General features: G+C 31.1%; 6 protein-coding genes across 9 annotated transcripts in view; all 6 read right to left on the bottom strand.

Moving 5' to 3' along the window:
- Nucleotides 1-8,500: 8,500 nt before the first annotated feature.
- Nucleotides 8,501-13,280, bottom strand: LOC106772252 (receptor homology region, transmembrane domain- and RING domain-containing protein 2). Its single transcript, XM_014658526.2, has 4 exons — nucleotides 12,893-13,280; nucleotides 12,085-12,315; nucleotides 10,991-11,395; nucleotides 8,501-9,562 (listed from the first exon to the last, which is right to left on the bottom strand). The coding sequence occupies exons 1-4, from the start codon at nucleotides 13,014-13,016 to the stop codon at nucleotides 8,985-8,987; spliced, it is 1,338 nt and encodes a 445-aa protein (XP_014514012.1). The 5' UTR covers nucleotides 13,017-13,280; the 3' UTR covers nucleotides 8,501-8,984.
- Nucleotides 13,281-15,141: 1,861 nt separating this feature from the next.
- Nucleotides 15,142-19,944, bottom strand: LOC106769726 (protein disulfide-isomerase 5-2). Of its 2 annotated transcripts, none has more exons than XM_022785476.1 (5): nucleotides 19,549-19,944; nucleotides 18,791-18,894; nucleotides 18,265-18,635; nucleotides 17,259-17,563; nucleotides 15,142-15,705 (listed from the first exon to the last, which is right to left on the bottom strand). In XM_022785476.1, the coding sequence occupies exons 1-5, from the start codon at nucleotides 19,747-19,749 to the stop codon at nucleotides 15,388-15,390; spliced, it is 1,299 nt and encodes a 432-aa protein (XP_022641197.1). In that variant the 5' UTR covers nucleotides 19,750-19,944; the 3' UTR covers nucleotides 15,142-15,387. The 2 variants fall into 2 exon arrangements, with proteins under 2 accessions (XP_022641197.1, XP_014510945.1); XM_014655459.2 differs by having other exon boundaries at nucleotides 17,259-17,560; nucleotides 19,549-19,938.
- A 3,220-nt stretch (nucleotides 19,945-23,164) lies between these two features.
- LOC106769674 (putative CCA tRNA nucleotidyltransferase 2) lies at nucleotides 23,165-30,752 on the bottom strand. The gene is made up of 15 exons (XM_014655394.2): nucleotides 30,265-30,752; nucleotides 30,053-30,183; nucleotides 29,442-29,559; nucleotides 29,004-29,059; nucleotides 28,705-28,754; nucleotides 28,525-28,623; nucleotides 28,292-28,401; nucleotides 28,002-28,129; nucleotides 26,931-26,997; nucleotides 26,425-26,508; nucleotides 25,611-25,673; nucleotides 25,331-25,475; nucleotides 24,422-24,571; nucleotides 23,750-23,847; nucleotides 23,165-23,676 (listed from the first exon to the last, which is right to left on the bottom strand). The coding sequence occupies exons 1-15, from the start codon at nucleotides 30,595-30,597 to the stop codon at nucleotides 23,572-23,574; spliced, it is 1,737 nt and encodes a 578-aa protein (XP_014510880.1). The 5' UTR covers nucleotides 30,598-30,752; the 3' UTR covers nucleotides 23,165-23,571.
- A 357-nt stretch (nucleotides 30,753-31,109) lies between these two features.
- On the bottom strand, nucleotides 31,110-34,782 carry LOC106770892 (alpha-(1,4)-fucosyltransferase). The gene is made up of 3 exons (XM_014656732.2): nucleotides 34,134-34,782; nucleotides 31,956-32,129; nucleotides 31,110-31,869 (listed from the first exon to the last, which is right to left on the bottom strand). Exons 1-3 carry the CDS (start codon nucleotides 34,596-34,598, stop codon nucleotides 31,303-31,305), a joined length of 1,206 nt encoding a protein of 401 aa, XP_014512218.1. The 5' UTR covers nucleotides 34,599-34,782; the 3' UTR covers nucleotides 31,110-31,302.
- Nucleotides 34,783-40,440: 5,658 nt separating this feature from the next.
- On the bottom strand, nucleotides 40,441-43,309 carry LOC106772495 (sucrose transport protein). The gene is made up of 4 exons (XM_014658921.2): nucleotides 41,973-43,309; nucleotides 41,265-41,328; nucleotides 41,132-41,175; nucleotides 40,441-41,033 (listed from the first exon to the last, which is right to left on the bottom strand). The coding sequence occupies exons 1-4, from the start codon at nucleotides 43,248-43,250 to the stop codon at nucleotides 40,854-40,856; spliced, it is 1,566 nt and encodes a 521-aa protein (XP_014514407.1). The 5' UTR covers nucleotides 43,251-43,309; the 3' UTR covers nucleotides 40,441-40,853.
- A 24,047-nt stretch (nucleotides 43,310-67,356) lies between these two features.
- LOC106772218 overlaps nucleotides 67,357-72,089 on the bottom strand; it is a 13,545-nt gene continuing 8,812 nt past the window's right edge. For all 3 annotated transcript variants that reach the window (XM_014658464.2, XM_022785477.1, XM_022785478.1), the window contains 7 exons: nucleotides 72,019-72,089; nucleotides 71,640-71,709; nucleotides 70,988-71,091; nucleotides 69,295-69,411; nucleotides 68,525-68,601; nucleotides 68,213-68,257; nucleotides 67,357-68,135 (listed from right to left, as the gene is read on the bottom strand). The exon at nucleotides 72,019-72,089 is cut by the window's right edge and continues 27 nt beyond it. In XM_014658464.2, coding sequence (XP_014513950.1) covers nucleotides 67,622-68,135; nucleotides 68,213-68,257; nucleotides 68,525-68,601; nucleotides 69,295-69,411; nucleotides 70,988-71,091; nucleotides 71,640-71,709; nucleotides 72,019-72,089 — 998 coding nt within the window. In that variant the 3' untranslated portion in view covers nucleotides 67,357-67,621. The remainder of the gene's footprint in view (nucleotides 68,136-68,212; nucleotides 68,258-68,524; nucleotides 68,602-69,294; nucleotides 69,412-70,987; nucleotides 71,092-71,639; nucleotides 71,710-72,018) is intronic.

The raw sequence follows: 72,089 nt of genomic DNA on the forward strand, positions 1-72,089 counted from the left end.
TATTGTTCTGCAGTGTAAGATATATAAAAAAGAGTGCACCTTCCTATGTATTTTCCTTTTTCTAATAAGGTGAGAGATCTCATTTCAGGTCCTTAAGAATTTGACTTGGTTTTCTAAGATATGGATCCTGAAATGTGTGTTTTTTTCATCACCTGAAACAAAAATAAAACCTTCACTGATTTGTTTTGGTCATATCACAGTACAATCAATTTAAGTCCACATGCTCCGTTTGGTTTTAGCATTTAGTGACACTTGCGTGTAGATTTTCAACAACCAAAAGTGAGAAAATGTTCTTAGATTATTATAATGGTACTTGTAGGTTTTAACGTGCATTTAATACCTAAAATTACACGTGTGGGACAGATATAAGAATGTGGAGTAAAATCTTTTTTTTTTTTTTTTCCTAATAAACCAACCTACTCCTAGTTAAGTTTACTATTGACTAAGTGGAGTTGAACCATTTGTAGAAACACATTTATCTGATACATTACTCTACGTAACCTCCGTTACGGGAAAAAGAAATGGTATTTTAGAGGAAAAAGAAGAGACAAGTGTGGAAGCACCAAGTGTGATGATTCAACTACATCATAATTGATTTAGACAATCTTAGAGCTAAAGTAATGTAAATGGGTCCATCTGGTTTTCCCCCACATGGTTTCAATATATTCAATTCATTTGTGATGACAGATCTACTACCTAGTTAAATACATGGATATTGATAGAAAATAAGAGCATTATGTTGATGTTTTAAGTGTGTATATGTTGGTGCAAAGGTCAAAGCCAAAAACCCCTTTTATCTTTATGTCATGTTTTACGGTAGTGGATGTGCTGAAAGCTGAGACTGTATAATGAACAATAGGCCCATCTGCCTTGTGAAATAGCATTATTCTCTTGGTTATCATAACTCATATGCTGAAAAGAGCATTAAAAAAAAGGGAGTGAAGTCAATGAGAGTGCAATGTAGGTTGATTTTATTATTGAAAAAGGATGATGAGGTAAGCTATGGTGTCACTAATAATGTACTTCAAACAAATCTACAGAAACTGGAAATTGGAAGAACTTTTTGTAGAGAAAAGTTACTATAGCAGTAGCAGATGCTAATGTTGATGGGAAGTACATGTACATATGTCACTAGTTTTTCAATTGGATTACACATTAAATTGCTACTTTGATGTTCAATAAAAGTTTGATGAGGTGTATACTGTTATCCTCACGGGAATAAATGTGTTCCTATTCCTCCTGAGATATATTTATGTATATTATAGTGATGGATAATGATATTTTAACAATTTTTTTTAATAATTTTTTAACAATATGATACGTGTTATTATTTTATTGGTTTATTTGAATTTGTTTTAAAAAAGTATTTAAAATGGACCAATCACACATTGTTAGATATATTTTATCAAAAAATTATAAAAAAAAAATTGTTAAAAGAAACTTTTTCGTGTACGGATATAAGAATAAGGCTTTTAATGTAATTAACTATATAATGTGCATTAAACGCTTCAACTAATTTAACAGTTACAATTAAGTGATAGTGGGCTACTCTGGAAAACAGAAAAATGGGATGATAGTAAGTCATACCAACCACGGTTTTTGTACCATTATGGTGTCATTTCCTTTTTAAATTTCGTATCCGGTTTAGGATTTAAAAAATTAACAACAGAGTTAAATGGTACTAACAAGATATGACAAAATCGTTTCATATTTTTTTGATAAAGTCGTGAAAACAAAACATGAAATCGTAAGATTTAAAGACGACTTTCATTAATTAATGTAAATAATCATAATCATCAAAAAATTAAACACTTTTGCTTAGGTTAAAATCATCAAAAAATTAAACTCGTCAAAACTTGTACTATACTTCTACCATATGATATTTTTGTTATGATTTTTTGTTAGAATTTTATTATCAAGCTCATGTCTATTCCTTGTTGATTTATAACACACTCAAGCTTTACATCTTGCTCATTTTCACTCTCTGTTATCTAAGCTAGGCATCAAGGACATATATACCTATCCTTTTCTTATTAGGTTATAGTTTGTTATTTTTTGTTTTACTTTTTATTATATATACAGTCTATAAATAATAACTTTTCTAACAATGGCTTAACACTGCATTATATAAGATCGCTTTTGTTTTGCACAAACAACTTTTTTTTAAAAAAAAAATTACGAATGAATTACCTTCTCTAATTTTTGGAAATTTGACTGCGGAATAATTTTTTTTAAAACTATACTTTCTCATTTCCTTTAGGATATATTTTATGAAAGTTCTACATATACAATAATAACAACCTAAGCTGTTTTGTTAGTGACTTTTAAACTTTGTTTAACCAAACAGGATTAATTGACACTTATCATTTAATCATATGATATTACCTTAATAATAATTTATATTAATTTTTATATAGTATATTATTAGCTATTTGCTTTATCTTTTAGTGTTAAAATAAGTATTTGATATTTTTTATCATAAAAAATCACAATAAATATTTAAAGTGTACACTATTTCTTACAAACTTTTAATTAAATATGAATTATATATTGTCTTGATGTCACATTTGATACTTATTCATAAGATATGCCTTCTTGCGAGTGTTGCACAACGAACATTAAATAATTTTTAACCATTTGGATATATTAAGAATCATATAATAGGGTGTTAGATGATTCTGACCTAAGATAAGATAGTTAAATATATTAAAAAAGAAATTTATAAAAAGTTGACCAACAATTGATAGTTGGTTTCATGGCACTAAATATTAGAAAATAACAGGTCACCAACACATGGATGGAGATTCTCTACCATTTTAAAGAATTGTTTGTCTCTCTAAAAGTAATAAAATTGTATCGGAGTTGAATAATTTTGCAAACGATTGTTCTTGCTTAAAAATGATACTACCTTCAGAAAAGTTTATACGTGTAGTTTGGTTCCAAAAATAATAAAAAAAAATTTAAAAATATTGCATATTTTGTGAGTATGTGTGAAAGATGATAATTGATGATTGTCGGGGAACGTGGGAAAGTAAGAGAGACAGAATATCACAAACTTATTCTGTCAGATGAACAATTTCTTGTTTCTCTTCCAACCCTATTATGGTGAATAAATAATACAACCTTCCTTCATCATAAATATATATATTTTCTTGTTTTTCCACAACTCTATCATTACTTCAAATTCCAACTATTACATATATTCTAATTATTGTGCAGTGGTACATATGGGCCACCCTCCCAGTTCTGTGCCTCATTACCTATAAATGCAGAAATGATGGTTGAAACATAATAATGATAATATGGAATATCTGTTTTGTTTTTAATTTGGAAATGAGAATAATTATGTAGTCCAATAACAGCTACATATATGATGATGATGGTCATGGTAATATCAACTCATGAAGTTGCAAAAATAGCTATTCCCTCACCGACAGAATTTGTACAAGTGTTCTTCCTCTATGAAAATACATGTACATATACAGGGGTTACGATTTTAGATACGATTAGTCTTCTTCCACTGTCCATGATTCTGAATTATTAGAAAAGAAGGGAAATATATTTGGCCATTACAAGACAAAGATATATAAAATAAGAGTGGTCAAATGGTGTGCAAGACTCAAACTGTGTCTTGTTTTGAGTTGCGTATAGTTTAAGGCTCCTAATCTTCAAATTCTAATATCTTCCCAATGCGTTACAGTTTAACAAAATGGTGTAAAAAATTCCACACTTGTTCCGTTTTACTTTACAGACAAAATTATTTATATTAATGGTGGTTTTATAAATCTAACATTTTTTTTCTGAAACAATATTAGGATTGACTTCCCAATGAAAATAATGCAAATTTTGTATCGGTTTTCCAATGAATATTATTAAAGAGTATATATGAACATATATATATATATATATATATATATATATATATATATATATATATATTCTGAAAACAGAGAATCAAACAGTATTGATGAGAAAGACGCAAGATCCAATCATGCATGATTGCATGAAAGAGTGACAGGTATAATATATGCAATAGGTTTGACTAAGCTGGTTTGGCCTAATGCAATGACCTAAGTGTGACGCATACGTTAGTGTTGGAAGTGTTGGGTTGAATCCATTGACTTAATGGCAGAATAAGAAAACATCATTTACTGGGATTGTGCTGTCATCTTCAGTAGTAAATAAATAATTATGAGACATCTTGTGTCCAAAGACATTACCCATAGGCTGCACAAACACAAACGTTTTTCTTAAGGAATGTCCCAGTCAATCACAAAAAATACTTCTTTTAGGCGTCTAGGATAAAGTCTTTCAATTTTTTTAATATTAATATTTTTTTATTAAATTAATTATAAAATTATGTTTAAGATAAAAAACCTTAAAAAAAATTTATACTTTTAGGTAAAATGCAAATCAAAGTTTCCGCTTTTAAGTTTTGAGCATGTAGAGACAAATATGTTAGTAATTGATTAACTTTTTAAATTTGTTTGTAAGTCTGTTCATAATGGATTATTTTTTAAAGTTTATTAGTAATTGAGTTTTTTAAAATTGCTGGTAAATATGTTGATTATTCAAATTTTTAAAATTTGTTGATAAATCTGTCAATAAAATAAACTTTGAATTTTTTTCAAAAGTTCTAAAAAAATATTTTTTATAAATTAATTGGATATGAGTGTGAAGAAGAAAAAAAATAGGAGAAGAAGGAAAAGAAAGAAGAGCAGGCAACAATAATAGCAAAAGCGTAGGTAGGTTGACCGTGATAATAGGTAATAATAACTACAACGACAAACGACAAGAAAGGGAAGAAGAATAAGAGAAAAAAGAAGAAGAAGAAGAAGAGAAGCCAAAGTCAATGGACACAACAATAATGATGAACAAGACAACAACGAAGGAGAACGAAGAAGAAATAGAATAATGAAAAAACAAATGAGAGAAAGATTCAACATTATTATCACACAAATAATACATAGAGCATAAAATCACTCTCTTTTTTTGACCTCAAAATCAATAGTAAACAATCGCACAACAACTTCCAAAAAACTAAAGTTTTAGTTGATAACACTTCATCCAACTAAATCAAGTTTCCCTAATTAAAACATTTCATACTAAAAGAGTAAAATTTCTTTACAATTTTTTGAGAAAGCACACCAGTATCATATAAAATCCAATTAGGCACATCTTGATCCTCATTAACCATTAAAAAGGAAAAATCACATAAATTGGTAACAAAAAAAAAGAAAAGTTTTGGTGAGTACCTGTCCACGCCAAACTAACAACAGAGTATAACTTTATTCTGTCAAAATAAAGAATTCTAACCAATTTAGATACGCAAATATCATAACACCAACAATCATTCCAAAGATTAATACAATCACCTTTACTTAGTGTTGAAAAAGTATTTTCAAGAACATTATATGCATCTTTAATACCATGCCAAATTACAATGATTTAAATAGTATATATTTCTAATACTTAGACTTATGAATAGAATATACATGAGTCCAGTTCAAGTAATTTTTCCATAAGCAAACTCCTAAGTTAAACGTAGCAAGTAGACTTTGTTCTCTAGCTAAATATTAGTAACCTATGAACCACAATTCACTTGAGAACCACATAATATAGACCATTTAATGTTAAATTTAGAGAAGATTGAGCCAGAAAATTGTGTTCCCTCTTGCTGAAGAACTTTCATATATATACAAATAATTACAATCTGTCAAGCTGATTTTCAGCCCACTAAATAAGCTAAAATATCATATACATTTATTACATTTAATTATCCTAATTAAGAGAATAACCAGCCTACTAAATAAGCTAAAATATCATATACATTTATTACATTTAATTATCCTAATTAAGAGTATAATCGTTGCATATCTTTTTCATTCATTGACATCCCCCCTCAAATTGATGTTGGTGAATCTACAAGTATCAATTTGCCAAGTAGAAAAGATGTTGTGCTCAAGTTGGAATCGACGAGCGACATTATTTTGACTATAAATCTTCTGCAGATAAGACCACATTGTGCTTGCAGTCTTGTAGGGACGAAGATTCAGGACAATGTTGATCCAGGCCATGACTCTAGCATCTCTGACGGCCCACTTAGCATGAGCGACCTTATCTTTGTCTTTGTCAGGAGCGGGAGTGCTGCCATCAACATCACCCCACAATTCTTTTCTCGTGACAAAAATCTGGAATTGGAATGCCCAAGCAGAGTAGTTTTTTTCGTTAAGGCGAATGAACAAGACATCATATTTTCGGAACCCATGAGGCTAGGAAAACAGAGACAAGAAGAATCGAAAAACGAAAGTTCGAGAGTTGAGAGTCGAGAGTCGAGACTGAAAAAAAAACGCAAACTAGGTTAGGTTTGAGAATCGTAACCTAGACTGACACCAAGAAGAATTCAAGAAAAAGATTCAAGAAGATGAAGAATAAGAAAAATTCAAGAAGAATTAAAAGAATTTATCAAGAACAGTTCAAGAAGATGATTAAAGATTTAATAAAAAGAATTGAAAAAGATGCTTCATAAAAAAAAAGATTTAAGAAGAATTCAAGAAGAAAAAGATCGAATAAAAAAAAATTCAAGAAAAAAAAAGATTCAAGAAGACAAGAAAAAAGAATTCAAGAAGAAAAAAAATCCAATAAAAAATTCAAGAAAAAAAAAAGAAAAGATTTTTAGGGGCTGCCGGCGGTCATGGTGGCCGACCGCCTTCCCTCTCGTTGGAGAACTTTCATATATATATATATATACAAATAATTACAATCTAAGTTAATTTTCAGCCCACTAAATAAATAAGCTAAAATATCATATACATTTATTATATTTAATTATCCTAATTAAGAGAATAACCATTGCATATCCATTCATTGACATTTAATAGTGAGCAATCCTCATTTTTTTTATCTCCAATCCAAACAAAATTTAGAATCATTATTTCACCTCAAAAAAAACTTAAATCATTTGTAAACATAAAAGCTATAAAACAATAAGCTAACAATTACCAAATTTATTAGTTAAATTATTTCCATCATTCTATCAATAATCTTAAATTTTTCAAGAAACAAATGTTATCAATCAAAAGTTGAAAAAATTGATCTTAAAACTTCCATAAAAATTAATAGACTCAAATATGTAAAAGGAAGAGGTTATTGTAATTATCCATTAACATAAAAAATGTCATATTTGTACAAGAAAAAATTTAAAATATTACATAATATTAGTATCTAATATAAAAAAAAAAAAAAAATATATCATGAACCTAAAAAGTAAAAAATATGAAATCTTTCGAAAATCAACCACTAAGGTTTTTAAAAATAAACTTTGAAATATCCTGTCCAAAACCCTCTAAAAAAACGGAAAATGACTTTTCCCTAATATTGTCATTATTTTATTATTCATTTAGTTACCCTTCATAGATGGTTAATGTTGCTACCCCTCGTGTTATATATTACTATCATCTTTTATTTTTGTTACCACTCTCTATATTATCACTACTTTCATAGTAATTCTATTATTATTGCGTCGTAAATCTTAAAATATAAATTAAACGTCTTCATTATCTTTATATTATCTTATTATTGGATAACTACACTACAATCACCATAATATTGAAAACTACCATTATTACCATCAATACTTCCATTATTATTTGCACAATTATTGTTATAGTTATTTTTATCATCATCCATTAATAATATACTCATCTTATCATTATTATAATTATCACTGTCATTATTACAATTATTATTATTTTATACCATTTTACTTTATGTGTTACAAAATTGTATATCATCATTGTTAGTATATATTATTATAAATATAATTTGCATCAAACACGGAATGTATTAATAATATTTATCTTACTCTTATTAAATCATATTCTTATCTTATTTTTATATTATATTTTACATTTTATATTGATTACCAAACAAGTCAGTAAAATTAGAAGGAAAAAAAAAGTATCAAAATAGTCTTAAACATTTTATTATATTATTTATCTATAGAAAAAGAATATTCTTATTCAATAACATAAACAAAATGATTCTATTGTAAAGCAACCAATCTGTAACTCAATTACACATAAACATTTATCTCTCCTCCTGAGCGATGACCCAACTGTGTGAGAGAAGCTTCTAAAACTCACATTTTTCTCTCTAAATCAAACCTTCATTCATTGTTGTCTACTTTTGTCCCATCTTTTATTTGTCGCAGCCTAACAGCCACAAGTATCACTATCATCTTCCTCATTACAAGTTAGGCCAAAAAAAATTCATATATTATTTCTTATAATCAATGTATGTTTGTTTGCATCATCTAACTCCAAACACACAACTGTATATATTTCCTATAAAAATCATAAAAAATAACATTTGGGTATTTAACATGTCTAGTTTATGGATTTTCTCTGTATCAAGAAACCAGAAAAGTTTACATTTGGGTAGAACTATATGTTGATTTTTGCCAACAATAGTATATCTATTATTACACACCCTACGAAAATTTTACATGCATAATTGATAATAATGTTGCAATTAGATGATCAAGTACAGGTAACAACAGAGTATCACATGATCTCGCATCATTCAGTTGGACAAATCCATAAGACAACATAAAGAACTCTATGACTTCAATCTACAGCCCAACATTTTCTTGTTAGTAGTTGACTATACTTTGAAATCAAAGCAATGAAAACATCAAATTCAAAGCAAAAACAATACACACGATTGACTGTACGCAAACTCACCCAGAACCTCAACCAGAACATGTAAATGAAACTAAACACCACAAGAGAAGCTACAATGTACACCAGGTGCCAATAAGGAAGTCAAATGCCAAAGGAGACAGGTCAAGAATGCCATAGTGTCGCATAGGAGTAGTCCACTAGAGCATCAGTCATCAATGGCACCTTTTAGTTCAAGACTTGGCAATTACTGGTTCAAGTGCATGGACACCTCAATCATATGATATAATGAAATTGAACAATTTAACATTCCGGAAGGGAGTGTGTCGATGCAAATGGTGAGAAGCTTGCAGCCGACTCACTATAACGGAGAGGATGTTGTTGATGACTGGATGAACCCAAATAACTCACTGAAGCATTGCTTGGACTTGGAATATACGGGGACATGTACCTTGAGTTAAGGGATGGCAAAGAAGGATATCCCATGGAATGTGGTGAATTCAAGTGAGAAGCTAGAGATCTTTGGGAAGCATTCCTAAGATCTACTGAGCTTCGGCTCATGCTTAGGGAGGGGGATTGATGGTAGGAGGACCTAAGTGATGTTGATGGATGAACATAAGGTGTACTGGCAATAGAGTGGTTACGAGAAACAGATGCGGTCTGTGAAGCTGTCCGCGCAATTTGTATTGCTGAAGATGAAGCTAGTGATGATCTCACAGATGATAAGACAGAGGACGCCATAGATGCTGGGCTTGATGAGAGCAAGGGTGTGGATTCTGAAGGAGGTGGATCGCTTAAGCCAGTTCTTGCATCACGCTTGCAAACTGGACAAAAGGTTCTCCATGAAGTAAGCCAAGAATCCACACATGCAGCATGAAACTCTGCCAATAAATAATTAGGAGAAAAAAATTAATATAATGTGTAACAATCAAAACTTAGCATGCACATTATGCAAATATGTAAGTAATACCTTCAGTAGGCTCAGACTAACAGGAGTCAAGAACATGGTCTAAAAACCAAAATACAAAGAACAGAAGTAGGTGATGTAATTAGCTTCTTTTTTTAAAAAGGTGTGCTTTAGAATGACGACCAGTTTTAATCTGGTGCATTATGCTGCACATATGCTGTTTTTGAATTCATAGAGCCACACATAAGGTCCAGATAATTCTAGGATTGTATCCCAGGTCAAATCTGCACCTTCCAACCGACTGGGTTGACTATTTCGAGATTGAGACAAGGGCTGCAATTTAGAAAACTTTCTAGATTCCTTTCCCTCCCAGGTCATGTTATGAGAATTTTATAGAATCATCCATAACAATCAATTTTCATATACCACAAGTCAGACCAAAATTTCTTATAAATTAAGTAATTTGTTAAATTTGCAGTATTTAATGACTCGTGAGGAGTATGGAGATTAAATTAAACATCAAACTAAATTTTCACATTATTCTACTGAAAAAACACATTGGGTGCCAGTTCTTTATTATAGCTACTTCAAAATTGGCATGCTTAAAAAATTTCAAGATTAAGATGGAATGGACATTTTCTAACAATCCTTGTAAATATGTCTGTCTTAGATTGGAGGTTAAGAAACAACAGGATTGTCCAAGGGGGTTACTGGTTGTTGTTTAAAGTAGGTAGAACCCAGAAAGTAGAATTGCTCCCAGTTTTCCATTTTAAAAAATTCCATTAGAAGACTTATTTTTTATTATAGTTTATATGTTGCAACAAGTATGTGATTGCACTTTCCATTTCAGTAAGGGTTATGTTGTGATCAACATCAATGCGACAGTATAGTCAAATTGAAAGTGTCTGGATAAAGGCAAAGACAAACATCAAAGTTACTAAATACTTAACCATAGGTTGTCCAGGAACATGGAGGTGGGAGAAGCTGGAACGTGCGTGTAAGCCTCCAAGTAAAGAAACATCCTGCTTGAGGCTTCCGAGCAGGCAATGCAAATAGTTTATTTTATAACTTATTATCACCTCAAAATTAACAAGTTTCATTGTATACTAATTTCCAATGAACCTTAAGAAGATGGCTGGGAAACTAGGCAAAACCTGCCTCATGCTCGACAACATACTCATTTTCCAGGTAATGTTAACTGATACTACACCAGAAGTTTAAAACATGTTGTGGATATCAAATATCTTAACACAGGATCAACATTAGATCCAATGACGAACTGCACAAATTTGCAGGACATTAAAGCTGAAAAATGCCCTAGTACACAATCATACATTGAAGGTCTATAAACCAACAGAATGATATACTGGATTTTAAAAAAAAATGTTATGGGAAAACTTACTGTGACAGCACGGAAGAATCCTGATCTTCTCGCCAACACAATAGTCTTCAAGGCATATAGCACATGTTCTTGATGTACAGTTGTCTTCCAAAACGGCAGTAAATATCAAACTTGGCATTGCTTTCACTAGGCGACTACTCATACCATGAAATTCACGAACAAGAGATGCCCGAGGCCTTTCTCTTCTTATGCGATGTCTGCGGACAAAGAAACAAGTGGCCAGCACTGCAGACATTGCAAGTAGGGAAATAAATGAAATTGCCATGATAGACCATGCTGAGTTTTCAAAAGTTGGAATTAGCCATATTTCCACATTAGGCCACCCAGCATATTTCTTTAGTATTTCACCCGAAGCTTTAGATACAAATACTGCATGTATTCTTATCCCAGCAGAATTTCCTGCCACTGAAACTCAAAAATTGTGAATTAGAAATCCCCAACATACGATGTACGTATATGAAAACAAATACAATATGTGCATGAAATCAAGAAATCCGCCTAATGGTAAGTCAACTTTAATATCCATTATTTGACAATAGAATTCATATGCATCACTGGTGTCAATTTTTTCAGCCCCTGTCTTGTATACATATTTGTAATCCTTTCCAATATGTTCTTCCTTGATAATATAATCCATCAACAACATATAAAGCCTCAAACATCCAAAATCTCATACTGCCATGCAATTACTGGTGACACCACAATTCAATGGTTATAAAAAAATCTACTCCAAGATTGAACGAAATTGTTTCTCTAACCTTCCATTTAACATAGAAAAAAAACAGCAACCAACAATCCCTAATACATGTCTTCCAAATAACATTGTACTAACCAATTCCTTTCACAGAAACTTGTACAGGAAACATCATAAGCTCCTCTAGGTTACAAAATTTATAATTAATGTAAAACTAACAGCTGCCAAAATCTAACGATGAATATCTAATCTATAAAAGAACCATTTAGCAACAACCAGTGAATGTGCATTACAACTCGTGTTATCTTTGGTGATTGGAGAAAAAAACAAATTTAATAGCAATTGCATGTGAGAGAGGATGATGAACAAATGTCTCTTGTATATAAGAATTGATCATTACTTGCAACCAAGACACCGTCTTCTTCATTATCATAGACAATTACAGCTTGGAAGCCAGCCTTTTGTGCCCTTCTAACTTTCTCCTCAAAGCTACATCCCCCTCTAACGACCAAAGCAAAAGGTGAACTCACATTGGGAAGTCGTTCAACTTTATTTGTCAGGTCTGTACACGCATCAAGTGGCTCTGCCAAATATAAGACCCCATATTCTCCAGAACCTTTGACTGTTGGAGCTGAAAGAAAAAGACACTCATGTCAACAAAAAAGAATTGATGAAAATAACACCCACACGCCATCACATGCAAACAACAAAATAACACCACATTTACATTCTTCATCAGTTCTTCACTACTACTTTTTTATAATTGCAAAAATCTTGAATTCACTGTACAATGGTAGGCATATCAAATCAGCATACCACATATCAGCATCTACTGTTTGATACATACCCCCCACCCCTCAAAATCATTTCATAAATTTGATTTTCTTTTCACTCTTCCTCCTCCTATCCACAGTAAATCTGTCGTCCCTGTCTCTCTCCGCCCCCCTTCCTTCAGATGGTATTTTAAATTTCTAACATGACAAAAAGTTCCAGCAGAACCAAATTCCTAGCTCAACAAGCTTGCCTTCATGATCCTGGATCGAAAAGTCCCCCCCCCGACAAAGCTACCCCAAAGCAGTACTCATCACCCAAATTGAAATTCTCAACACTCATATGGCCCAAAGACCAAAACTACATCCTCCCTCGACCAGAACAGTTTATACACACTAAATCCTAACCCGGTAGAAGAAATAGCCTAGAAAACTCACCAAAATTAGCTTCAATATCATCGAAGGACAGAGTAATATTGTTCCCAATAAGCACCACCTTCGCAGCAGCCATAGCACACAGACTCACCAAAGAGAAGAACAAGAGTAGATTCAACGTACCCATCAGAGCAAAAGATCCGTTAAGCAAAAAACACAGATTTTTGGTTGGAAATCATCCGAGGGAAAGATAGAGAATAATAAATTGGGATTTTTGCAATTTAGGGTTTTGAAAACGCATAAAAAATAATGGAAACATCAGCTTCCATCTCCAAAAAAAATAAAAACTGAATGTTCTGATCCTCTATTCCTCGATGCTGTCTGTTATACTCTTTTCGGATTTCAATCTGTTCGCTAATAATATTGTCATGACAGCAAAATGGAAATTTAATAACAGAAGATATTCTAAACTAATCAATATCAATATTGTACTAGAAATACATAAATAAATAACGCACTGAATAAATTAAAAATATTCTAAACTCTGCAAATTGTTGTTTGTTTGTTATATCAGAACAAACAATAAATAGTAATATTTTCATGAATGATCTTTCTCCTTAAACCAAAATGTTCTACAACATATATAATAGCGGTAATTTTCTTACAGAATTTCTTATTAGGTATACAAAAGTTAAATTATAAAGTTACCTAAAGAAAATGAGACATGTATAATCAAAATAAAAATTAAATCATGCAATCAGATATTAAAGTTTGATACTTTTAATTATTCGCTTTCGTATTATTATCTTTCAGCAAATAAAAAATTGTCTATTGTCAAAAATTTATTAATATTATCGTATCGTCAAAATTTAGTCTCCAGACTCACTGCTATTTTCTAGATCAGTCCACTCCAATCTCAAATATTTATTTATTTATTTGTCAACAAGTAATAGTTTAAAGTATTCATAAAATGGAATATTCGACGATGGGAAAAACAAAGTACCATGTACTTTATCATTGTTTTTCTATTACATATTGACGTGTAATTCTCATCATTTATAAATAGATGCAAAAGTATTAATTAATTTTTTGTAATTTTGATATTTACTATTTTTTTGTATTTATTGACTAAGTAATTATAAAATAAGTAATATGTTTTGATAAAAGGACAAACTTAATATAGTTTTACAACCTTTTTACAACTAACTAGTTTTTTTTTCTGTGTTAACATCTAGTTTGAATTTAAATAACTGACTCAAAATTATGGTATTCAGTATCCAACAATTTTAAAGATGAATATTCATCTATTTATTCAAAATTATGATCTTCATTTTTTCTGAGTTATACAAAATTTTGATCAAATACTATCAAATCTGAGTCCTTAAAAATATTAATTATATTAAAGTCCTGTTTATAACATTTTAGAGTCTTGGTTAAATATTATTATTCTTTAACAATTTTAAAATATAATTCAGGATAATTTCCTTAATTTTTTGTATCTGTTTGATATTTTATTTTAATCTCTTTCTGTTTTCTTTACTGCAAAAACATAGAGAATCTAAAAGATATTAAAAATAATATGCATAAACATTAAATTTATTTTTGAGTACGAACTAAGAGTAAAATTTACTTAATCATAAGATCAAGTGAGCAACTAAATTTACGTTTTTTTAAACTTAAATGTATCCTAAGTTACTCCATAGAAAATTAGAAAAAAAAATAATTAAAAATATTTTTTACACTCTCCAAAAAATAAAGTGACAATAAATTTGTTGTACAGTTTGACAACATTTATTAAAATTTTATTTGTATTGTTTTCTATGTTTAATGCAAACATGATTTGAATGTGGAAAACAGAAAAGTGTGATGATATGTGGTAAAATCTTAGGGCATGAAAGTTTGATCTCTCACCTTAAGTGTTCCTCATCTTTTATTTCAATCTTTGTGATGATTGCAAATGTCAAGTGAAGCTTTCAAAAAGAAAACATGAAATTGAAAAGTCTGATAAAAAAACAACTAGGTGACTTGAGCTATATATGTTGATGGGTTTATCACCTCTCAAAATAAAGAATGGTATTTTGACATTCCTTTTTGCATATTGGTGGTGGATGCTGATGCGGTTTCGTTATATGAAGTTGGTGATATTGCTGATCTATTATTGGGAAGATTAGAATTTGAAATTGGAAGAACAGTGATGGTGGGTTAGGAAAATGTTTGGTTAGAAAGAAGGAAGAAGAAGATAAAACAAAAGGATATATATATATATAAATTTTCAAGTAGAATTAATGTGAACTGAAGGGCATAAATACTAATATCTAGGAAGGATTAAAATAATAACAAAGCTAAAACATCATTGTCATGTTTAATGTAATAAATATGCAGTTTTGGTTCATGTTAACAAGTGAAAAAGTGTAAAAGAAAAAGGCAACCGTCCGAACAGTACTAAAAAAATTATGGAGATTCATACTCAAATTATAATATATACACATACCAATAGGTATGGTGCTAATTTCGGAAGCTCCTGATCACGTGCACCGATTATCATTCTACATGCTAATTTAGTCTTCCTTGTCACCTGGTTTATACTCTTTGATTTCAGCTTCTGAAACAGAACTGCTTGCACGATCAACTTGAACTTGATTTGGTACAGCATGGTACTCATCACCTCCTTTACTGAAGCTCTGAATAAGTATCAGTAATGCCACAACAAAAACAATTATGTATACCATTCTAATGTCAAAAGACCGATGAATGAATTGCATCAGCGAAGGTCCACTGAATGTTTTGTTTATGGTTCTTCCTTCCCTATATCCTTCCAGAAATTTAGTGATTTGAGATGCCTGATCCTCCCCCTCAATACTTTCTGAATCAACAACCTGAAAATCATTTAAAAACAATGGCATTGAATACAAATGTACACAAAATCAGCAGATTGAAGTCTATATGACCTTGATATCAACAAATAATTCATGATACCAAGATAGGTAAGCTTTGATAGCAAGATCAACACTATGGAAGTCTAGTAAACTAATCAAGTGCATTAATTTAACGGTGGAAAGATGTATCTGAAATTCCAAATGAAATAATGACATTGAAAATATATCATAGACAAATGCCTTTCAATTCTTCATGACTGAGGAGCACAGGTCATAGTTTATCTTGAAGACATACATCATGTAAAAGATTTTTCAAAAGCAACTGAAGTGACTAAAACATAACAGTGAAGACTAGTACATTGAGATTCAATAAAAGCTCCCTTTGACAGTATAAACGGAACATTTCCCATAAGACATGTTGATAGGATATAATGTGTGCAGGACAGAAGAATACAGATTAAGAATTAATTGTTAGTTAGTTAGTTGGTTGGGAGACCTTTATAAAAAGACAAGAAGGTCTTGTATCAGGGGAGCTTTTGTGAATTCTTTGTGTACAGTCAGGAACTTGTATCCTGTGAAGGGAAAGTGTTCCCTTGTTTGTTTCGTGCCGTGTCCAGTGTAATCTTGTTTACCAGAGCAATATACACACACTTTTTTCCAGTTATCTGTGTGTGTGAGTGCGGAGTGCGAGTGAGATTGATTTCTTTCCTGAAAGAAATCTATCACATGTACAAAAATCTAGAGAGGAAGAAAGACAAGATGTGGAGAAGATATTTGATTCATTTGAACAAATTTTCCAACAATCACTTGCCCCAAAATGGTGTTAAAACCCATTATGAACATATAACAAGGTTGATACACTTCAACATCCCAAATAGGTATCAGTTACCAACTTACCATATTTTCACAAATTTTACAACAATCACTTACCCAAATAGGTTTGAGTCCTTATCTTTTTAAAAAACATCAACCTTAAATGAAGAACCAATATGGGCTAGGTCAAGGCATTCAGGTGAAATATCTGATGATCAAAGGAGAGACATATTTACAACAGTAAACAGGGGCACTTAGTATGCTCACAAATCCTAACCAAAAAAGCAAGACACCCCATATCTTTAGGACACTAGTTTTGAAATGCTGGGTTTGTAGGAATGTGTGACACCTGACTACAGGCAATCCATAATCTTATTCTAGTGTATCCCAGTTATAAATGAAATAGATTTTAAGCCAAATTAACATTGGGATATTATGTTCCGGGTATTTAACACCAGGTAGTCTCAATTCGCTCTTCTATTTTATATTCAATGTCAGAATAAGAGAATTTTCTCCAGCTTCTCAACTCATCTTGAAAATACACAAGTATATAAATATAGATTCAAATTACTAAAACAATCAAAACATGCAAGAGAAGAGTATCAGCACGAGAAGACAAACTTAAAACTAGGCATGTAAATAAGAGTACAAGACAAGGAGAGTCCATGCTACAGATCATTTAGAGAATTAGAATTTGGATATACTAAAATAACATTTAAAAGTAAAGACCATAGACTTACTGAAAGGTAATCATCACTTTTATCCCAAACCACCATTTTTGGTAGTTTAGTACTAATATCAAACTTCTCAGCAAATTCTTCCATCTGTTTGACTCCAACATAACCAAATACTAAGTCACGATTAGCAGATGCAGCAGCCTTCAATAACTTAGTCAATTCTCTTGATCTTTCTTCATCTTCATCTTCAACAATGGTCAAAACTATTTTCCTACCATCTGCTTTCACCAACTTAAGTGTTTCGTAGGATATCGGCACAACCAGAGGCATCAGGTTTTGTTTAACAAAATCTTCCAAAAATTCATCTGCTTTATGAAAACAAACATTATTCATCAATTGATTCCTGTAATGATGTATCAAACTTTAGCATTCAAAGAGTATACAAACAAAAACAAATACATTCCAGCACAACAGAATGCGAGAGAAGAAAAAGCAAAAATGTATAACACATAATCAAGAAGTGCTGTGAGCTTAGAACATTGTAGTAACTACTAGTGACTCACATGAAAGGAATTCTCGATTAATAGCTAACATTCAAGCGCCGATTTATCAAGAAAAAAAAATTCACTAAAGTATTTGCATTCAAACTTCAATTCCTACCATGAAACAAGAGAGGGCCTCTCAAATGAAATCATTCTGTTAAGCTTAGATTTCAACTTCAGTCTAATTCCCTTGGTAATTTCTTCATAACTTATTTCATTCACTGTCTAGGCAGAAATACAAACAGATGCCATAAAAGTTACCATATACCACCAAAATTGCAAAGATGGAGACACAGCTTCAAATTTTATTAGCATTCCACTCAAGTAAAATGCAAACATCTTAAAACACTTGAGACTTGGAAAGATGAAAAATGTCTAAGAGTTCAATTCTCTGTTAGCTGATTCAACATTTCTTGGATGTGTCAAGTTCAACTCAAATGCATGAATCTTTAGGAGAAGTACAGATGGACTAACTAGCACATAGAATAAGTATAAGCGATAACCTTGATTATCTAATATCAACTAACCTTCAAAGGGTCCGTAGAATGTGTTCCGCTCATTGTACTGTGGATTCAGGGAAACCAATGCAGGAATCTTATCAAAGTCATACAATACCATGAGATCCTCTGAAAAGTCCTTTGCCACAGAAAACCATGCATTTTTCTTGTACTTTATGCCAAACTTTTCTATTATCGTGTTGTTCAAACCAAAACCTATAAAAATGGGGAAAAAAGGTCCAGCTTCTGCAACGAATGTATTCACGGCAGAATCTGAATCCAGAATGGAAACATCAGAAGCAGCAAACTTCTTCAGATATCTAACGAGTAAATCTGCCTTTCTTGGTCCACGGTATTCGGTGGGGATGCCATGATTAAACAGCAAAATGGTTGGATATGCACTACAAACCAGAATAGAAGTATGGTGAGTTCATTCATGAAATAAAAGCATTTGTCTCCTTAATTGCTGAACCAAAAAGTAACACGTATATATCAGTTATTAAGAAACAAAGACAGTTTAAGCAAGTCATATAACGGTATGGCCACAGAAACATACTCAACATCATATTTTTTTGCAAGGCTGGTATGTTTGTCTGCATCTACTTTCGCAATGACAATGGGTTTGTTCAAGGTTGCAAGTACAGGCGCAGCTGCATCTAACTGCAAGGAAGAAAAGCACAGCTATTATCTCACACAAACAACAACAAAGACTTATCCCACTTGGTAAGGTATTAAAAATAAGTGCAACATAAAATGACACTCGTTAATCTCTCGTCCAGCAAAACTAAACATGAAGTGCAATGCATTATAAAACTCACATCACAAATCAGTTTTATCTCAGAGACCTTTGAAAAAGTTCACACCTAATAGAAACAAGAAGCGCTGCCGCAACATGTGAAACCAATGCTCATCAAGCAAACCACTCAAGAAAAAAAAAAAAAAAGATGCACTGTCCACCAACATCAAAACAAGGAGCCCTAACAACACACTAGAAACTATAAAACCATGAGTGAAGTTCATTCCCACACATTATTAAATAAGGAGTGAAACCCACAAAATTTTGCCATTTCCAGTAGATTTCAATCAACATCAGAGTGTTAGAAACAGTAGTTCAGAGGGTGTCCTGCTAGCATTTCTCTTATTTAAGACACATGTGCTTCCATTAATTCATTACATACTATATTGTCAAAGCAACGAACAGCAAAACATGACCCATGAAGCAAAGGCAAATAAAAAGAGAATTATGAAAGAGAATTTGAAATCAAAAGGAAAACATGAAGGGCCCCAAGAAAGAAGGGTATAAAGGGCACCCACCTCGGGAGCAAGACGCTTGCAGTGACCACACCAGGGAGCGTAAAAGTCAACCAAGATGTGATCAAAGGAAGCTATGGCAGAATCGAAGTTGGAGTCGTCCAAAATCAAAACCTTTCCATCCACCGAAAATTTCTCAGCTTCCCCAGACCAAAACTGGATCAACAACAGAACACTGAAAACAACCGAAACCCTCATCGTCATCTTCTCTCGTTTGTTTGTGTCGGATCCCAACACGACACGACCCAACACAACACTTAAAACTCTGTTTTCCGCCTTTCAACCTCCTAACCTCTATTTCCTACTTTGCATGCTTAATTTTCATTACTCAAGGATCAGATCGGATCAAAAAGTGGGATTCGATTAAAACTAAAATTTAATTTCACTTTACTATGGAAATTACGACCTTACCATGGCTGGTTCAGTGCAGGAATATGACTAAATTAAGTTGACTAGGTATTTCTATTAAATTTAGATATTCTGTATTCAATTAAGTTATACAAATAATAAATTAATTAAAACTAACAGGTGTCTTATATATATACATTTTAATAAAATAAAATTATATTGATAGAAAATATGCAAAATATATCAGTTCAAGATAAGAAATTCTGTTTTTTTTTTCTTCTAAACGTAAGGTTTAATATACTTCCACACATTTTTCTTTATTCGCATATAAAGAAAATACCGTCTTATAAAAGGGGGCGTATTAAGTTAGATTGGATCAAAATAGAATTTACTCAAACTTCAAATATTATAAATTTTCAAAAATCAAACCTAACCTGTTGTACTTTAACACAAATTATGTTACTAGATAATAAATAAAGATATTTTGGTTTAGAAAATAAAATAAAAATAAGGAAGAGAAAAGTAAGATGATTTTTTTAAATTATTTAACATGAAAGAAAAAAAAAAGATTAATAACAACATTTTTTTCTTATTTTATTTTTAATAGAAGATGAAAGGAAAAAAAATGTCTATGAAACACCAAACAGTTTAAATAGAAAATAATATGTAATATAAATAAAAGTATTTGTTATCTTTTGTATTTTTTCCTTCTTTTTTTTTTGTAATTTAGAAACAAATACCTTCTATAGGAATATAAATTATTCTTCATGTTTTTAACACCAAAAGTGATATGGGCCTTCTAAACACAAAAACAGCATATATTAATGAGAAAAAATTATACGATTTAAAATATAAGAACTGCAAAAGAAAAAAATATCGCCAAATTGAAAACAGAGTTTTCTCATTTTGTTCTTATTACAAGAAAAATAATCATCAATGTAAAATTTTGGTGAAAGCCAAAAGTAAAATGTCACAAATATGATCAATTGATGTATGTAGAAAATAAATGAAAATCTCAACATCTTCAAGATGTTAAGATTGTAAAGCACGAATCAGAAGAAAAACTAGTTTTTACAGCATTATAAATTATAACTAACAAATCCACAAAGGTAGAATTGTAAATAGTGATTGTATAACCTATATGACTCATGATGGATAATTTTTCAACAAGATCAACAAATTAGATAATTTCAAAGTAAAAATTGAAAATAAAGAACAACTTGTTGTAAGAGATACATGAATAATTACAATTAAAACTTATTTAGGTGTCAAATTAATTTATGTCTATATGTTTCTAAGATTATTAAAAATGTATTAAGTATTGCTCAACTCCCAAAGAGAAAAAGTTTATAAAGTTATCATTTAAAAATAAACTTTTTGTTACTAAAAATGTAAACAACTTATAAACCTTCAAAGTTCACATGGAAAAACAAACTTTGTTTTGGATTTGATAAAAAAAATAATTGATCACAAACGAAGAAAATATAGAAAAAAATTAAAAATCAAAAGAAAATAAATATCTCGCTAAGAAGTTTGATGATTAGTAGAAGAAAATAGACAAAGAATCTCATTCTAACATCTATCAAAAGTTAAATATTATTGCCATGAAATTTACAATAAACAAAAAATATGATACTAATAGAAAAAAAATACTGAAAAATATCAAATTAAATAAATACATGATCAAGTGAAAGAAAAAAAAAACTAAAAATAAAAGAAAAATCAAACATAGAAGAATCAAATTTGAGATTTGAAATTCTAGTAAACAAATATTAAACGAAATGCTGAGAATATTTACTTTCTTTTTATTTAAATTAGTACTTAGAAAATCTTTCAATTTTAGAAATATATTTTATATAAAGATAAAAATATTTTTAATTATTATTTAGATTTTAAAAACTAAGATTTATATAAGATTAATATTTAATACTGTATGATTGCTTTATATATAAAATAAATGAGTAAAATAAAATAACAAACTCTCCACCTAACATGTTATTTTATATTTCTCATGAACAAAACAAACAAGCTGAATATTTAACATTTTAAATTTGTATTGCAATGTCATTCTATAAGAGATTTTCTTTTTTAAAACAAAGAATTGGAGACTTAGATAACATGTTTGATTAAAGAGGTTACTAACTTGTAACCGAATCAGATAAGGCATATTTATCGTATTTCAAATAGAATATTACATTCAAATTTTATATGAGAAAACAAAAGTCTATTAAACAGACTCATTTTAGTATCAAAGTAATATTGTTCATTTAAACAAAAGTGTCCATTATATTTGTGATGGAGAAAAAAAAAATAGAAATCATATTCTTATTCAAGTTTCGTTCTTCGCGGAAATGATCCATGGGAGTTAAGATCAAGTGCAAAATTTTAGGGCACTAGTGTAAATGGAGGAAAAAGAAACATTTATTTTCACTTATCTTACTATTCTTTTCACATAAATTTACAGATACTAAATAACTATTAACAAGTTGATAATGAATAAATTTTTTATTTATAGAAAAGTGTTAAAGTGAGTTGGGTTGTATTGGAACGTAAAAAACATATTTGAGAATGGATAATGATATTTGACAAGATTTTTTTTATAACATTTTAATATCATGTATTGTTTTTTGATTGATTTATAGTGTTTATAATTATTATTATTATTATTGATTATAAAATAATTTTAGACCAATTAAAGAATGACAAAATATTATCAAAGTATTGTTATCATTTGATAATAGATGAAAGATGTCTCTTGTAAGGTGGAGGTCGATCCAAATGTTAATAATTCTTAAATTCGTACTTATGTAAATCTACAAAAATGTAGATACAAGTTATACGATACGTGAAATAAAATTCTGATCTCCGAGACCATGGAGAATACGTGAAATAGAATAAAATTATTTACATATTTTACAACAGTACACGGAGAATAATTTCACTCTATCATCTGCAAAGAGGAAAGAACAGAATTAACTGAATAAACAATACTTATTTTTATACATTGCCCTTAAAAGGTCATTTATCAGGATAAAATTTGCAAATATAAACTAGTAAGTAAAAGAATTGTATTTGTTATATGATGTACATTCCAAATTGGAAGAGAAGAAAATCAATATTAAACAAACAAGAGAAGGAAATAAAAAATGTATGACCCATCGTTCATGTTTCATTCCTGTTTTTATAACTTTTATAAATAAGAAAAATGAAATAACTTTTCCTTCCGCCACAGCCATCATCAATATTCATCCACCACCCAAAGCAACTTACGTCATTCAAATGATTGCACTTAAAGTGGAAAATTATGTTCGGCCCAAAATGTAGCCTTTCGGCTACAGTGTTATCACGATACAATGGTTACTTGACTCCTGATAGGAATATAAATACCATGGAACAACTATCATATTTTCACCCATTCTAACAATTACGGAAAAAAAAAAAAGTAATTACATTTTACCAGGGTGTAAATTTACATCCCAAAAGTCAGTAGGAACTGCTGCTTCAGACTTCATAAAAGTTGCGAGTGGCATAGCAACTTCAAGGAAAGAATGTTTGAAGTATCCCTTGAATCATCTCAAGTCAAGTCACAAAGACAGGTGGGTAAGTTTCCTTCAGCGAACGCAGCTTCTCTCAATCAGAAACAATGAGAGAATAAACAATCGCTCAAGGCAATCAATCTCATTGCAGCTTAACACGCTTAGAATTGGTTTCTCTTAACCATTCAATGCAATCCTCAGCGGTTCCAGATGGATGGGCAAGTTGCCAAGCCATTGCTTTATCCAGCTGCAAGTGAAAATGAAAACCTCAAATTTCATGGCAGTGAGTGAAAATGCATTAAACCAAACAAATGACTTACCGACTCCTTTACAAGAGGCCCTCCTCCTTTAAGCCCTAAGGTATTCATAACATCTTTGCCATTGATCAATTGTTTTACGTCCCATATCCTCTCAAGGCCTGCTATCCACGAAAAAGTGTTAATTAAAAAGAGTAATTTGAGGCATAGAAAACTGCTTGAGTATCCAGCATACAAATAACACACCTCTCGTCAAACACACTCTATTGTGGGACATGGTATGCAAATAGTTATTGTCTTTTTTCCCCTATTACCCTAGCTTCTCTTTATTTATAATCTTCTAGCGTAAAATATACTTTCTACCACAATATAGTTTCATTGGCATTCTCATTGAAACACAGTCACTAGTTCAAACTGCTGCAAGCCTGCAGCATCAGGGCAAGTGCAAAGCTTTCTACGCTGGAAGAAAGCTTCCAAATGCCAAATCCAAAGGAAAAATAAGAAAAGGGTCATTACCCAAATGAACATTCAACTATTCAGATGAAAGAAACACATTGACAAGTTTAGATATGATGCAAAAATAGAATACAAATGCTCTAAAATGACAGAATAATTTGTATGAATATAGTTGAGAAAACAAGTAGTTGACTTCTTCGAATGATATAAATCACAAGAACAAGGTACTGAAACTAAAAGTTAAAGACATCACAAAATAGACAAAAGAGCTGTGTTCACCGAGTTTGGTTATAGCATTCTCCACAGTATTAAACAGATCTCTTCTTCTGTGCAGCTGGGAGGGCCCATCCTCAATGTCAATAGGATGTAGTATAGTAGATATCAACAGTGCAACTCGCCAAAAATCTTTAAGCTCTCTTAAGAGAAACCCTAAATGAATAAATATAAAAAGTTCAGCTATAAAAGATACAATTCATAAAGCACAATAGCTTACATTAACTTCCTATACAAACACATGGAAGAGCAGGCAAGAATCACAATGCAATATCACAACATTGAACTCAGCCATGATATTTTAAGGAAAACCGTAATCTTCTATTTCCTTCTTTTATTGACACAATTTAGTCAAGTGCTTAAAAACTTTTCCAAGTCTTAAAAAGGTACAGAAGTATGACTGCAAATAAATATAAGGAAATATGGGTTGTAGGCTTTAGCTACTTTCTACTGCAAAGCCAATAGTAAAATTGAAACTGCAGCATACGGAAACATGAAAAACTACAGTCAGCAGCAGAATATGTAAACATGAAAAGACTATAAATGAAGATTAAGGACAACAACAGCTACTTGTCATGAAACAACTATGCCAAAAAATTAAGTTACTTTTCAATGTTTAGCATGTCCCTTTACTAAAGAGCCATTTGGGCTTCAAACATGGACAATTCCTAGGCCTAGCTACCATGTTCTGGAATTTAACTTTTTATTAGAAGAATGGGAAAGGAAAATATTAAAATCTAGACCATTTGGTCATAGAGGCCACTCTGATTACCAAGTCATGTCATGGACAAACAATTCCAAAACACTTAAGCTGTTAGGTGAAGGTCCACAAGAGGTTCTGTATTAGATTTCTAACAATCCAAAAACATCATACAGCAGATGAAAAACCTTGGTAGCAAAGCAAGAAAACTGTACCTGTCAGTACCCTGACTCTAGAATAGACAGGGACATCAACCAAGTCTCCCATCCAATCATGATCGACAACTTGGTCATCCTCACCAGATGTAAGACAAGGGAACAACGACAAGAACTTATGTGATGCTTGGTGTAAGTTAAGCACCTATATTTTGAGGAACAAATGCAAATATCAATACAAATTATCAACAAGAGTCAATAATACAAAAAATAATTTAAATTATAGAAGTTATAATGCATCCGTTGGATCTTAAGAAAGCTAAAAGGAATGAAAGCTGACCACTTCCGCATCCTTAGCTTTTCGTTTAAGTGACTCCCGGATAATATGATTGACAACAGGAACCTATAATTTAGAATCCAATATTAGGGTATTGTGAAGCGACACTTTATTTGAAATACAATCGAAAGAATAGACAAATGGTACAATGATCAGTTGCAACTGATATATTAGTCTACTCTCCAGGAGACGAGGAGTTGGGACAAGAGTGCAAGACAATTGTCCAGGTTGACGAGCTCCAACACAGTAATTAAATTTTAGATCAAGGCTTGACAGGCTAAGCTCAACTCAAACAATTATTTTTAAATGTTTTTTCAAGTTAGAAGTGCCTCCAAACTGCAATGTAGGCACTATATTGTCTTATTTTCTAGTTTAGATGAAGAAAGATAATTTTATTTCATATTCATTCAGATTCACAGAGATTGAGATTTATAGGGAAAGTTGGTTAGAGATTTTCAAACCAGTCAGATTAAAATTCAAATTAAATAAAATATATATATAGGTACATCCAGAACAACTAAACAGAAAAGACAATGATAAAATCACTAAAAAAACTAATCTTATCTATTGTAAGGGTTCTAGGATTCCTTTATTCTGAAATATCTTAACAACTTCAACTGTTTGCAAGTTGGGACAGATGGCATACAAGCAACTTCTCCATTAACCTTTGATAACTGGCATACGAATAACTCCTTTACAAAACAAGATTTTGCCCTAGATGTTTCAACTAATAAATTGAAATCCCAGACCTACTTGCAGCTTAATATTGACAAATCGGAAATAGTACTAGCATATAGAAAAAGTAATGGGTACGTACCGTTTTTGCTTTCTTTTCTTTGTATGTGGTATTTCTAAGAGGAAGAAACAAAGCAGCATAAAGTGCTAACCTTTTTTGCTCAGCCTAAAATACAGAGAAAAGTGTATCAGCATATCAGATATTTCCTCTAGACTCAGATATAAGCAAATGTTTGGTGGACTTAAATATAAAAAAAAAATATATTCAATTCCCAAAGTCCTATTGAATACTACTATTAAAAATTACCGTTATCTTTAAACCTAAACATCCTTTTAAATAAATACAAAGGAGGGTAGTTTAGAAAAGTACCTCTTTATCGTATTAAACAAGAATATTAAATTAACCCAACTTTTATTCTTCTTAATCAGAGTGAAAATGATTAATTTTGCTTATATTTGAGTCTAGGGCTAGTACACTGCTAAACAAACACAAAGTGATACAAGGATAGCCATGCAACTCTGACTACGAAAAGAATAAATGGAACAAAAGAATACAAGTCAAAAATTACTCTTCCATTTATTACTTACAGTGAAAGTTGACTCTCCAAGTAACTGGACAAGGTTCCAAGCAGTATCCAAGGAAGAAATGCAAAGCCTGAGAAAATTTTTAAAAATGATTGATCAGCATGACCACCGAAGTATCATGCAAGAGAATAGTTAAAAAAAAGGCATAATCATAAGGTTTCCATTGAGAAGTAAGAAATGAGAGAAAGTATGTTCTCAATAATACCATATTGATATAAGGTCTAGATAATACATAATATACCCGGAGTCACTTACTTCATACAAATAATTAGGTCAACTATTAGTTGTATATTGCCAATACTAGCTAAGCTCAACAAGGTTTACCTAACAAGATCAGTGGCCTCATAAAAATCACAATACTCTTACTGGGCTGAACTCAACCCCAAAAAGCTAGCTCATAAGGTCAAGATTACCCAAGCTTTAATAAGCTGTATTTTAGCCATATCTATAGTTGATATAAGATCTGAGAGCCCGCCCCCCTCACTCCCCCTCACACCAGGATTGGACATTACCAGAGATATTCACTTATGTTTAACGTGTGTTCACATTTACATTACATTGTCATTTCCTTTGTATCTATTTCTGCAGAGTTAATTTGGTGGTTAGTCTATTTGCCCTCTCTGTACATTTCTTCTAATGGAAGATTTATTTACATATTGCATTGGGGAACCTGCAGCCCTTGGGACCAAGGAGCCATAGCTATCTCATGAAGTGAGGTTTGCCCAAGCCTTTCTATATATATTGACTAAATAAAAATATACATAGGATTCAATAACTACTTGGATAGAAAAAAGAAAAAATAATTATATCTTCGGTGCGTACGTAACTGTAGATACACTTGTGCACATCTCAAAAGGTATACTGTTTCAATTGTGAAATTCATCACAAATATCGATCATTCTTATCTTTCTATTAACTGCTTCTTTGTTTTCGGACAAAGGGGCAACAATATCAAGCTAATTCTTACTCTGTACGGAAGATGTAAATGAAATAGTAATTATTTAATGGATTTGCAATCTTTACGCACTTTCAACCGGCAAGAAACAATTTTCTGAATATATCTACAAGCAATACCTTTCACATCCATCTGAAATAGCAGGTTCAAATTCAGGAGGAAGATTGAATACAATCCAAAATAGTGTCAGATCACAAATGTAAGTCATTGCTTTGACAGGCTGATTTCCGGATATCATAAGATCAATCTACAAACACAGATAGACATAAGAGAATGAATGGCAATATTTTCAATGCTGACGAAAAAGAAAAAGTACATCCTTATAATATGAAGCACCAATTGCATTCCAGATTTTCAAAATAACATTCTAAGGCACGTACACAAGAGTAATAGAAGAGTTAGAACATACCTCAGTTCCAATGCGCTCTCTGCTAATTTTAGCGGCCAGAGCATCTTTCACATCATCACATGCAGCAGCTACTTTCAGATCTTCATCTAGGGTGAATTCAAATCTAGCACCTAAAAATAATGAAAATGTCTCTTCAATATAACAGGAGAACAAGTTCTTAATTCCAAAAAGCAAGGGAAAAAGGATTCACTGGGTATACAAAAACAAAATTGTTCATGAAAATTAGAAAATACCAAATCTAATGGCTCGAAGAACTCGTAATGGGTCATCAAGAAATGTGGCTTTTGGGGGTAAAGGTGTCACAATCTTTCCGGACTTAAGATCCAGGATCCCTGCAAAGTGCCAAACAGATTATTAGATGGGCAAACAAGTAGCTCCCACAAAATCCTTGTTCAGTAAAGATCCATTCTAACCTCTCTTAGTGAAATCTTCAACTGAGTCAGTGTTGATATTGTAGAATAAGCTGCCATGCACAACTGAATTAATTAATGAAACTATCTTGTAAAATAAGTACAAAAGGAGAAGAAAACTGAAACCAACATATAGAAAAAAGAAAAAAATTACCAGCATAATTATTAACTGTATCATTACACAGACACAAATGCTCAAATGTTAAGCAGATTTTTATTTTTTTTTTAATTTCTCCCAGTTTTGTACTTCTTTCTCTGTTTTATCTAATCATAGGTTTTATTAAAAAAGTGCATAGAAATACCTGTTAATTGTCAAATCTCTCCTATATGCATCCTCTTCTGCTGTTCCAATTCTTTGCTGTTACACATGAAGCATTCTTTATTCCGTTGAATTTAACAACGATATGGGAAGGGCAACCAAACACTCCAAATGGCAAATACATGTTCATTTTAGCATAAAATTTTCTTAAATATCAATAAAAGTGCAACATATAGATTAATCGTACCTTAACAATAATCATTTATCTTCTTTTTAAAGCAATTTAACTATGAGAATGCATGTATGCGATTCCAACAAAAAAAGAAATTGGAAAAAGGTATGTTTTAAATGATCAAACTGAACCAAAAAAAAAAAAAAAAACTAATAAAGAAATTTAGAACAAAAACAAAAAAATGCAAATATGCAACCACAGAAAAACAGATAAATTTGTATCGAAACAAAAGACTAGGCAATTATATACCTTGGAAGGAATGCGGCTATTCTCAGTGTATTCTTCACTGCGTAAGTTAACAAAATCAATCCACATATCAAACAAACGCATCCTGGCTGTTTCCAAATGTTTGGACTGGTCAGGATTGCTGCAAAAAGAAAGGATAATTATAAAAAAAAAAAACTTTACAAAAAAAAGAGGCAACTAAAAGTAAACACTTAATGATATATACACACACACACAGAGAGAGAAGTTGTCAAGCTTGCACAAAAAATGTGTAAAGTTGCCTCCTGACTTGTACTCCAGTTAATCACCTCCATACACAATAAATTAAAAATCTGAATATTAAACTCAACTTTCTCACTTAGAATGTTAGGACTTAATAAATTATGCATACTGAGAAATAGTTTGGAAGAAAAAAAATATTGAAAGCCGTGCTGCGATTTCCTCGAGTTAGATCTCAATTATCTAAATACTATATATAAACACATCATTCTTCGCAATTCATCCGTATAATCTTCAGTAACGAGTATTGAACAAGCAATTAGTTAGTATTTGACAACCACAACCTTGCTCAGCAACAAGACCTGTAAAGGAAAAAGAATAAGAAAAAGAAACTACAAAAAAAAAAAAAAAGATACCTCTCGATGACACAAACTCCCTGTGCATCTTCGCCGATGGACAACAAGTACTCCCTAACCTTGTCCACAAACTCAGTTCCCATCATATTGTCCAGAGCGATATCGATGTCATAGCACTCTTTTCCCAGAAGCTGCAGAACAGAACAAATAAAAAGAGGACAAAAAGAATAACAAGGAAGGAATTAGGGCTAAGAATGAATGGAGTGTGTGACCTTGTCGCGAACCCAGCCACCCGCGACACGGAGCTGAGTTTGGAGGTGAAAATGGCGAAGAGTGGCAAGAAGCCTATCGAAGATGCTTCTCTCGGTATCAGATATGTCGATTCTGTCACGAACCTGAACCGTAGACATCGGTGCGCAACCGCGAGTCCGAAACGACGGCGTGGCGATTCGAACGAGGGTTTTGGCGGGACGGTGAGAGTGGAGAGGAAGAACAACCGTTGGAGTTAATTTAAGCAACTGTGAGAATGAAAAACTCCTCACACTCAAATTGGATACGGGATGCGCCACAAGAAGCCTTGTGGCAGTTTTCAAACCCACTCTCATCAAATGGGCTTTCGTGTGTTTAAATACTTTGAAAACACTTCACATTCGCTTCCCAGTCTTATATAATTACATGCGTTCCGCTGGGTTCTTCATCCCTTTTTCAACATGTCACTCCATCCACGTCACCTCCTCCCGTTCTTTTTCTTTTTCTAAAATTAATTTAAAGGTTATCAATTTTTTTCGTTTTAAAACAAAATTACTCATTGCTTCGTAACATCATATTTTCAATGACTTTTTTAAAACACTAGTATGATAGTGATAATATTTATTTTATATCTATTAGAAGGTTATTAAAAAAATCTTTAGGCATATTTATATATATTAAAAGTATCATTCTCTATCTTATTTTTAAGAAAAATACATTTTCTTTTATATAGATCCCAGTCATGGCATTAGTAAGGAAAAGTGGGAGTGTCGTTTGTATACATTTGCTGCTGAAGCTGGAACACTTCATTTTAGTGTAAGCTAGGTGGTGGCATCAACCACTTTCTATTTATCAGAAAAAGGGGATGGAAGAAAAAAGATAAAACAAATGGAATATAATTCAGACTATTTTTCATCAGCATGTGTGCTAAGCCTTTCTGATTTTGTTTCCTTTATAGTTCAATGTTACTTAGCTCAGAGAAACAAGCAATGTGCCTCTATACAAGTCGCAAGCCTAAATCCAATGTATCTATTTCTCTGAAGCAGAGCCAAAAACTTAACCTATCTTCTTGCATTTCTTCCACCTCTCCTGCTAACAACCTCACACAATCTGCATGGCAATGTGTCAAGGCTCATGGCTCGGGTTTTTCCATAGTTTCCCAGCACACCACACCTTCTCCATGCATGGTATTCTGCATAGGCTACTGGGTCGTTAGCAACTGCCTTCACGTACGAGGCCAACTCTTCCAATGACTTGAATTTTCTACCATCTATGATTGAATGTGGAGGAACGAAATCCATGACATTTGGTGCACCAAAATAGATTGGAACTGCACCAGAGTCCAAGGCATAGAATAACTTCTCTGTTACATAACTCTCAGTAAAAGTGTTCTCAATGGCAAGAACAAACTTGTAGTGAGACATGGCACAATGTAAATGATCCCACCATTTTGGGGTAACATTGGCATCATTTGCACATTCGGGATAAAGAGAAAGAGCAGCGTCTAGACCACCAACATTATTTAGGCACTTGCCAAATGAATGATGCGGCAATAAGCTCAGGAGCTTCTTGGCAAGTTCATTCCTTTGAGAAAGACAGCGTGATGAAGACCAATAAACAAGTATATCCTACAAATGATAAATGAGGTTATGTTGCTATGGATCACTCTTTTGTTATCTGTCATTTAATGATATATTCTTGATCAATTACTTACTCTGTTTTTATCACTGGAGACATGGTAGTTTCGACCACTGTGAAAGAGTGCACCAGCATAGGTTGATTGTACATCATCTTCAGCATGATAACTAATATATATATCCTCTTGACCTGATCTTCTTCTGCCAGCTTCAAGATCCATATATACACGAAGGGGTTCTCCCGTGCGTCTCTGAAATAAAAAATAAACCGTAACGAAGTAAGAAATACGCAATATCAAAGTATATGCTATCTCATCCAAAAAAATCCAGAAAACCATGCAAGACAACAGTGCCTGAGAAGCATTTGAGCAAGAAACGGAATACAACAGCAATGATTTCCTGATGTGATTTTGAACTGCTTGAATAAGTGCTTATTAAAATCTTCCACAAAGATAATTGTATCAAGCTAAGAACTCAGAACAGATAGTTGAAACTTTAAGCAACGTTTTAACCAGATTTTAAACAACTAAAGGCTCAAAGGAATACATGACTTCATTTATAAATGGCAGTGTACATAATTAACACATTCATACCATGATACCACCAAACAAATTATGCCTGGTTTCGTTATATTATGATTTGTTTATATTTTGTATTTTGAGACTGAAGGGTCCCCTTTTATGAATTAGAACACTTTTAAAACAACTCAACCAAAAGGCATTTTAGTTGTTGACTTACTTAAATCCGATCGCTGATAACAGAACAATAGAACTATAAGTTAAAACCAAGCTCAGTTAAAAATATTGAAGAAAAATGGACCCAGCCACAGCCCAAATTGATAAAAGGGAAATATAATCACCAGAAGAATTTTCCATCAACTATAGTTGCAGTTAGTTAAGTTGTACAAGTAATCAAGAAGAACTTATCCTTGCTACCATTAACCCCTGAATGGTAGAGATACAAAGGAACAAAAATGAAAATGTAGCCGTTTTGCATACAAGAAAAGGAGCTATTTTGCTATTATTAGCGGCTTTTACCTCTATCCAACATTCCCAAATAAAATGCATTCCAACATATAGCAAATAATTAAAATATCTCTTGAAAAACTACACCAAATCATGATGAATAAATGATGTCCCCAGATCCAACCCTAGCAAATTGTTCTTGCCATGAAACCGTTTTGCCAGATATCTATTATATGGTACGACTAGCCTAAGTTCAACAAAAAAGGACTTGAACTCAGTTTTATATGCTTCGCACAAAATCTCAAATTCAAGATCTATTAACCTAATCTACACACAAAGACCACATCATACTTCCAGCTAACACTGCCCAGAAAAGCTGATAACAGAAATGCTTAGGTTTGTTTGTTTTAAAGTAGGGTAGAGTTGATTTTGATAGAATTAATTTTGAACAGTGAGCATAACTGGGAAGAGTGCTCTGATTAATCTCAGATTCTCAGTCTTAGATTTTCATTGGAAAGTGCCATACTTGATATTCTAACACCAAAACAAATAGGCTTAGTAAAATAATCTGCTTTCCAGGGTGAGAAGGCACCAATAAGGAAAGGACCTTTCAAATTGCAATGTTATTTCCTCCTAGTTATTGACCAAAGATTAAAATGGGGAGAAAGAGTCCAAGACATGGTTTTAGTATCTCCTGAAAAGGATAAATATCCTTATTGCTTCCCACGGCTTCCCATGACTTCCACTCGTACACGAGACACCAAGGCCATATATTTCAAATCATAATTAGTTGTAGTTGTAATATAATCACTTCCTCCCAGTAATGATAAGAATGAACCACTGTTCCTCATATGTTTCCATAACTATCTAAAAATCATATCAATTTAAGTGACAGTCAATGCGGCTTGTGAAGCCAGAAAATTCAGTCGTGATTTGTTAACATGTCCTTCTATGTAAGCATGGTAACAAACCAAATGTCATAGATCTACTCCAATATCGAATCTTCAACAGCAATCCAAGATAGATCGTAGGAAATTATCCCTATCTATTGATCCACTCGTGAAAACTGAAATAATAAATGACAACCAAGCTTCAAAAGAGACAACCACAAAGCAGGGATCATAAATCGAACTCTCAGCAATGGCAGGGTATTATCACCCAGATAAAACACCATTCATGTCCTTAGTACATTTATCACTTTCCAATCAAAAATGCGATTTTGCTAACAAAACTAGCACATCCACTTGCATTCCCACCCATTCCAAAAAACCATTAGTAGCAAACGCTCACCTGAACCGGAGGCGTGGTTGTTTCAAACAGCAGGGCATCAGGCTTGTCGGCGAGAACAGGCGATTTGGTCCACAAGCAGCTCAACCCACAAGTGCACGAATACAAGTTATCCAAGTTATCAGGAATCCAAGTCCACCCTTTAACCAAGACACTGACATGGTTCAGTTTCAACCCCGCACAGTTTCCAATCTCCTGCAAAGATGCGACCTTTGACTGGTTTAAGGGCAGCCCGCTTGGTTTATCTTTGAAGCGTGCGCAACCCACTTGCAAGTCCCATTTCCTGAAGGCCCCCACGAGATCAGTGAAGGGTTGAGCGGCCTGCGGCGAGATGGGGCGGCTGATGGGAGGGAAAGAGGAGGAGACGGAGGGGAATTGAAGGAAGCCGGAGAAGAAAAGGAGGAAAAAGGTGAAGGTGAGCATGATGGTTATGGTGAAGGTGTTGATGGGTTTGGGAGGAACTGGCATGGTGGTTCTATCCCTCTTTTGGAGAGAGAGAAGACATTAGAATGACTGGGTCGAAGTAAACGATCACATATCAGTTGTTTGTTCTTCTTCTTAAGTCTCACGTTTCTATGAATCAGTTTGGTGAATTTTTCAGTAGTTTTGGTAATAGTATGTATTATACTACTTTTCAAACTGACTTCGGTAGTTTTAGTAGGTCTGAAGAGATTTTTACGTTTTCACTTGCACATTCAGGAATGGGTGAAATGGATTAATCCATGCTCTGTGTGAATTGATATAGGAGAGTTCCCTTTCAAAGTGACACTATTATTTATTATTAAATTATCATAGTTTTTGTACTTTACCAAAACAATATCTTAGTTTTTCGGTAATTTAAAATTGGAAAAGTGGGTTTCTTCTGATTGGTTTACCTTTTAAAAACAAACACTGTCAATAATTTATAAGAACAATGTTAAGCTAAGTATTTTGCATTAACATTGTAGTACAAGAGGTGAAAATTTAACATTCACAAGCAGAAATATGTATGTTACTTTTTTAAATCATTTGATATGGTAACTAATTAAATATTCTGATAAAAACAACACATTATTTGTTCATTTCTAAAAATATATATAAATGTCTCAAAATATATATTTTACCAACTAGATAAAATTTATAAATTATTGAGAATCATACCTATCGGATTCATTAATTTCTAATGGTATTGAAACTTTTTCTCTGCAAGCCCGTTTTAGTTTGTTCTATGTTGTGATTTACTTTACAGTATTTGATGAGTGCGTGCGTTGTATTGTACACTTCTAAACAAAAGGGATAATGATACTTTGACATTCAGAATGTGACAAATTTTTGACACCGTCACGTGTCACATTCTGGGTGATCCACATGTTTTAAAAAATAAAATGATAAAATATGGATTCGTATAATAACAGACCTGGTATCAATGTACAAATAAGTGGGTAGTTTAGGTTAATTTTTAGCACGAGAAGGTATCAATGTAAAAATAATGCAGATTCAAAAATGTCCTCCTCGTGCTAAAAGTTAGCTTAAACCACTCACTTATTTGTACATTGATACCAGGTCTATCACTACACACTCAATCCATGTTCTGTCATTTTATTTTTTAAAACATGTGGACCACCCAAAATGTGACATGTGACGGTGTCAAAAATTTGTCATATTCTAGATATCAAAGTATCATTATCCAAACAAAAGCTTGAACATAAAAAGAACAAGGAACGCTTTTGTTTATGTTTTCCACGAACACCCCATGATCCATGAATACTGTTTAATAATTTAATTGATGGTTTTAGAATATTTTTATTTTACTTAAATAAAATTGTTAATTGCCTCTTTTATTATTTATGCATAAAAATGCTGTATTTATATCAATTTACCGTGATTAAGTTTGGGATTGAAACTATTTTTAAAAAGTATTTTGAATTCCTATAATGATTTATGCATATATCTGATAATAACATTTTTATCTTCTTCTGTCCTGCTATTGTATGGTTTATATTTTTGTTCATTGTAAAGTTTGTCTCTTTTCTAAAGTTTAGGACTTCTTTTCTAGTATTAGGAGTCTGAAATTCACTCTTTCTATATTTGTATTATAAGAATAAGTTTGGAATTTTAGAAAGTTTTCTTGCACAGGAACATGGATAATTTGAGTGACCATAGATATTTAATTTAAGGGTTAAATATGTTTTTCGTCTCCCAATTATTCGCCGTTTTTGTGTTTAGTCCCCGAACAATCTAAATGCTATAATGTAACGCGTTTGAAACAGCAAATAAAGTTAAAAAAATNTGATAAAAAGGACTAAAATCAGAGTTTTCTAAAGTTGAAGGACTAAATTGTACTATAGTTTGAAAGAGGAACTAAACACAAAAATGGTCAATAGTTGAAGGACGAAAAACATATTTAACCCTTAATTCAATAACTAAATATGATTTCAGTTTATATATTTAAACATGAAATTATAATTTGTTTATATGTGAAAGGATGATATATTTTTGTTTTCGAGCTTTAAAAGTAACTAAGTATAATTATTTGTTGGTAAACATTTAAATTAAAATATATTAAATACAATTCTAATACATGTTTGATAAAAAAAACTGTAAAATAATTGAATAAAATAATTATATCGATTAATTTTTAAAATTTGAAGATTAAAATATATCAAAATTTAGAATAAAGATAATTTTCAATCTTGCGTCTAATATAAAAATAAAAAACGTAACTAATCCTTAATTTAACATATATTACATGTATTGCAAACTATTTTGTCTGACTTCACAATTGTATTATCTAATCTTATAATAACTACAATAAATTTAATATCGAATGTAATCTTTTAAGTCAATTCAATTAAGACATTGTATAAAGAGAAAATTTGATCAGTAATAAAATTATTATGTATAATCACTTTTAGTTACTTTATTCATGAAAGAACAAATTTGGGAATTAAACTCAGAAATTTATTTAAAAATTTATTAACTAAATTGAATAATTATCCATCTTATAATATTAATCAAAACATATAAAATAAACATATTTATCACTCAATATTCTTATATCTAGTAATGAGAACAACACAAATTTAAAATTAAAAAATAAATAAAATACAACAACACATATCAAAAAATAAATAAAAAATAAAAAATAACAACACATTAAAAATCAAAAATTAAAAATTAAATAAAAAACAACAACACATATTAAAATTAAATAATAAATAAAACACAACAGCACATTAAAAATTAAATATTATAAACTAAATAAAAGATAACAACACATTTTAAAAATTAAATAATAAATAAAAAGCATTAACATATTAAAAATTAAATAATGAATAGAAAACATTAAAACGTACTAAAAGTTAGCTAATAAATAAAAAACAACAACACATATTATAGAAAGTTGATTGAGATATTTAGGAAATTGAATCGTCGTAAGTAGTCATGAAAGACCTTATGATATGAAATGATATCATAAAGTAGTTCAAAGATTTACCATGAATATATTTTTGACTAAATTAGATAATATTTTGAATAAATTCATGTAGAAATCTTGAGAAAGAAAATGATGTCTAATTTAAAAAGTATTATATTTTGATATCCAGGGAAATACTTTGATGAACAATATTAAATACAAAAGATATCATTTATGACTTCACAACTATGACAATGAAGTAAACAAAATAATCAACCCAAAAAAAAAATACAACAGGCCCAAGAAGAATTTGAGGTAAGAAATGTAACTCATACTAGGCAGTTTCTTCTGTACCTCCATATATATTTTCCCCGCAACCCCATTTTAAAGAAACTTCTCATTTTGCCATTTTTAAATTATGTAGTTGGAAAATTTTAAATATTAACATTTAAATTGTATAATCTGAAAATCTTTCGTATTATACAATTTGAAAATTAAAAAAAAAATAACTTTTATAGCAATCCGGAAGTTAATAATAACTTCCAATTTATGCAATCAAAAAATCCAAAGATAAAAACTTTTGAATGGTACAATTCGAAAGCCATTTTACTTCTATATTATACCATAACAAATTATTCAAGCTGAAAGTTTTTTCTTTTATTTTTTACCTATGAAAGGAATACTTCTTGGAAGAAATTGAACAACAAAGAAGAGTTAAAAATGGAATCAGATGCTATTGTGGGGGTTCACCTTAATTTGGTAGTTCATTCACCATGGTTATATAAATAAAGTGTTGACAATCTACACTTTTTCAATTCACAAAGATGAGACATCGAGAAGTTTCAAGACACATACATAGCTACTTCCTTTTCTGTGACATTAGTTTTCGAACAAAAAAAAAATCTATTCGTTTTTCACTTTTTGACTTTCATTTCTAACAAAATATTAACTTTTTATCACTTTTATGATTGAAATAAAATCACTAGGGTAACTTTTGGGACCACAACGTTGTCACGCTGGCTCTTTTGGCAGATGTGGTCGTAAACTGCACTATTGTGTATATATAAGATCCTATTTAGACTTAAAAACCAATTTATATTGTTTTATCTTCTACTTTTTATCTTTTCGGTACAAGTGTCAAATTCCAATATTATATCCACGGATAAAGTTATTAAATTATCGGACGATGGTCAATGCCACGAAATCAACCAGAGTGAATGAGACTACTAAGCTGGTATTACATTTTAAAAGAGGTACAGAAGATGGTCAATTCTAACATGATATGTTAAACGAATTCGTAACTTGTTAATATAGTAAAAGAGAGAACTATGAAAATAATATATGAACTTGAGATTTTGAATTAGGATTGAAGTGTAGTAGGAAGAAGGAAGATGTAATACTAGTTTATTTTAAACTTGATAATTACCAAATTGAAGTAAGCTAAAAACGAAACTTTATATGGTTGGCATATACATTCATTGAACAGAATTATTAATTATTACCTTAATTTGGCAGAGAGCGTTAGTTTTCATAAAGCATGCGTGAAGACAAGTATCATTAATTTTTCCAAGAGTCTATAACTTTTCATTTTCTTTAGGGTTTAGTAGGGAGTTGAATCTCGAATCCTGTCATGGAACTATTTTAACCGAAAAGGAATGGACAAAAGGAGAAAACGTGAAGCAAATATCCATGGATAAGTTTCATGCACTGGCTTTGTAGATTAAATTAACAAAAACAATTAAATTTGATTTATGGAATGATTGGAAAGTTGGGCGAAGGTGTTATTTACTAAGTGAGTTTGATAGAAAAAGATTTTACGGAAGTTGGAGTGAGTGATCTCAGCAGCATATAGTGAGCGAAGTCCTTGAAGTAACATCAATTACTATGTCGGAGTTGGAGAAATATTGTTGTTCTGTCAAGTTCAGGCATCATCACTGCCGTGAGATGGAAGTAGAAACCTTTATTTTCGGTCTTGCTTGGTTAACAATTTTATTTATTCTCACCAATCATCACACCTAATTTAGAAACTTGATCGCTGCTGCTAGAACAAAATTAATGTGGTAGTGGTTGGTCCTTTGATACGTCCCCCAAACTTAAAAACATGGAAGTGATTCTCATGCACTCCATGTTGTAATCAAAGTAATTTCGGGTGAGACAGCTAGACGTCTTCTAAAAATGCCAAAACCACAACATTTTGGAAAATAAGTATATTTGCAGACTAAGTTAGAATGTTTGCCTCCACAATTTATTTTTAGAACCTTATCCCATCTTTGGTAATCAAGAAGCCTGCGAGTTAACCATTTCCCAATAAAATCTTATCCATGGCTATGGGCGAAATTAATTGCTGTAATATAATTAACAAGCTTATAATTAACTGAAATAGATCTTAAATTTTGAGCATTTTTTTTAACTGTAAATCCAAAAAGTTTACAAGTTAGAGAAGAGAAGAATGGAAGTTGGGAATTGGAAGAAATAATTGATAGTAAGTTGAACAGAAATAATTGTTAGCCATAAAATGGGTGTAGTGTTATTCATAAAATTTAAGGCCTTGTTCTCTTGAGTGGATTTGAGAGAGAGTAATTGAGTGGATTTGAGAGGATTTGAAGGTAATTTTTTTTGTTGTTTATTTGAGTGAATTTGGAGGTAAACGAGTATGAATTTGGAAGTAAATTTTTTTAATCTACCATATAAATTAAATCTTACACTAATTCTCACAAACTTTACTTCCAAATCCAGTCTCTTTAACCTCCAAATTCACTCAAATAAACAGCAAAAAAAATTACCTTCAAATCCTCTCAAATCCACTCAATTACTCTCCCTCAAATCCACTCAAGTGAACAAGGCCTAAGGAAAAAAGAGAGAGAGAGAGAGAGAGAGAGATTGTAAGAGAAACAAAAGTGATCCATTGGGTTGTGATGGAGATAAGAGAGAATGTTATTATCATAGTAGTAGTATGCTAATGGGTGGAGAAGAAGAGAATGGAAAGTAAGTGGCGGAAGAGGAAAGTAGTGTAGCCCATATATATATATATATATATATATATGCATATATATATATATATATATATGTTATTACTGGATTAACATCCATGCACGGTAACTGGAATCACTACATTCCCCTCACAACCCATATAAATTAGGACAGGGCTGCCTCCTGCTTCAACAGGGTTATGTACACCCACCTCAAGCTTTACAATTAAAATGACTGTTATTAGTCATTCATGCCACCACAGTGGCAATTGTAGCATTTCTTGGGCTTCAAAAAAAAAAAAAAAAAACAACAACCGTGCGTGCTCCTTTTTGGACAAAAACACTAACATCATCAACTCATTAATGGAACCCTCCCCCTGCCGCGGTTGCAGCTTTTGCCAAATCCGGCGGTGGAGATGGCAGCAGGAGTATGGATAGAATGCCACTGGCCGCAGCCGCCACCGCACCCACCACGAACGCCGGCAAGTTACCGCCGCCAAATTGATCATCCCATGGTCCACTGGTCACAGACACCACCATCTATACACATACACGTGGACGTGCTGAGTTAGTAACAGTAATAATTGACAAGACAATGGAGTAATTAGATGAGGAAGATGAAATGAATTAATTGTAACCTGTGGTATGACGATTGCAAGATTGAGGACTCCCAGAGATAACCCTGAAATTTGAATGCAACAGAAGGCGTTAAAGATGGAGTAATATTAGGCAGACGTTGGTTAAATAGGTGGATTATGATTGTGGTCTTACCTTGTCCTGCCCCCGAGGTGGTGGAGAATATTGACGCCAGAGCAAAGGGTATGCTGTAAGTAATCTGAACACATGCACAAACAAAAACTGTTAGGTTCTTTCTTTTTCTAGCTTCTTTGTTATAAACCAACATAAAGACAACTAAAGAAGTTTCATTGCTCAAAGAGTGTCACGGGAAAGCTAGCTACACTGCGTTTGCAAGTTACAACGCAATACCTAAATGCATTCAATGCAATCACGATGACCTCAAATAAAAATACTAGTGCTTTTTAAACAGTCTACTGGTTTGTAAGCAATAAAACCAACCGGCCATCGCAATCAAAAAATACTTGAAAAGAATTTGAGTATTGTCTTTTGCAGATCAAAGAAAGAAAAGAGCCAAGTAAATAATTTTTATATCGACCCCAGAAGCAAAGTTCTTGAAAAAATTTCACAAGGCGGGCCCCAGGGTCTCCCACAAAAAATATTTGAAAAAAACTCCTCCATGCATGGCGAGATTACAACCCCCTTCTAAAATTTTAAAAAAATAAACAAACAGAAGCAGGTAAAAAAAAAAGTGTTTTAACCCTTCCTCGTTAATTTGCTGCAATGGCAAACTACTTCTACTTTATTCTCCCTGGCGTGAATAATTTTTACAACTTTTGAAAAAAATTATTTAATTGAGTAAAGAAAAACGTGAGGAAGTGGAAGTTAGGTAATGTGGTTTACCGCCAGAGGGATTCCGAGGACGGCAAAGAGGGCCAACGCGCCGGCTTTGACGGCGGAGGAAGGAGGCAGGGGCTCGTGGATGCCGCCGGGGAGGTCAGTGTACTGGCGAGAATGCTGGGCCATCTTGGTGACCAAAACGGTCATGCCCAAACAGACAGCGAGAAGGAAGTTGACAATTCCCCAGAGCCTCTTGACGCCCCCGACTCCACGCGCGAGGACATCGACGCCCAAGGAAGTGGCTCCGAGGACCAGAGAGTTCAACATGAGACCTAACGCACCGGCGCGAACGCCTCTATCGTAGGCCTTTCCTTCTCCGACGGTTCCGCCGTAGACCTCATGGCCCATCCAGTCGGTGTCGAAGAGAAGGAAGGGGAACCACGCAATCCAGTTGAGACACGTCACCAAAAGAAGAATCCACATGGGACGCTTCAGTTCCCGAAACGCACCGAATAACTGCCCAAAACAGGGCATGCCCCCGTGGGACCCATCTTCTTCCGCAACGCTCACGGTGCTTTTTTCCGACGGCACCGTTTTCTCCTTCACGTAAGTGAGGGCGATGGTGGACAGACTGAGGAGGAGCGCTATGGATAGGAAGAAGCAGCTTTTCAGATTGGCGCAGTAGACGTCGCAGGCTTTAGTTTTGGTGAAGGGGAAGACGCGGTGGAGGCCGCTGTAGGACCCCGCGGCGTACCCCAGGACGTTGCCCACGGCCATGAAGAAGGAGAAGAAGGCGTTTGCGTTGCGCGTCTTGCGGTGGTCGCCGGCGGAGAGGTCGGCGAGGAGGGCACGGCAGGGGCCCTGGAGCATGTTGTTGGCCACGTCCAGGATCCAGAATCCGACGACGAAGATGGCGATGGCGCGTGGGCGGGTTTTCTTGGTGAGGGAGTCGCCGAACATGTGGCCAAGGTCGGCGGCGTAGCCTATGAGAAAGACGGCGATGGCAACGGCCAGGGCTCCGGCGGCGATGAAGGGGCGACGGCGGCCGAAGCGGGAAGTGCAGCGGTCGCTGTGGTAGCCGACAATGGGCTGGACCAGCATGCCGGAGATTGGGCCGCAGAGCCATATGAAGGCGGCCCAAGTGTGGGGAATTCCTAGCAACTGGACGTAGGGGGTGAGGAGGGAGAGCTGAAGGGCCCAGCCGAACTGCACCCCTGCGGCGATGGATGCCACAACCATGATCTTCCGGAGAGGACTGGGTTCCGGCGGCGGAGCCTCCATGTGGAGGGAGGAAGGCTTGGAGAGATTGTTGTGGTGTTTGGTGGCAGAGAGAGGGTCCATGTTGGAAGAGAGTGTGTGTGTTGTTTAGTTTTGTGTTGTGTGGTTTGCGAGAGTGTTGAGGGGTTTTATAATTGAGGGAGAGGGGAGTTGCATGTAATATAACGGAGAATCTGCTGCCCTTGAAATTCGATAACTCTGTCACTGTTACTGTTTCTGGATATGGTAATTAATTACAACCCTGTTGCCTTATCCGTTTGGTTAAAAGTAAAAACATAACTCACCCTTCCTTGCCTTTTCTTTTATCTTATCTTATCTTTTTTTTTTTCAAAAATGTTATAATTATTTTATTTTTATATTATATGTTAAATCAATGTAAAAATATATCTTTTCTATCATTATATTATTATTATCATTTTACTCGGTTTCACACTTACATCACCAAATCCAAATATCATTTTTCTTATGTCTTATTTTTCTCGTAATTTTTTTTTAGTTTTTTTTAGTTTATTTTGAGGAGAACGTTAATTTTTTTATCAGTGATGTACTCAAATTTACAAAATCCAAATTATTTACCAATAATTAAGAAACAAACGTTCTCAAAAAAAAATTATTTAAGACATTTATTTTTTAATTTAATATTTAAAAGATTATTTTCTATTTAGCAGTTATTTTGAAGTTCAAGACAATACTAATTTATCTTATTTACATTGTTTTATCATTCACTCGTCTTTAACTGTTGTTTGTTGCATATATATCTATTGTGATTTAGAAATAAAAAGATAAATAAAATCTTAACTAACCAAAATATAATTTCTTCAAAAACAAATTTAAACGGCACTAAAAGAAATAGAGATAATATTTTATAAGGAAGTTATACATATTTAATATATATTGAATGCTAGTGGACAGAGATAGCAAAGTCAACTCCACATTAAAACACCGTATATAGTAATAGTTTGTTGTAATCCGTATAAACAAAAAATTGGTGGGTTTATAGCTTGAAGATAACAAAATTATGGTGTAATTAATATATGTGGTCCAGGAATAACATTTGAAAAAATTAGGTGCGCGTATAATGAATGCTTCATATCTAAGTTAATTAGAACAAAACATAAATCATGTATCTCTGAACTGAAAGCCAAGTTATTTAGTATAAAATATTGCACACATATATACATATATATTAATAATGCTACAAATTCCAACATGTATAAACTAAGATTTGATACAGAAAACTAGACAGTAACGTTTCTACAAATATAAGTTGTGTTCCCACATGATTATGTTTTATGTTGGATAGAAGTTGTAAATCCTAGGAAATTATATCTGTTTTAGAATACTGATACCTATACAAAACTGATCAGTTCCCTCTCTTCTCAATCACACACGGATGAAGATGTTAGGAACTTTGGATTACCAAGGTGGTAGATAACCGAATCATGTAATTCATTGTAAGCAATGATTTCATAATCCATTACACTAATAAATAAAGTTTAGAACGGTTTCAAATCAAGTAACCGATAACGGTTAAAGTGCATGCGTCTTCATTTTTTCTTTTAACTTTTCATAAAATAAATCAGATAAAGAAAAAAAAAGGGTTCCTCACTTTCTCATATTTTGTAGGAAATCTAAAAAAGGAATCAGATTCGCAAAAGTAAAAGAAAAAAAAAATGAAATTTGAAAGCTTTGGTATGGAAAGTTGATCTTAAACCACCGACACCCTTTGACTGGTGGACCCAGCAACCGTTTACGATGAAGAAACTGTGCCAAACACCACGACGACGACGACGTATTAGTGCGATGGCGTCATCCTTCCTTCAAAATAAGAGTTTCATATTTCATACACTTTTTTTAAAAAAGATAATATTCTCCGCGTATTATATATAACGATAATGATTACACAGAGGATAAAAAAGAAAGAAAAATGAGAATTGAGTTTATGGTTATATTGAATATAAGTTCATTTTGTCTACGTTTAGATTCTTTGTTTTGGAAGGGGTTGTATTAAACTACGCAAATTTAAAAAGGAAATTACGTATCTAGACAAAAAAACATTAAGGGTTAAATATGTTTCAAGCAAATAATGTTTATCAGTTAATACTGAAGCAAAAATGTGTCAAATAGTATAAACAATCTAAATGTTATAATGAGACGTGTTTGAAACAATAAATAAAGTTAAAAAAATTTGGTATAAAGGACTAAAACTAGAGTTTTCTAAAGTTGAAGGACTAAATTGTACTTTAGTTTGAAAATGGACTAAAACCAAAATCGCCCCAAAATACATGGACTAAAAACATATTTAACCCAAAAATTAATTAAGATGAAACTCAAACAACTTCAAATGAAGAAATCGTGCCATACACTATGATTTCACGTTGTTCATTCAACAAGTATTAAAGTCGTGCATCCAAAAATGATTTCATATTTTTCTTTCATTAAAAATTAATAAAAATATTGAACTTGTAAGGGGTTGACGACTTCAATAAAAAAAGTCGTACAAAAATAACACGACTTCTTCATTTGAAATCGTTTGGACTTCACGACTTTCTTTTGATCAAAAGTTTGCCTATTTATGTAGTATGAGAGATAAATTTATCTAATTTCGTATAAAAACCTCAGAGAGGGTGATATTTTACTACATTAACACGTACTTTGCTGAGAATAAATTGAAGAGAAGAAGATTATCATGATTTTGAAGATAACGTTAGTATGAAGAAAGAAGAAGATGGATTTGTACAGTGGAGGAAGAGTTTATGAAAGCTTTTATTGAAATATTGTAGAGTGTGCACAATAAATGTATTTTATCTTGTTGAATGGTGAGAATTAATAACAATAAGTAAGGGTCATTGACTTGTTGCAGTGCATTTAATTTTGATTGCATGCACAATGCACATTGAATTTGAGTTACCCCTTTGGTAACATTAGCATCAGATATCAGAGAATGCATTGGGAATGGGACCTAAGTTTTAATGTGTGCTCATCCATACCTGAGTGAGAATAATCCTGTCAATTCGACACTGGTTTATGATTAATTAGATCTTACTTATTTAATATTAATTTTTAACTTTAATTTATTAATTAAATAGTTTAAGTTTGGAGGCATCACAAAATCTGCTAGGCATGTCAGTTAGCCGGTTTCACTTTGCCTCGTCTCGCATTCATATGTAATATTTTTATAAATTAAAAATATCTTATTATAAATAAAATAAATATTCAAGATAAAAAAATTATGACTAAAGTAGTTGTTATTATTGAGTTTATAGTTTATGAGAAGTTATATTGAGTCTCTTAACTTACTATTACACTCTTTAAATTTTATATTATAAGTTTATTTAAATTTGTTGTGAAAAAAAAAGCCATGTAATACACTAAATTCAGCTTTCAAAAGAAGTTAATTGTAAAAACAAAAAACATTTATCACATAATAACATCTCACGTCGAATATAATTTTTTTATGACAACTTTGGATTTATTTATATAAAGTTCAGTTTAATTTACTCTCATCCCTACTCGTCTTTTCTTAATAATATATATATATATATATAGAGGTAAAGTGAAGATAAATGAAAAGCAAAATAAATATTGTTCACCAATATTAGTAAAAGTATTGGTGTGCACTTAGTGCATTAACAAATCAAAGAACAAGAAGAAAATAACACAATATTAATTGTAAACCACGTTAATAAATGACATGATTTAATAATCGACAAAATAAAATAATTATAGATAATAGTCTCATTTATTAAACAAATATCACACAAAGATACTCTATTTTAACGTTAGCCACAATAAGTATAACTACTTGTATATAAAATTACAAAAACAATTAAATATTAGTTAAAGATAAAAAAAAAGGGCTACAACAATAATAGAATATTCATAATGAGGACTGCTCGAAGATGATATACAACTGAATCATTATATATTTTAATTTGTACTATGAAATGCACCTACTAACATATACATCTGTATCTACCAAACTAAGACTACTGTGGAATCTACAATAATATTTACAATTTAAATAACCAAAAAAATTTAATAGATAAATTACAATGAGACACTGTATGAGTAATGCTATACAGATTTCTGCTTCTGCTTATACCAGTTGCTTTTATGATTTATGTAAAAGGAGTTATTATAAAATCAAAATTTTTATTCTGCAAGTTTTTTCTGTTATTATACTCACATTTGCAATGCAGAATTTTTATTTCTATTTTTCACTCCTAAGTGTGACGATTCTTCCCACTGGCCCATCCACTATGTAATTCCTTTTCTACGTTCTTCTTCTCTTCTGTGGCTTCTTCCCTTTACACCACGTCTTCCACCACAACCATCATTGTCCTTTTCATATATATATATATATATAATAATATATAATATTGTTAATAATATATCTCACTATGTATATTTTCTAGTTAATTTTGTTATTATTGAGATGCTAGGGTGGTAGATTTAGTTACACTCCAATGTAAACTTTTGAGTTCAAATATTAAAAAAATTAACATCTTATATTTTAATATAAAAAAATCATCCTAAATTCATATAAAAAGTTTACTCTTGTTTATAAAAATGGCACAGATAATTTATTTACAGAAATATTGTCTAAAACTTATTAGGTTATGTGATAGGAGAGAGAGACAATCCTAATAATATCCGGGTTTAATTTATAAAAGATTAACATTAATTTCAATATAAAATCTTAAAATGATTTGTTTACAAATCTTTTATCTCAATGTTTAAATTTTTTATATTTATTTATCATAAGACTTTAAATTATTCTTGAATTTTCAATAAAATTAAACAATTTTTTTTCATTGATGATATAAAAACTAATACCACTGATTAAGGAAATACCTGTCATGATCACATTCGGGCAAACAAGAACAGCTCACGGTAGCACTAAGTGACAAGAGAATAAGAGTTCTAGGAACTCATGGTTTACACCCACTATAGAATGAAATTCTCAAGAATTAATGGACTCGTTAAGCAGACATGAAGTAGATTACCCAAAACATATCAGACCTACAAAATACTGAGTACATTTATGTAAGTAAATCGAATTCATACGTTTACATTCCCATACACGTGATTAAGAGAAACTGTCAGAATTTGCGTCAGTTTAATGATTCTGACAGTACACAGAGTACTGCTTGTATTCAAAATAATATGTATGAGTGACAAATCTTTCTTTAGTTCAATTCGTACAAAGTTATAGACAACAAAGTTCTCACTGAATGGATATTATATTGCGAGGGAATTATGTATGACATGTGGTGGTGGCATTATGAAATGAGAATTTGAACAATGATGAAGCTGATGATTGCGAGAAGAATATATGGTTACAAGAGAAGGGAGAATGGGGTGGAGGGAAACAACCATGATTAGGTTTAAGGAAGCTGGTGAGTGTCGCAAACATTATGATATTGATGTTGGAATTAGTGGTGTCATATTCCACCAAGCAGCCTTTATTTTATATTTCCTCTTGGCATTTTCACGTTAACAACACTTAGCATACAAGTGAAAAAGATGTCAGTCTTTTCGAATTAAAATAAGGAAACTCAATACAAACTACAGCATGTTTGGTTAACGTTTTTGTTTTCACCGTACGTAAACTGAAACATCACCCTTCTCGATGCATGACACATGCACCATTCCTTTGTTGAGACACAGTACTAAATTAACTTTGGTTATGATTTTAAAAAGAAAAGTTTCTTAGATTGGATATTTTGGTACAGTAATTATAGTGTTGATTTTGTGATGTGCACTATATGAAGCTGAGAAAGAGCCAAATGGCAAGAACTGGAAGATACAGGAGTTGAAACGAAACATAACCTAACTGTTAATGGGGACCAGCTAGCTTGGGAAGCCATGAGAGGTCGATATTAGAGAGATACAAGGGTAGTGCTTGTGACCCATTGTGAAAGGACGTGCCTTTTCTAGTTGATCTAATTATTCAGAATTGGCATGTGTGTTGACTAGAGAAAACCCTTGTCTGAAGTGGGACAAAGTGCAACGCAAACACAAATCTGATTCTCTATTTCTCTTTCACTCCATAGTGTTAACTATTTTTTAACATGTTGTAATTAATTCACTACTGGAACTATTCAGAAGAAAAACAAAGAAGCATCCATTCTGACAGTGAGGAATACACAGATAGGACAAATGAAGTTAATTTAAGTAAACCCATAATTCAAAAAAAGAATTAAGAAAGTGGAAGAAGAATATGTATGTTAAATAAACTACCGCAGAATCCAGCGCTTTATGCGAAATGATAAGGTTTTAGGCATGTTAGTGGAAATACCAAAAGTGAAATGACATAAAAATATTAAAGACAATAGATCCCGGGAGAGAAGAACTTAATTCACATTCTTTCAGGCTTTTAATGTTCTCCATTCCACATCCGTTTCATTGTTCTACCTATTCCAGTACACAATTTTTCACTTCTTCTAAAAATCTTTCTTTCTCTTTTCTTCACTGTTTTCACCTTTCTATCTGCATGCATTCATCATGCCAAACCATTATATTCGCATTAGAATTCAAGCCACAGATATATTTAAAAAAACTTTGTGCCACTCTTTTGTATCCATACAATGTAGATATGTTCTTTGCCATATAATTAAATATAAATATATATCCTCTATATATTGCTGCCACACCTCTCGATTCCCATTAAAATTTATAGAATATTTTTTCGTGGTCACACCATCGTCTATTTCTTAGGTTTCTGTTTCATTACAATGTGCAGAATGACTCAAAAGGATGAAATAGATTAGAGAGGGAAATATCTATAAATTCACAATCTTTTCAGTACTCAATTAATGTTCTATTTGACCTTTTCTGTCTGTACCTCTGCCATTGCAATTACTTGTATCCTTTTAAGTGCATATCTTGATCTGACTTTTCATCTCATACAGGCATTTATAGTATCTAATTCGAAGCTAAAAGAGAAAACAGATATTTATTCTGACAGTATAATTTTTGATGAAGTTACCCTTTTGTTGGGTCATGATTGGTGGTAATCAAGTGATCCTAAATAGTAGCAATTGCAGCATTTGAAGTAAACTATAGGAACCTACTGTTACCTTAACCTGTTATTATGCATGTGTCTTCCTTTTCAAAGTTGTATTTTTTATAATAATGATAACCATCTACATATGGCTTAACAAGGTATTGTCAATATTCTTTTGAGATAGAAGAATATGGGTACATTGTTGTTAAAAACAAATAATGCAGTGTGGACAAATAAGCAAAGACTTTAGCCGTATCCGTCACGGGTGTTTTTACCTTCGAATTCCATGTTGAAACAGCAACCTCGAGCCACGAGAACAAATCTCAGGTCCACAGTGCAAATTCTAGAGAGCTTGATTCTCTGCCTGCAATGCTTTTCCATTTACCAACTTACGCACTTACAATTATGCCCACCTTCACTTTTTCTTCCTCATCATTCTCTTTCAATCTGCCACAATTCTAAGCTGCTATACACACTTGCTTAATTAGCTTTGCTTCTTCTATACCTAAGGTTAATATACCCACTTTAACTCTTCCTGTTAAGTTTCTAATTCATCAGTTTTTAAAATGAGATTAGTAATTTAGTTATATAGTATAAATTTTGTGTTATTTTTCTTTGACATAAATTTTCAAATCTTGAATATATATATAATAAAGTTTAGAGTCAAATATTCATAAATAATTCAATAACAATATAATAATAATAAATTTAACAAATAACAAATATTGTGAAAATAAATTTTAAATAAGTTTTATACTGTCATAAAAATAAAAATTTTAAATTAAACTCAGTTTTACTAATTTATAAAATAAAATTTGTTTTTAGTTATATATTAAAAACTTATATAAATTTACTTTTATTTTTAATCAATATGAAATCTCTTATATTAGATGTCTAGTATTAAAAATCTTAGTGAATGTGAGTCTCATAATAAACAAAAATAAAAATATTCAGTCACATATAAATATATTGTTTTAAAAAATTTAGGAATAAAGACTATGGGAATTCTTTTTCTTAATTTAGCTCAAGTAAATTATACTTTGTATCTCCAAAAATCATAAAAAAAAAATTAAAGTAAGATTTTCCAAACATGATTTTTGTTTCATTAGTTCATGTATTTCTGTTGAAAAAATATACCCAGAGGAAAAAAAAAAACTTTAATTTTTTCAATTTTTCCAATCATATTCTCTGAACGGGACCAATGGTAATAATTAGAGTAATGGACCAAACACCCTAGCAAGCAAAATAAATACGACATGTCTTTTGGCCTCTTTTTTTTGGCAGGATTGACTTTCCTTCCTTAAATTCTGTCACTTTATTAAATATTCAAACTATAATAGTAATTAATCATCCATTTGAAATGAGTATAGGTACATTGGAATCTAACAACTTTTCCCTAAACTAAAGTTTGCTGCTTATGAAGTTAATTTATAACACTTATTCATATTTTTGTAATCCCTGACTTGCATGGTGGCCATATAATAAAAAATTGTAATCATTCTCTAATATTATAATGTGAATCATATTATAAAATAAAAAATACAAATATAAATAAGATTATACATTAGTCATAAAAAAAAATGGTGTGCTTGTGTATCCGAGAAGGTCAGGGTGACCGAACATGGAGTCCTTTTCAGTTTTTTGACAGAGAATACATGAATGAAGTAAGGCATATGTGCCCTAGTCAGGTTTTGGATAACGACAAATAAGAGTGACCCACTTCTGCAATATCAACAATAACTCCAACTTGTTGCCAGAATACGACTCCTATGCATAATTCGCTTAAAACAAAATAATTAAGATGCCTCCTCATAATTTTAAATAATCTATAATATTCTTTCTCTTATTACCATTCACAAATAATATATATTTTCTTCCATAATGGGCATTACTTTTTAACATCAATTAGTAAACTCAATCATTCATTAAAATATGGATACATATATATAAATTTGAAATGTCTTCAAATATTTAATCTTTATAAATAATTCAAATTACTTTTATTTATTTATTTATTTTAGAGATGTCACATTCATTAAAAGGAAACTTTTTTCTATATGCAAGAATTTTAAAATTAGACCATTGAACTAAAATGAACAGCAGTTATAACCAGTCGTTAATTTCTATTTTGAAACACATCAAGCAATGGAATAGGTGATTCTGGGTCATCACCATATAAGAAATCTCACTGAGTCAATATTATTCCTTTTGAGCTTTTTACAAGTTTTGTGTAATAAATGATAAGTTAGGAAAATGTGCATGAAATTTGGTGGGAATTTAAGCTTTGTTTTTAGGGTGAGTAATTAAATAGAAAAGGTTGTAACTGGTGAAGGTGTTAGGATTGGAAAGGGACTCCATATCTCACACATCAAAGCTTCAGAAGAACTGTGTATATTGGAAAGGAAGAATAGGAAATGTGTTTCATTTCTTGTCGGGATTTAACAACGACACCACCAAATGACCAAATTCCATAACCTAAAAACGTGTCATTTTGTAACCTAATCAATCAGGAAAATCAATTTGGAATATAGAATTTAGTTATATTTGTTTAATTTCATAATTAATAGTTGTTGTTGATTATTTAGGATCTTTTTATTTTTGACAATAATTACTAGTATATTTCTAAGGTACGTACCGCCTATGTTGTGCTAGATACTATATGTTAGATCTTGATGTACCTGTAATTAGTAATTTTGAAATGGCATAATACCTCTCTTGGTCCTCGTATTTGTGTGAAAATCTCAGTTCGGTCCTCAAGTTTTGAACTATCTCAATTGGGTCATAATTTTTGTAAAAATGCACACATTTTACCCCAATCGTTAACTGATCTAAAACGACGTTAAGTTTAGCTGACGTGGTAGCCAGAGGACATGCTGACGTGTATTATTTAATTATATGAATTATTTTTTAAAATAAGCAGTGTTTCACGTGGCANAATGCCTATTATTTAGTTTATTTGAATTAGGGATTTTATTCATCTNTCTGAGAATCAGGGATTTTNNNTAACTGATCTAAAACGACGTTAAGTTTAGCTGACGTGGTAGCCAGAGGAAATGCTGACGTGTATTATTTAATTATATGAATTATTTTTTAAAATAAGCAGTGTTTCACGTGGCAGAATGCCTATTATTTAGTTTATTTGAATTAGGGATTTTATTCATCTATCTGAGAATCAGGGATTTTATACAGATTATCTCGTCGGCTCAAAAAATAAAGTCACCGGAAAACTCGCGTAACCAGTGCAATCAGTCTCACAACCTTTTCTGCAAATGAACCAACTTGGTAACCTATAGGTTCATCACCAGCCTTTAAGCTATTTATTCCACTGATAGTAGAAGATAATTGTTGCACAGTGAGATCAGTTAGCGATTAGGGTAAAATGTGTGCATTTTTACAAAAATTATGACTCAATTGAGACAGTTCAAAACTTGAGGACCGCACTGATATTTTCACACAAATACGAGGACCAAGAAGAGATTAAGCCAACACGTCACCATACCACGTCAGCTTTTGAGATCAGTTAACGGTTGAGGTAAAATGTGTGCATTTTTACAAAAATTATGACTCAATTGAGACAGTTCAAAACTTGAAGACCGAAATGAGATTTTTACACAAATACGAGGACCAACGGAGATATTAAGCCTTTTGAAATCAATAAAAACTGTAAATATAAATAGGAAAGATAATGTACATTTGCTTAGTTGTTGTATATTAAAAACTAGGAGATAGATAAAATGATTTAATTCTAATAAACACTATTTTGTGTTTATTTTTATGAAGAATGTTTGATTTTTAAGATAAAATAATTGAAAAAAATAAATGTTGGAATTAAAATTAAAAATAATTGCAGAAAATACGTGCTGGAATTAAAATTAATTAAAATCGACTTAAATGTATTTCAACAAAGAATGTTTTAATGTAAATCTAAATAAAAGTATAGAACAGGGATCATAAACAATACATAATAATTCAGAATTAAAGTGAAACATGATAAATATATAAGCAAATGAGGAGATTATTAACTCAAACATGTATATACTCTCTTCAGTTATATATTTTTCCTATTATTTATATATGGAAGTTACTTTTTTTTTGTGAACTCTGTTGCTTGTATTCTATGTACTTATATTCATTTAGACTTCATCATTTTATAGTGATTCTTTTAATCTGTTTTGTAAATTGAAATTTACTTTGTAGAATGTGTCTAATCTTATTCATTTAGACTAAAAAAATGGTTGTTGCAACTCGAAGTCTTTAGAATTTTCTATGCCTTAAATTTATTTGACCTAATGAATAAGGTTTTTAATAAGGAATACAAATTCAACTAATTTAAAAAATTGGATTTAAATGAATTAATAAAACTTCAATCAAAATCAAAGTGGAAATAAATTAGTACACATTCTAGGAATTGATAGATTATCACTATGCTATTTATTTGAAGCATTCACCAAACCGTGAATTAATAATTTTTTCAGAAAATTTGGTTTATTATCTTTGACAAATTCATCTTTCTTAAGTAATAACATATTTTTTTCATCTTAAAAATTTGAATGTAAAACATTACTTTAAAAACTAAACTTAAATTCACTTAAAGCTTTGTCACTCAATTGAGAATTAGTTTTTGTTACTTTTTAAAATAATTATTATAAAAATCGATAATTTTATAAATAAATGACGATTGATAATTAGATTTAGGGTTTAAAGTTGATTTTACAGTATATTCGTTTAGAAGCATTCCATTATAATATGCAGAGGGTTAATTTGCTGTGACATGTTTGGAATAGAAGAGGTGCATGCACACACGTCAAGATAATAATAAAAAGTTAATAACTTTAACAATATGATTCTCACATATCCTTTATACGAGACAACAAAATCTCAATCCTACTAGAAATGATACTAACACAATAATGTAAAATTATTATATGTATATTTAACTTCAAATCAGAAGTTTTACATTTAAGAATTAATATATACAAGTACTAATTATTCGCTAAGCACTTCCATAACTACAGCTTGATGTTCTAGAAGAAATTGACCTGCAAAATCAGACAAGAATGAAGTCACATTTGCACTGAGAAGTTATGAGAAATCGTAATTAAGATGGAAGTTTCGTGGGACCAAAAGATACACATTTTTGTTCCCTAGAAAAGTGTGGAAAAAAAAAAGAAAAATCAAAACGTTGGTTTGAAATTGATGGCTCCTACATAAACTTTTGAGTAGGCTCACACGTGGCGCGAGTGCCGACATCAAAAAAGCCTCAAATAGAAGCTTGAGTATGTTCATGAATATGAATTGTGGTGACTGGATTACTCACGTGTTACAAAATCACTGGTTTTAATAATTGCTATATATTAACATAAATAACAGTTATTATTTAACTATATAAAGGAGGTTGGTGGGTGCAATTAGGCACTATAAAAATTAATTTGAATATTGTTTGAATTAGTTAACTATATTTATTTATTTGTTAAATCTTTTATTAACAAAAATCAGTTGGTCAAACATGTTTGCCACTGGAGTGAATTTATTTTATTTTCTGGGTGGGAATAGATAAAGTTTTGGCCGGTTGAAAACATGATACCTTACTGAATTAAGTTACATGGATTTTTTTTTTGGTAGTTGAAAACAAAAAGTATATAAATTGATCACAACATTTAATTTTTTTAATGTAAGCTGGAAAATGTGACGAAATTGAAAAAAAAAAAAAAAAGTTTGATACCTACCTAAGGAAAGAGACCTAAACCAACGAATTTTTTTTACAAAAAAATAATTAAAAATTGTTACGATAAAAGCTCAAATCACTGAAAATTAGAAACGTTGAAAAGTTTTCAAACAAATGTATTTTAAAGAAACGAAAGTAAAATATTCAACGCATTAAACTTTTTAAAATATTATGTATTTATAAGATTTTATCTAACTAATAATCAGAATATACTTGAATATAAGTAAGAAAAATTTATTCGTGAAGTTAATATATATATATATATATATATATATATATATATATATATATATATATATATATATATATATATATATATATATTAATACGATTACATTTATGTTTGTGTTTGGAAGAATATTCATACATATATTTACTTAATATTGAAATGTTTTATGCTTTAAGCATAATTTTTAAGTTTAAACCTCTTTTTGGTCCTTAAGTTATGAGCGGATGTTCAGTTTAGTTCTCGCTTTTAAAATGTAAACCTTTGATTCCTAAGTTATAAAATGTATCAAATAAGTCCTTTTTTGACTTGAAATACTGTTTTTGGTTATTTTTTAACAACTGCTACATCTTTATATTGCTCTGATTTATTGTTCTGATTTGTTTCTTAATAATAACAGTACTAATTTATTGCTCTGATTTGTTTCTTAATAATAACAGTACTTTAGATTACTCTTTGTACTTTGACCATGAACATAAAAAAATGACTTATTTAATACATTTTTTATAACTTAGGGACCAAAGATTTACATTTTTAAAAACGGAAACTAAACTGAACATCCACTTATAACTTAGGGACCAAAAAGAAGTTTAAACCTGATTTTTATATTAAATTACTCTACTAAAGTTAACATTATAAGAAATTGATGAATTTACTTAAAATAAGGAAATTATTAATTCTAGAATATGTTCACCTCTCCATTTAAATCTATTTAGCCTCGCGTGTATCCGGAAGATAAATCATGGAACAAATCGTAAAAGTAATTTATCTATTTGAACTCTGATGTTGGGCTACAAACAGGAAAATAAAAGTAAAGAAAATATGAGGATAAATTTTTCATTTGATTTAAATTTTACATGTAATATTTTATTATATGTTGCAATAAAATAAAAAAATAGATTTTAGAGATCGCATATGTCTACGTTACAGGCAAGAAAGGACGTGTGTCCTTAAATGAATGTTTTTTACTGGAATTTGAAAATATTATTAACTTAAAATTTTTTATATAAATATTATCATCTAATTTTACTTTATTATCTATCATATAATGTGACATTTATTTTAAATATATTATTTTCATAAACTCAATATTAAAATAAAGTTATGAGATTTTAATAATACATTAACAACTTACATGCATAATCTTAAGTAATATGTGACATTTTTTAGGAAATATTATTTTCATCAACTTAATATTAAAATTAAATTATGAGATTTTATTAATACTTTAAGAACTTACATGTATAATCGTAAGTAATATATACACCGGCCAATTATTATGTTTTAGATATGTAGAAAAAAAAATCATTGTTCATGAAGACAATTCCTAAAAGTTAGAAATATATAAATATTATAACTTGTTTCCTTGTAATTTAGAAACAGATTTTAGTTTTTATGTAGTTTAAATAATATAATTACATTTTTTTCATGTTATTAAGTATAATGCCTTAACAAGATTGGTTTTACTTTTATAGATAAGCAGTCTGTCTCTCTTTATATATATATATATATATATATATATATATATATATGTCAATGTAAAAATTTGTTCATTTAATTTATTATCTTAACTAATATAATTATTGTTATATATTTTAAATTTTGAAAATTATTATTTAACTGAGGTACGTTCTACTTGCAATTTCTGTTACGAATAGAAATCTATACATACAAGGAAAATAAATTGTAAAAAGGTTTACTTTCAACTTCACCTCTTTTAACATTGATTTTGAGATGAATATCGAATACCTCCACGAATCATCACTAAAAGTGCTACTGTAGCTGCGTGAATTTATGACTTTCCTAATTTAGATTTGGACAAATTAAGTACAGCTAATCGAATAATACATTTTAATTTTTGATCAGTTTAACTTGAAAAATATACTTCAATAATATATTTTATTTAATTATTAAATTAAAGAAACATAACAACTATTTTTAATACTTAGGTAGAAAAAACAATTCTTGTTCTATTTTTATTCCAAACTAAAAATGAAAATGAAAAACGGCTGGAGTGTTAATTGATTTTTTTAATTATTTATATGAAATTTAGTTAATTTTGTGCAATATAAATATATAATTTATGAATCCGATTCCTATGTGTTGGAAAACAAAATGGTATTGCTAAGCCACTTTTTGTATGGATTCGAGAAAGACGTGATAGGGAAGAATATCTTCTTCCTACAGAAGCATAGGTATATATATATAAGAATCCAGTTTTAAAAAGGTTGAGGCAATTATCAACTTATATATTCCTTCTCAATTTGAATTAAATCACTCTAATGTGATGCTACAATTGTGTGTTTCTAAACTCTGCACATATCCTTATCAGATAGAATTTACCAAACAAAGAAACAGCTGAGCAATCGAACAACCAGAAGATGTATGTTATACGATGAATTTGAAATTGAAATTTTGTTCTCCGTAAGTAGGTTCATACGCGTTTAATTAGTTATACCCTCCTTACCAAAATTTTTATTTTGTCAAGGTTTAAATAAAGCATTTAGGTATGAGACAGAGTGAATAATGAGGTACATATGAATGAGGAATCATGTGTATACGTAGGTATGTGTGTGGTGAATGGCACATAATTAAAAAGTTGTTAGTTACGTGTGATTAAGGTTTATCTGGAAGGGTCTTGGAAAGTTAATTAATGTCTGCTGTTGATGACAGTTATACCTTGTTTTCAAGGTGATTCCTCCCAAACAATTCATAATGAAAATTGATGTGGAGAATGAGAAGCTCATCACCACCATCTTTTGATAATGGTCGGTGGAAAGGGGATAAGAGATTAATCTCACAGTTTTCTGAGTTTTGGTCATTAGGCAGACTTTAATAGAAGAAGAAGAAAACTCAGAATGTATACCAACATATGGTCCTACAATGCTATACGTACTTTACTTTAATCTATGAATGAAGAAATTAATACTACATAGATACGTGGAAGATGAAGTCAATAAATACTTTTTTGTCAACGGGTCAATTAATTATGAGGAATCGAAGACTGTGTCGGAGATAACGTAGTTTATTGCACTATCATCACACAACATTCATTGTAAGAACAGTGCTTTACGTAATTTCGCCTTGGTATGATAAACTTATCCTTTTGCTTTGAATGTTTGGTTCTTGAAAAGTACGATGGATAATTAATTGGAGTTAACCTATTGTCGGTAAATTTCATATCTAATTCCAAACCTTCTATATGCATATAATTAAAGTATGTTAGTGACGAAAGCCCCAGAAAAATAATATTATCTTGCAAGAAAGCGTATAAATGCACGTTTATTATGGTTAGTACTCCCGTGTGAAGTTAAGTTTAGAAAGATTAAGCATGAGGGAATCGCGTCTCTTGGAAAAGGTTAGATACACATATAGAATTCCACACATGGTAAGATATTGTTCGTTTTGGACTAAATCTTCACGGGTTTTCTTTTGGTATTAATTCAAAAGGCCTCTTATTATTGAAGATATCTATATATATATATATATATATATATATATATATATATATATATATATATATAAACCCTTAACCAGTCCTTATTTTACTCAATGTGAAATTTTGACTACGTAAATCAATTAAGGTAAAATTGTTTCAACTCAATCAAGATCAGGATGTTGTTGGTTTGAATATGTTTTTTTAGCTAATATATTGTAATGATGTTTTATATTAATCGTGTAAAAAATATTTTATACACGTTTTTTCAAGATAATGAATCCATCATTAAACATGTACCGTGTTACATCATTTTTTATTCTCAGATTTTGATATAGTTTGAAGCTTAAGGAAATTATTAAAACAAGTAATATTTCCTTTTTATTTGAGATATTAATTAGGTATAGGTATTTTTTTAGTGTTTTCTAATATCTTCAACTATAAAAAAAATTGAATTTACGTAATGAATAGAATATAATTAAAAAAAGAATTGATTAAAATTGGATTTGATCAATAGATTTTTGAGCTCATTCTAATCTTATCACTAAATTGTTTTTATTGATACATAAATGTACTCACAAATTCAAATATTTCATCGAAACATTGATAAAATCGAATAATTGATAAAATAGATTTGAACCTTTAACACTTCTTCTATAGGTACTTTGTAATTGAGTTTAAGTTTAACCCACCGTATACATAAACTTAATTATATTATATTAGTAGAATTTTGTCTTTAAATGAAATTTTACATAAACAAAATCAGCATCCCAAGCCTTGAGCTCATCTTTTCATCAACAATATTGGCCTCAACAAGAATCTTCCCAGTTAGGAAGAGGAATTTCGGCACAATCATTATAAAATAATAATGAAAATAATAAAATTATTATTATAATTATAAGAATAAATTTAAATATTTTTTATAATTTTATTGTATATAATTTTTTATTATAAATAGTTATTTTAATTTGAAAGAATAATTAAAATTTTAGAGTAAAATAAAAAACAGTTAAATTTTAAAAAAATAACTTAAATAATTATTTTAATTTAAAAAATACTAAAACACAAATTAAAACAATGTATATGTTAAAATCTATTTGTGTGTATACATTTAAAGTTTCATCTCAATATATCTAGCCGAAAGACAAAATATGTTTGTGAGCTTTGCTCATCTATAAACAAAAATGTTTAAAATTAATAATAATATATCATAAAAACTTATAACTTCGAAAATAAACTACTAATTGAACTTACCATTTTATTTTGAATGTAAATAAGATGGAGCAATAATTCCCACATTAGATAAGATTATTATTTTTTTTGCCTTTTTTACTTCTTCTATTTTTTTTTTTCTAAAAGAAAACATATATTCTTGAAACAATTTATGGGTGTAAAATTTTTTTTTGTTAGATTTCTTGAAGTTTCTTTAAGTTTTTTTTTGTGGGAAAAGTAATACATATAAGTATTTTCTTTCATGAGATATACATGAATAAAGTTCAACTAATAACATAAACAAACTTTTCACGAAGGATTTATAACTAAACTAAATTAATAAAAACATATACAATAATCTTTAATAACATAACTAAATAATATCTCATATTAATTAATCAATTTTGAAACAACCAAACAATATAGTAAACAAAACTCAATGAAATAACACGGTGAAACTTAAAAACTGTTTTATTAATTTTGAATAAAATATGATAAATATATAACAATATATAATTCTGCTATTTTATCCCTATAAATATTCTATAATAATATAATGTTATTACTGTAATTATTTCATAATAATGTAATATTATTACTACAAATCAGTTATAATAATAACAATATATTCTCTCAATAATATCGAGATATGATTTATTTTCTAACAATCCCCCTCAAGCTGAAGCATACAGATTGTATGGACGAAACTTGGAATACATAAACTCAATTTGAAATATATAATCTGTCTTCAAGAGTGTGCGGCAAGCAAATGCGCAATCACATGTCGACGAATAACTAACAACGATTTATGGACAGTGGTGGACAACTATGAAACTTCAATTAGCACCATGAAACTTCAAGTAGGATGACTTTGACAAAAGAGGACAATGACAACTTCTAGGGACTGGATTGCCATCAAGTAAGGATGGGGCTTGCATCAAAACTATAGGAATTGTCATCACTGACTAATGGGGCCTATAGTGGCTAAAAGCGACAAAACTACAGGGAATGTCATCACTGACTGATGGGGTCTGTAGTGGCTAAAAGCAACAAAACTACAGGGAATGTCATCACTGACTGATGGGGCCTGTAGTGGCTAGAATCGAAAAAAACTGCAAGGACTGCCATCATTGACTAGTGGAGTCTAAAAGCCTGAAACCTACCTGGAAACATACTCGCCCTCACGACAAACGACGAAAATGATGGCATGCCGATGACAGACCGTGAAAGTGGAAGATCATAACGAACTCTTATTCATCAAAGCATCCAAAAAAAACATATGACAAATTTGACAAAGGGCTTATGAAATTGTTTTAACCCATAACTTTGGTGTTGAAATTCCTTAGTGTTAACCACTGACTGTCCTTGGAGACCTTTCAAAATAGAGAAGAAGATAGTGGAAGCAATAGAGGTAGAACAAGGTGCTGGTGCATCGGTGGCACAAGTGGCAGAGACGATGGCTGCGAAAGATGTCGGCGACGGTGGCCGGACGACAACACCGGACAGATGTGAGACAGGAACCAGAGATTGCCCATTGAAATATAAAGGCACAGGTTGAAAAAGAGACTTTTAGGGATAAAAAAAGTAGAAAAGGATAAAAAAACCTGATACCATGTAAAGAAAGAAAATAGTGAAAAAAACTGTCTTATTAATTTTGAATTAAATATGAGAAAAATATGGAAAATGATATTTTAACATCAATTTTTGACACCATTTTGACACTGCACACGTGTCAAAATGTGGTTGGATGAATTCAAATTAAAAAAAGTTGAGGCAAGGACATATTTGGAAGAGAAAAACCAAAATTTCTTTTTTAATTTGAATTCGTCCAACCACAATTTGACATGTGTGCAGTGTCAAAATGGTGTAAAAAAATTGGTGTTAAAATATCATATTTCCAAGAATATATACAAGAGAGAATTTGTAATTGTACTATTTTATCCTTATAAATATTTTATAATAATGTTACATTATTATTGTAATTATTCAATAATAATGTAACATTATTACTATAGTGGGATATGATTTATTTTCTAACATATATTACAACAATGGTGGATTATTTCTCGATATAGAGTGCATTCAAATAGATCTGAAAAGTCTGAGGCATTGCAAATTGAATTATATACGTTGAAGTGCTCTTACAGAAATTGCATGTGAAAAGTATGGTGGAAATATATAACAGATAGGTGACATTGAGGTACGGATGGAATAATAAAATGATCTTAGAGAGGATGAGAGAGACGTGGATGATCTGCAAATTGCAAGGAAATATGCATATAGATGCCATTACAGATCTGATGCGATCAAGTTGTGAAATTGAGAAGGCAGGAGAAGGTGGTGCACGTAGTTTCCACGTTGACATGACATTAATATTGGTACAATACTTGTATATACTGCATGTGTATCGTGGAGATGAAATGGTAGCATATATCTGATATTGTGACAGAACATTTATACATAGGGCCTTCATGTGTGGTATACGTGGTAGACAATTAAGAATCTGTCTTACGTTGACAAGTGATTAAGAGCAGAGGAGAGAATGGGTTTGTGGGGTTTATTTTGTTTGTTTGGTATCAGGTTCTGAGTCAGTAGTGGTCACAGCGCACTGTTGTTAACCTATGTGGTGGCTTCTATATGAAGGCTTCAGCATTGATATCTTAAGATGTAAGTGAGGTATTTTTGAAGGATGACTTGGGCCACTCTGCATCACTTATCTCATAGTAAAAGAAACAAGACATAAGATAACTTTTCATGTCAATGAATTATTACAGGAGCCTTATATAAACATTAGAAACACTAACAACCACCGCTAACTCTACCACTGCTCGTTTATTCAGATACCTGCTATTGTGTATCAGATATATTTATACCATTTACCTTATTCATAAATCACAGTAAAATACACAAAGGTAACTGATGATGTTAGTGGATATATAGTCATAATTTGCAGTAGGCCTATCTCGTTTCATTGATTCCACATTATTATATCTTTATAAATATTCAAATAAATTTTCTTCTAAATGATTGATAAGGATAAATGAGTTAATAATCTACTCATTTAAATCTCCAAGTCACACACCATCAACTATAATAAGTCAAATTATTTATAGTAGCTAATAAGGATAAATGAACAAATGTTACTCGCTTAAATTCCCAAATTTATACCTCCAACTAATTACTACATAAAAAAATAAATAAAATTAAAATTATGAACATCTCACTGAATAAATTAAATAAACAAAATAATAAATATAAATAAAAATAAGACTATGACTAAATAAATTAAATAAACAGTATAATAAATATAAATAAAAATGAGATTATGAATATTTTATTAAATAGATAAAACAAATAGAATAATAAATATAAATAAAAATAGAGTTATGAATACTCACTAAAAAAATTAAATACACATAATAATAAATATAAATAAAATAAGAATAGTGCACATAATTAAGATAAATAAATATAATGCTATGAAATACATAAAAATGATAAATAAAATAACTTGTCCAAGTAAATTATACTTCTCAGTTGAAACGAATGAGTTACAGAGTAAATATAAGGTAAGATAAATGATAGTTGAAAAGGGGACAGGAGTGGAAGAAAATGAATGAAGAAGGATAGTACTTATTATATTAACCCTTATATCAAATACATCCATTCAACTTTATTAGAGTGAATGGCAGAAATAGAATGAAAAAATAAAAAAAGTATAGACATTATATTTGATTCCCTATACCTTAACATAAAATAATTTCTATTTCTATGAAAACTCTCAAATAATGTATGTTACTTCCTACCTTGTTAAAGTACAAAGGAATAATATATATACACCCATTCAAACAAACATCTCATCTTTCTCTTTACTTATGTCTCCATAATTATCAACCTTACAAAATTTCCATTATTTATTATCAAAAAAATGACTACGCAAAACTAACAATAAAACCAATTCATCAACACTCTATTTTTAAAACCTAGATCCCAGGCTATCATTCATAATTTTAAAAAAGAATTAGGGCAAAGTCAACGGCTAATATTCGAGAATAGATAGATCCTCTATATATATATCTGTGTATTAAAAAAACACCATAATGTTAGTAATTAACTATTCTGATTTGTTGACATTAACTGTCTGAATATTTTGTTATGCTTTGTTTGGTCTGATATAAGTTGGTTTGATCTCTGTTATTTGATGCCCATTTGTTAGGCGTTAGGCAAAGTTTGGAGATGACTCATCTTCTGTTGTATCCAACTTCAGATTTTTCTTATTTAATGAAATTCGCGTTTTTTTTTATCTATAATATATATGAGAAAGGAAGTAAAATAAAAAGAAACAAGAGTAGATGGAAGGTAGGTGTGGATAGGAGTTTGAGGTCCAAAAAGTATGATTGGTTTTTTAAAGGCCTTGGCTCGTTATAAACCTAAAACTGAAGTTAAACTCCCAATAAATCTAATGTATCTATAATAAAAACATGCTTTATTACCATCTTTAACCTCTAATCTTCATACAAAGTACTTAATTAATTTCTCAAGAAAAGGGATGAAATATTATTATTATAATTTATAGAGAGAATTCAAAACCCCAACATTTTTCTTCTTATTATTCTTTTATTAAACGTAGCTGTATGAAAAAATTATCCCACATATTCATCCCGATTTCTTCTAAAAGTCAAAGGAGAACAATTTCAAAGTGCACCCTTTTCATAAATGAAACCACCTTAACAGTCTCTCCTTCTGTTATATTTATAATGTGAAAGGTAATTAAGAAAATACAGTAACAGAATATCTTGCTTGCTGAGCATGGCATCTAAAACAATTTCAATGTGTTTATGTTGAGAATGCGAGAGAAACCTGAAATTACGCTTGATATGCTGTCTAAGCCACAAAAACAGAAGAAAATTACGTGGGAATAATGTCTTGCGAATTAGGTGGATAGTTAACTTCATTGGTGCTGCAGTTCATCACATAATTTATGGCTTTTTCATCACTTTGGCTAATGTGTTACTCTCATGCTATCAGTTTTTTTCTATATACCTACACACCAACAACACGCATCTTTTAACATTTCATCATCATCTCTTTCAATATGGATTAACTTTATCCTAATCTTTATTAGGCAAACATATTATATATCCTACAATGTTATATAGCATGCATATAAATGGTATTTTAATATATTTGTTTATACTATCTTCATGAAAATTAGTATGACTCGTAATTCTATCCAGTATGTTCAAATATCTTAGGTTAAGGTTTCCAAAATTTCTTCTATTTGTCCAAGAACGATTATAGGAATTGTGGATCCTCTCTCACTTGATAGAACAGAATCTTATGAACAAGCTAGCAAAGTTTAAAAATAGAAGCATTATTTAAAATGTTCATATAATTTATAATAAGATGTGGCAATTACGATGAGAACTATTCAGCAAACAAATATGTACATAGATAATGGAATAAAATTTGCAGAGGAAACATGGGCTGCGATGCAAGGATGATACATATTATGCTCATCCAGTTGTCGCCATATAGGATCTATGTATATACTATGGCTGAGATCAAATCGTATAGCATCTGCGATTTCTTGAAAGTGAGCATTTTATACGTACAGAACAGAAGAATCTCTGCCATGTCCCAACTATGACTGGAATTATGTCTGGGCATTAGCTTGTTTGGCATCAGGTTCTTATGTTCTTAGGTTCTTGGAGCATTTTTGGATTGGATTGGATGCAATTTCTCATTTTATTTTTGGCTATTTCTTCTTCAACTTCCGTACCTTCTTTTCATATCTCCATTAGGTTATGTAAGTTAAAATATAATTTTAGAGGATAGATTTCAAAAGTCTTCACGAAAAATAAAATAATTTTATAATATATATATATATATATATATATATATATATATATATATATATATATATATATATATAAATATATATATATATATATAAATCTTATACATGTATAAACTTAAAGTTCAACTCTTAACATATATATAATGAAAGGAAATAATCTATTACAATATTTAAATTTGTAGGATCCGGTTAAGTTTAAAATATAACTTTCATTCCTTCTTTTCATACTTACGTAACATAAAATTGTAGAATCTAAAGCATGATTATGTAACTTTAAATTTATCTGTGATATATTTTCTCCATTACATTATAGAATTATGTGTTTTAAAGAATGCAGTTTCGAATGTTATTGCAAAGATATATTAATAATTTTCTATATTGTATGAGAGTAAAGAAAATATGGAAAACCCTTTATTTCTTTGGAAGTGGAGATAAGAATGACTGGGGTGTCAATAGGAAACATATTATGTATCAGTATTTAATTAGATAAAAGAAAAAAGATATTTTTTATATTTATTTGTGTTCTGTTTATGCAAGAAATATCTATAACCCTATCTATAAATATTTGCTTAGAAAGCTCCCTTCCCTTCATCTGCTATTGCCTTCTCTATATTCTTAAGTTAGTTGATTCTGTGATGTTTCTTATATGTGTGTGTGTATATATATACACAGACAAAAGATTGAGAGAAGAGAAAATATATAGAAGAACAATTATTATATGATCATGTAATCTGTACATATACATCTAATGAAAAACGGTGACCCCCTTTGTCCCCGCTCCATAATCATCTACAACAATCTCAAAAAGACTATGGCTCACATCATAGCACTCTTGCCAAGGAAATCAACAAACATTTCTCATGGCTCACAAGAAACATAGGGGAGCACTTAAGTTGAAGAAGGCAATAGGCTCATTTAATTCAAGCATGCCCTCTGGCTTAAAGACCAATATATGCCACACAACTATGAACTTCCAATGTTATCCACCCTATCAATGACATCTAAGGCCTTCATTCGATGATTATCAAAGTCAATGACAGGAACAGAAGGTAGCCTCCTTGTTGAGAATATATCATTTTTGCTTTCACTGATTGGGGAGTGACTGCTACTCTTGCTTAGCCTATGCTGTTTGCTCAACCTGGTCTTGGTAGTGTCAAATTCTTGGCTCTTACTAATGCCCGGTGTTAGCTTCCTCTTGCTGACATCTCGGAGCATTTGTTGATCTTCAACTGTTAGCATGGGAGAAGAACAGGTTTTATGCGTAAATAACTGCCCTGTCTTTTGGGTAGGAGAACGGATTGGTGATTTAACTGGGGACCTTATTCCTCCATTTCCAACTCTTACTTGGCTGACAAGATGATGAAGCCAGATAACAAGTTCAAGTATATAAGCTTCTGTCTTGTCTTTGTCAGCATGGTGTAGTGTTTCAATTCTCAACAAATCGGTCTGGCCGGCGGGTTTCCGGTTGATCTCAGACCTATACAAGCTGACATTAGAAAAAATAGGTAGAACATACAAACATAAAAGGAATAGAATCCAGCTATCTGTCCTCACCCAGTATTTGCCCATTCTCCAACCCATCCAAAGCCATGATGAGCTCTGAATTAATCCAAGGTGAAAAGGAGATAGTTAAATTTGAGAGCAGAACATGTAGTAGAACATAATTTATTAAGGCTAATGCCTAATAGTAACACGGTTAAAGCAATAGTGTATTTTGAAAGGGCGTCCCAAATTGCTATTAAAAAATAGAATGATGAGCATTGTTATTTAATGATCATAATGGAAAAAAAACTTTAAACAGATTTGTTGTACCAAATGCAGTACTAGGACATCTAGGAATTGCTTAGTAGGGATTAGCAAATATACTTCGTTGTGTTTGCAGCAATAGGGACAAGCCACTGCAATATTTTCTCCATTTCAGCTTTGATTTGTGGGACAGTAAGCTGCAAGAATGTTTTAGATTTAGATTCAAAGTTTGGTCACAATCAATATTGGGAATGTAGTATAAGCTTTAATAGTAACAACTCTTTCAGCAGAGATAAATTCAATAAAAATCATTAAAAGATGGAACTGGTAAAGTCATTAACAAGCACTTAATAAATTTAAATTAAAACCTTTCTCGTCAAGTATGGGTTACAAGAAAATTGAAAATTATGAAGTAAACGTTAAGTTTTTTAAAGGCAAAAATTTTGAGTCAATCATTACGTGGAATATATTAAGAGAATATTAGAAAGAAAAACTAAATATTAATTTAATAAGTGCTCACAGTTGCAAAAGCATAGACCAGCATGTAAGTTTGAAGTACATATAACAAGAAAACATTGCTTGACACATACAACAAAAATCAGTATTGAGTTCTTCCCCTTGTTTAAGTCAATTAAATTCTTCCATGCATACGACTTATATAAAAAGAGGGAGAATGGATTTATATATTCAAAATATATTAACATGCGAGAATAGTGCATTTTATACTCTTAATAAATTAAATGATCTTACTTAGAAGAAAGTGAGATAAAAATTCCAATTAGATTCAAACTTTCTAAATGAAAAATTAAAGGGGCACATCAATAATTAATCAAGTATTTATGGTATGGATACCCAGCTAATAAAATGTATGATGGGAATGGAATATGCACCTCTTCTTTAACCTGAAATGACTGTAACCTTGAGCGCAATGCTGATTTTACATTAGGCGGAAGCCCCTGATATAAGGCATCCCTTGTATTAGGAGGCACAGAACTTGATCGAGACACCTGGTTAAATTAAAATGTAAACTCAGGGCTACATTCCTAATAGTAGTGCTATCATTTTTTTTTAGAAACAAATAATAGTGCAGTTGTGACCATTTGTGTCTCTCTAACACCTTGAGTAGCATTATATATATAAAACTATAACACATCCTTTTCGCCTTATAGAGTTGGTGCCATTTTTCTATTCAATAAAATATATGAAACGATTAAAAAGACGGCCATAATCTTTCCATGATGTATGTTCTTTATCCTGATCAGTCCTAATAATATCAGAATCACAGTAGTCAGAATCATAATGCCCAAAAAATTTAAGCCAGCCCAAAAATGAAGATACACTTGTACTACATTGTCACTTCACTAGACAAGTTTTAGAATGGATCAAACTTAATGAACAGAGGACCAGCAGACAGAAGAGGCAAAAAAGAAGACAGCAAACGGACTCTAGAACCTCGAGATTTGGACACAAAATCTCAAGCATTTTATTTTTGCTTAATTTTTTTCCTTGCATGTCAGATGTCACTCGTTTATTGGAGCATGGCTACTCCTTAAGTAAATCATGATCTTATTCGTGCAAATCGTGCAAATATAAGAAAGGACTTTTGTGTTCATCTTACTTCTCAAGAGAAGTAGGTAACACGCAAAACAAGAAATGAAAAAGAATTGCATCTCCTGTTTGACAGGCTTTCCTGGTGTGTGTATCAAAAGAAACTAGAAGTGGCCAATCAATTTTGATCAACTTTTAAAGTTTCCTAATAATGGACAAGCTTAACTTAAAATATTCAAAAGAAACAAATTTTATTAACTGCTTTTAGTTATTAAAACTTCACTTGGATAGACAAATGATCAGAACCCAGATAGCCATAGAATCAAACTGACTTTAAAATGAGGTAGGAAAACCCAAAATGTTCCTACAGTATCCAACTGATCAGTTTCTTTTTACATTAGAGAGGTAGTGGTCTTCCTTTTGGTAACATTTTTTTTAATAAAGTGAACACAATAACAGATTAGGCCAAATAACAGAAGTCATTAAAGAGTTCAGAAAATAGGAATTTTGCAATATATAAAATTTCTTGTATTAATAATGATTGAGTTATACTAAAGTATTTATAAAATCAGATACCTTGAGCTGCAAGATTGTCAATTTAGTTCTAACTGTCTACAACAAACTCCAGCTGTCCTACTAGAATTACAGGTGGCTCAATGCTAAGAATAGTCTAATACTAATTATACTAACAGTCATTCATACCATTATGACAAATATGGAGAGAGGAGAAAACGAGAGAACTGTTTCATTTCATGAAAATAATATAAAAAGATAAGTTGAAAGAACCAATGCTATCACCATATCCCCAACATTATCATGAATAGGAAGCTGAGTTTGAGGTGATTTTTTTTAACACACTATTATGCTTGTTTGAGACCTGTGTAAATGCATTACATCCCTTCTATTCTTTCCTTCTCCAATTTTGTTATTAACAATAATATTTTACAGCCAACAAAGACAAAGAAAGATAATTGAACTTCCAAGACCATGGCAAATAGTAGAGATTATGTAATTTAAGTAGAATCCTAAACTCACAAGAGTGTCAATTTGAGTGATAATGTTCGCATAATGCAGAGCAAGACCCGCAGATCCCAACTTCTTGTGGTTACTTTGAGAATCTTTGGCTTGCTTATCAGTATCTGCAAGGAGGAAGGGGTATAAAACAAATGTTTTATTTACCTGGTATTTTAGCAATGGCAATGGATAGTCTACATTTTGTCAGTAAAATGAAAGGAGGAGAAACTAAATTGAGCGGGACTATGAACAAAATAGGTCAGGACAAGGTGAACAGATCAGAAAATTCATTCACAAAAAATATGGGACAAGTTAAAAAGAAATTATGAGAATCATTATTATTGCATCAAATTGATGCACACAACTTCACATCAAACCATTGAAAGCACATAAGCTTTGCAACTATAACCATACAAATAAATGGGCCATTTTGCCCTTGTTGAATACCATATCTAGACTATAGGTCAATGCTATAGCAAAGAGTTTCTTTCGTCAATAAATCAAATACTCTTCCTACAAATAAAACTCCAGCAAGTTTGACAAATACATGACTGGGAAATAAATAGATGTCAGGTCCACCCTAACTAATTTGTCCATACTCGGAACAAAATTAAAGAATATCACAAACTTAGCTAAACACAATAAAAAATACTGGGAATTCTTGAAAACGTACCAGAACTACCAAATGCTTCATGGATCTCCAAGTATAGAAAATGGACGATGTCTACAAGCTTTTCCATCACCTGCAAATACAACAATTAGAATTTATACTTGTATGATAAGAAAAATGCTCAAGAAAAGGAGGCTGAAAGAATTGGAAAAGTAAATTTTATTAGGAAAAAAGAGGAACAAAAGGGGGAAATGAATGTAGTTAAACTGAAACAACAACAAAATTCAGTAAAAATAATTCAAGGATTTCAGAGAAAGCACATTTCAGATGCCCAATCATCAATACTACAAAACTAAACAAATACAGAATACTAAATCTAAGATAACCTTCTATTATAATAATCGATTTCACCTAAAATATTTGTAGAAATAACACTGTTTACCTCTTCTAAAATCTTGGACCATAATGATTTTTTCTTCAGATTTCTTACATGCTTCTTTTGACTCTTCAGTT

This window comes from Vigna radiata, chromosome 8 (genome assembly GCF_000741045.1).
Source record: "Vigna radiata var. radiata cultivar VC1973A chromosome 8, Vradiata_ver6, whole genome shotgun sequence".
NCBI classification, from domain to species: domain Eukaryota; kingdom Viridiplantae; phylum Streptophyta; class Magnoliopsida; order Fabales; family Fabaceae; genus Vigna; species Vigna radiata.

Bases quoted from the DNA above. Each gene is read 5' to 3' on its own strand.
- LOC106772252 (XM_014658526.2), bottom strand. From the start codon at position 13,016: ATGGGTACGTTGAATCTACTCTTGTTCTTCTCTTTGGTGAGTCTGTGT. The intron at 12,316-12,892 runs GTGAGTTTTCTA...TTTTTCTTTCAG, and splicing joins TGATATTGAAGCTAATTTTG to CTCCAACAGTCAAAGGTTCT. The intron at 11,396-12,084 runs GTAATGATCAAT...TTTGAGTTTCAG, and splicing joins AGACGGTGTCTTGGTTGCAA to TGGCAGGAAATTCTGCTGGG.
- LOC106769726 (XM_022785476.1), bottom strand. From the start codon at position 19,749: ATGACGATGAGGGTTTCGGTTGTTTTCAGTGTTCTGTTGTTGATCCAG. The intron at 18,895-19,548 runs GTGGGTGCCCTT...TCTTCCTTGCAG, and splicing joins GCAAGCGTCTTGCTCCCGAG to TTAGATGCAGCTGCGCCTGT. The intron at 15,706-17,258 runs GTAAGTCTATGG...AATGATTTTCAG, and splicing joins AAAGTGATGATTACCTTTCA to GTTGTTGATTCAGAAAGTAT.
- LOC106769674 (XM_014655394.2), bottom strand. From the start codon at position 30,597: ATGAGAGTGGGTTTGAAAACTGCCACAAGGCTTCTTGTGGCGCATCCC. The intron at 28,624-28,704 runs GTTAGAATGGAT...GGCACTTTGCAG, and splicing joins TGAAGATTTCACTAAGAGAG to GGATCCTGGATCTTAAGTCC. The intron at 25,476-25,610 runs GTCAGCTTTCAT...CTCAAAATATAG, and splicing joins AAGCTAAGGATGCGGAAGTG to GTGCTTAACTTACACCAAGC.
- LOC106770892 (XM_014656732.2), bottom strand. From the start codon at position 34,598: ATGCCAGTTCCTCCCAAACCCATCAACACCTTCACCATAACCATCATG. The intron at 32,130-34,133 runs GTGAGCGTTTGC...TTTTTATTTCAG, and splicing joins CAACCACGCCTCCGGTTCAG to AGACGCACGGGAGAACCCCT. The intron at 31,870-31,955 runs GTAAGTAATTGA...TATCATTTGTAG, and splicing joins TCTCCAGTGATAAAAACAGA to GATATACTTGTTTATTGGTC.
- LOC106772495 (XM_014658921.2), bottom strand. From the start codon at position 43,250: ATGGACCCTCTCTCTGCCACCAAACACCACAACAATCTCTCCAAGCCT. The intron at 41,176-41,264 runs GTAAGACCACAA...TTCAAATTTCAG, and splicing joins CACCTCGGGGGCAGGACAAG to GGTTATCTCTGGGAGTCCTC. The intron at 41,034-41,131 runs GTTACAATTAAT...GTATGTGTATAG, and splicing joins TTGCAATCGTCATACCACAG to ATGGTGGTGTCTGTGACCAG.